General features: G+C 44.2%; 1 long non-coding RNA gene and 1 pseudogene across 1 annotated transcript in view, besides 4 other annotated features; both read left to right on the forward strand.

The window, feature by feature from the left end:
- Nucleotides 3949-5148: an enhancer, noted in NCBI's record as "BRD4-independent group 4 enhancer chr9:107814850-107816049 (GRCh37/hg19 assembly coordinates)". NCBI's record gives its function as "activates an origin of replication core promoter dependent on BRD2, P300/CBP, MED14 and CDK7 cofactors, and independent of BRD4, by STARR-seq in HCT116 cells {active_cell/tissue: HCT116}" and the evidence as "EXISTENCE:reporter gene assay evidence [ECO:0000049][PMID:35650434]".
- Nucleotides 4615-4874: an enhancer, noted in NCBI's record as "active region_28736". NCBI's record gives its function as "activates an Ori minimal core promoter by ATAC-STARR-seq in GM12878 lymphoblastoid cells {active_cell/tissue: GM12878}" and the evidence as "EXISTENCE:reporter gene assay evidence [ECO:0000049][PMID:35858748]".
- Nucleotides 21853-23052: an enhancer, noted in NCBI's record as "MED14-independent group 3 enhancer chr9:107832754-107833953 (GRCh37/hg19 assembly coordinates)". NCBI's record gives its function as "activates an origin of replication core promoter dependent on BRD2, BRD4, P300/CBP and CDK7 cofactors, and independent of MED14, by STARR-seq in HCT116 cells {active_cell/tissue: HCT116}" and the evidence as "EXISTENCE:reporter gene assay evidence [ECO:0000049][PMID:35650434]".
- Nucleotides 43193-71793, forward strand: part of LOC105376197 (uncharacterized) — a 63129-nt gene continuing 34528 nt past the window's right edge. The window contains exons 1-2 of the long non-coding RNA XR_930205.3: nt 43193-43368; nt 70111-70335. This is a non-coding gene — a long non-coding RNA (uncharacterized LOC105376197). The remainder of the gene's footprint in view (nt 43369-70110; nt 70336-71793) is intronic.
- Nucleotides 48136-48365, forward strand: RN7SKP191 (RN7SK pseudogene 191; annotated as a pseudogene).
- Nucleotides 64154-64654: an enhancer, noted in NCBI's record as "H3K27ac hESC enhancer chr9:107875055-107875555 (GRCh37/hg19 assembly coordinates)". NCBI's record gives its function as "activates a minimal SCP1, AML or CMV promoter by ChIP-STARR-seq in naive H9 embryonic stem cells {active_cell/tissue: H9 hESC(naive)}" and the evidence as "EXISTENCE:reporter gene assay evidence [ECO:0000049][PMID:30033119]".

Here is a 71793-nt window from a genome sequence, read left to right on the forward strand (position 1 = left end):
CTAGAAAGCCCAAGTGATATTGAATTGACCTAAATCACTTGTCAAATTCAGAAAATATTAATTATCATTGCTACACACAATTTTCTATCAAAGGATTTCCAGTCACAAAGAACAAACACACATCCCCCAAAGGAATGTAGCTATTATCAAGCCTGAGAATTTTACACTGTATCCCATTATATGCCCGCATTATGTAATAGAAAACAAAATTTTCCAATGCTTTTCTCCCAAATCTTTTTTTGTTTTGTTTTTGTTTTGAGACGTAGTCTCACTCTATTGCCCAGGCTGGAATGCAGGGGGGTGATCTCGGCTCACTGCAACCTCCAACTCCCAGTTTCAAGCGATTCTCCTGCCTCAGCCTCCTGAGTAGCTGGGACTACAGGCATGTGCCACCATGTCTGGCTAATTTTTATATTTTTAGTAGAGATGGGGTTTCACCACGTTGGCCAGGATGGCTTCGATCTCTTGACCTCATGAGCCGCCCACCTAGGCCTCCCAAAGTGCTGGGATTACAGGTGTGAGCCACCACGCCCGGCTCTCCCAAATCTTTCAGTAAAACTGATGGCCCTGGAAGACACAGCATGCTTATCCCATGGCTTCTGCTGTCCACTCACTCACCACTCATAAGCCATGAGTAGGTGGTAAGGGGACATAGCTAAGCCCATTGGCAACACTAGCCATATCCACAAGGTCTTTGACAACAAAAAATTGGAGCTCTAAACATAAAAGTGTTACAAAAGAGAGAGGAGAAAAATGAGTGGAATATGAGGAAAGACCTTAGAATTATCCATTTTGGCGATCTCATTTTGGAGATAAGGAGGTCAAGGCCCAGAGAAGTTAAGTGGCTTGCCAGAAATACACAGAAAACAAAGGCCAGGTCCAAACATCATACAGCACTCAGCTGTAATTTAAAAATTGGGCCAGGCATGGTGGCTCATGCCTGTAATCCCAGCACTTTGGGAGGCCAAGGCGGGCAGATCACCTGAGGTCAGGCATTTGAGACCAGCCTGGCTAACATGGTAAAGCCCTGTCTCTACTAAAAATACAAAAATTAGGGCTTGGCACGGTGGCTCACGCTTGTAATCCCAGCACTTCAGGAGATCAAGGCGGGCACACCACGAGGTCAAGAGTTCGAGAACACCATGGCCAACACAGTGAAACCCCATCTCTACTAAAAATACAAAAATTAGCTGGGCATGGTGACGGGCACCTGTAATCCCAGCTACTTGGGAGGCTGAGGCAGGAGAATCGCTTGAACCTGGGAGGCAGAGGTTGCAGTGAGCCAGGATCATGCCACTGCACTCCAGCCTGGGTGAGGGAGCTAGACTGTCTCAAAAAAAAAAAAAAAAAAAAAAAAAAAAAAAAAAAATTAGCAGGACATGGTGGGAGATGCCTGTAATCCCAGCTACTTGGGAGGCTGAGGCAGGCAAATTGCTTGAACCTGGGAGACAGAGGTTTCAGTGAGCCGAGACCGCACCATTGCACTCCAGCCTGGGCAACAAAAGCAAAACTCTGTCTCAAAGAAAAGAAAATAATTGTTTCTTGAGAAAATAAATAAATCAGCCCAGACCAGAGAACTCCTATGTTCTCTTCACAGCTGCTATCAGCCTATGTGGCAGACCCTGTCTATTACCAACCTGGCAGCCTCTTCTCCCGGTGATCAATCATCTAAGCTAGTCATACCTTCCAAATCACACCACAGAGTTGCCCCAGGGGTCCCAGTTGCCCCATGCCTCATAATTGTTGCATGGCTGGGCAAAGACAGCCAGCTCACCTCATGGTTATGGGGTCTGGAGATCATCTCTAACACCTCTGACATCTCCAGGAACCGCATGCATCTGTGAACACCATCGCCAGGGTGGATTTCATGGCACCTCTTCTTCATGTCTCTAGCATCCAAAACAATTCTAGTATGTCTGACTAATGGAATTGGATTCCTGTGTGTTCATCCCAGCTGCAAAGGAAGCTGGGAAGGCAGGTTTCTGGCCTTTCCTTTGGGTTGGCGTGGGCCTGAAAGGTAGAGAATTCTCCAAACTTGGTGAAGTATTTAAATGAAAGATGTCTAGTCTTTTAAAGAATAAAATTAATTTGATCATCATCCTGATGTTGTGAGGAAGAAGTAACAGAGAGGGAGGTGTCATTTGGGAGCTCCACCATTTAACAAGTTACCCAAGCAAGAAACTTCATTGCCACCTGGTCTTTTCTTCTCTTCCCTTCCACATAAGTCCTACCAATTTACTCTTGAACCCTCTCTAGTGTTTGATCCCTCTTTCCATCCCCTCTGCCCTGGTTTAGGTCCTTAACTGTTCTCACCTGGACTGCTGAAACAGTCACCTAACTGGCTTCCCACCTCTAATTTGATTCCTCGGGTTGTTCTATGAATGATGTTTGTGAAGCACAAGCCTGATTGTGTCACTCCGCTTCTTAGGGGTTTGATGGGTCCCATTGCTGTCCCAATTCTGTCCCATTGCTCACAGGATAAGATGCAAAGTCTTTTATTACCTGACGGTGCTCACCTTTCCAGCTTCATCTCCTGCCACATCCTTTATACACCCTTGTGTAGAGAGCACACACCCTAGTCACAGTGAACTTCACAGAATCCATGATGACATTTTTTGTTTACATGGTTTTTCTTCTGTTCCTTTTGCTAAGAGTGCCTGCCCCATCTCTACCTGGTGAAATCCTTCCCTCATTGACGGCCAGCTTGAGAGTCATCTCCTCTTGGAAGCTTACAAAATTCCTCTAAAGAGAGTTTGAGGTTCCTTCTTCCCGTGTACTTACAGCATTTTGCATCTAGGTCTCCAGTAACCCATCTTGCTGTGTACTTCTGGCTTGATTCCATGGATGTTCCCTCTCTAGATAGCGAGTGTCTTAGGGGCACGGGTCTAATTTCAGTGCTCACTGAACTCTTGCTGTCTGGCGGAAGGCTGAAGGTTGGAGTGATAACCAAATGGGAAACAACTTGGATTTGATCTGGCCTCCTTTCATTGACTATTCTGGTGTTAAGATAGAGGCTTTTGAAATTTGACATCTCAAACTATTCCTTTTATGCAAACACAAAATCCATTACCTTAACATTTTAGGGAAATGGTTGTGTCGACAATAATTTTTTTTTTTTTTTTTGAGACAGAGTTTCACTCTTGTTGCCCAGGCTGGAATGCAGTGGCGCGATCTCAGCTCACCACAACCTCCACCTCCTGGGTTCAAGCGATTCTCCTGCCTGACTCCTGAGTAGCTGGGATTACAGGCATGTGCCACCACACCCAGCTAATTTTTTGTATTTTTAGTAGAGATGGGGTTTCTCCATGTTGGTCAGGCTGGTCTCAAACTCCCGACCTCAGGTGATACGCCAACCTTGGCCTCCCACAGTGCTAGGATTACAGGCTTGAGCCACCATGCGCGGCCAACAATATTTTTAATACTTCATTGTATCAGCAGCTGGATATGCACCCGTTACCAGGAAGCAACCTACGTAAGAAGCCCTAGAGAGTGCTTTGAGTTCTGAGAGTAAGAGCTTCCTTTGCAGATGGGTGGGGCTAGGATGATTAGAATTAAGATTGTTTTTGTCTTAATGCTGCCTTAATGCACAGGACCCACACTGGATCTACACTGGATCCACACTGGATATACGGGATCCACGGAAGCAGTGATGATTGCTGGTTTTGTTCATAGATATATCCTGAGTGCCTAGCCTGGTGCATAGTAGGTCAATAGTAAAGACTTTTCGAATGAGTGAATGAAAACAGGGCTGGAATTCAAGATTGAGACTGTCCCTAAATTCATTGACCTCAAAATAATTTTACATCCACTGAAATAGGAAAAGAATTTCCTAGGCTAGAAGGAACTAAAGAAGAGTGATGAGGGTTGTTGTCATAGCTCGGCTGGTCACGGAAGGCCGGGCTAAAGAGGGGAACGTTTGCACAGAGACGTGAATGATGAACATGAGGAAGGAGCCATGAGTATCTCAGGGAAGAGCATCTAGCTTCCCCTCCTGACCACACACATACACCAATCCCCGCCCTAGCAGCTAAATTATTAAAATACAAAAAATGTGTCTTATTCTCACTTCTACAGTACCCCTTGGAGGTTTGCTTTAATTTCTGACATAATTTATACGTCAGGAAAAGACTGATGCTCCTCTAGTTAGGTTGGGTCAAAATCCCCAGTCGATGCCCTGTGGCAGTTCAAAGGCCCCTGCTGAGACTCCATGGCTTTCCAGGAGCTCACAACATTCCAAGGGTCACTTTCCGATCTATGTCTTACTTCCACACACCTGAGGTCTCCACGTTGATCCTGGATCTATGTCTTACTTCCACACACCTGCGGTCTTCAAGTTGACCTAGGTGTACAGGAACCCTTCTGAATATTATAAAATTAATCAGAGAAGAAGGGAGAAGGAGAAACTAAAATAAACCAAGCTTGCTGCATGTTCAGCATTAATCATTAGGTAGCTTGCTCTCCGACCTGCTTCACCATATTTAATAATTGTTTGTTGCCTACTGTCCTAGAATCAAGTAAGACTCTGTTACAAGATGATAGTTCTGTTAACTGCTCTGTAGATAACAACTTGAACATAATGAAACATTAAGTTTTCCCTTTGAGATATTCTTTCAGGTCCTGTATAACAGTGGAACTACTGATATCAGTTGCTCTGAAGGACCCCACTGACTCAGCTGAGCAGAGGAACACCACGAGCAGCTGACTCACCAAAGAAGGTGATTTCCACATTGTGATGATTTCATCACCCTTGCCCTGACCAATCAATTACCCCAATTTTTAAGTCCCTTGCTCACCACAATCCCCCTAAAAATCCCAGCCCAGGCTGGGCTCAGTGGCTCACGCCTGTAATCCCAGTACTTTGAGAGACCGAGGCGAGCAGATCATTTGAGGTCAGGAGTTCAAGACCAGCTTGGCCAACATGGTGAAATGCTGTGTCTACTAAAAATTTGAAAATTAGCCAGGAGTCATAGCAGGCACCTGTAATCCCAGCTACTCCAGAGGCTAAGGCAGGAGAATCACTTGAACCTGGGAGGCAGAGGCTGCAGTGAGCCTAGATTGCGCCACCGCACTCCAGCTTCGGTTACAGAGTGAGACTCTGTCTCAAAACAAAAAAAAAATCCCAGCCCAGAACTCCTTGGGGGTATGGATTTGAGGGCCTCCTCCCATCTCCTCACTCAGATCCCTGCAATCATTGAACTCTTTCTGTGCTGCAAACCCTGCTGTCTCAGTATAATTGGTCTGTTACTGCACAGTGGGCATATGAATCTGTTGGTCCCATAAATGATTTTGGTGAGCCTAACCTAGAGCCCCTTGTGAGCATCTGCCCATGGCTCAGTGCCCCTTTGTCCTTGGGACAGACCTGGAGACAAGTCCAAGCAGTTGCTTGGTTCCATTGAACTGGGGGCTGTCTCCAGTGCCTTGCTTGTCAATGGGACAGTGGTGACCTTCAGTGCATAAATAGCTTGCAGCAAAGAAATAGTTTCTGGTTTTGAAAGACATCTTTGGTAAGTTTTCTCTGTGCAGCCAGCACCTCTTCCCCCTTTCCTAGTTTGCTGGCCTCCTCAGAGGTCTTTTGACCTTTCTGAGGTTTCGTTGACCCTCCCTGGCAACAGGAAGGGCCTTCTTTGAGGGGATTTACCCTAAATTGGAAGGAGAATAAAGGGCACTGCTTGGGAGAGATACTCTTGATTTCTGAAAGTTGGAACTTGGTTTTGGAGGGCCTTTTGTTTGTCTTTGTCTAGTTATGTATGTTATGTTTATGAAAAGGATTTCAGAAGGAATTTCTAGCAGGTGACCTAACTCAGGTGACCATCCACTTCCCCATTTTGCCCAGAGACCACCACAGCAAGATCTACTCATTTCTCCCGATTTTGAGTAGAGCAAGGGCTCTGGAGGCCAACAGACGCAAGTTTGAATCTTGCCGGGTCAAACTTAGGCACTGAGTGATGTGACTAGTGTCTGTGTTTTGTTGATTGTACATTGCCTTGGCTGGAATGGGAAACATTGATTTCAACATGTTAATTCCAAGCAGTCCATTGGGCTGCATCCTGCCGAGTTGGGAAGACAAGATACATCCTCATCAGGTCAGTGCAATGGGTAACTTTCCCATTAAAGGCAGGAGTCCTGTGAAAAACTATGGGAAAGGTCAAAGGCATGCCAGGTTTTCTAGAACTCCAGCTGGTTACATATTATGACTCATTCTTGTGCACATTTTTAAACTGATGAGCAAATAACAGCAAGGAAAATTCAGAGCTCACAACTGAGTTAAATGGAGTTAGTTAAAATGTACATTAAATATAGAGTCTTTTAAAGCTATCTTTTCTTTTCTGACTGCTTTGAATCTGTTGTTATTAAGCTACTGGTATTGAGATGAGACTCACTGTTTATGGTATTACTAATTCAAAACTACTTGGAGATTTTGTTTTTCTTATACAATTCAGCCAGTGCTACCTAAAATGTAAACATTGAAAACTCATTTAAAACTGAAAAAAAGGGGGGATCACCTGAAGTCGGGAGTTCGAGACCAGCCTGGCCAACATGGTGAAACCCTGTCTCTACTAAAAATACAAAAAATTAGCCAGGCGTGGTGGCCCACATCTGTAATCCCAGCTACTGGGGAGGCTGAGGCACGAGAATCACTTGAACCAAGGAGGCGGAGATTGCAGTGAGCCAAGATCGTGCCACGGCACTCCAGCCTAGGTGACAGAGTGAGACTCTGTCTCAAAAAAAAAAAAAAGAATTTTCTACAAGATTAAGCTGGGTATAATGAAAAGAAAATTATTTATAATAGCCTTTATAATTTTGGTCCCCTGGCCAGGCACAGTGGCTGACGCCTGTAATCCTAGCACTTTGGGAGGCTAAGACAGATGGATCACTCAAGGCCAGCAGTTCGAAATGAACCTGGCCAACACGGTGAACCCTGTCTCTACTAAAAATACAAAAATATTAGCTGGTTGTCGTGGCATGTGCCTGTAGGTCCAGCTCCTTGGGAGGCTGAGGCACGAGAATTGCTTGAACCCAGAAGGTGGAGGTTGCAGTGAGCCGAGATCATGCCACTGCACTCCAGCCTGTGCGACATAGCAAGACTCCGTCTCACTAAATATATATATATATATATATATATATATATATATATATATATATATATAGATAGATAGATAGTTTGATATCCTATATTAAAACAAGTTTTTCTTAAGGCATTGCTTTGCTCTTAATAAAATTTCGAAGGTTTTAATTTTTAATTCTATAACCTGTTTCTTTTTGAAAACTTCTCAGATTTCTATCTCACGATTTCAACTTCTGCTGAGGCTCACCGCTTTCAGCTTTTTCTCCCTTTGAGAAGGCATGAGATGATAACTCTCTCCTTCAACTTCTTTGTGAGCTCCAAAAACTTTTTTTCTCTGGTTCTAATTGCTGTTGTAACCTGATGCTAAAATGTTTATCTTGAAAGTCTAGAAAAGCAATGTCTTCCTCCAGTGTAACTTGATTCTCTACTCTTGGCTGTCCTTGATATGTCTGAATTGTTCCATGTAACCAGGAAACTTATCATGCTGTTACTAAGAGTCATGGAGATATTATATGATAAGTGCATAATATAATGTTCACTCATGACCCTGAACACACTCTTTCTATGTCTAAACAATTCTAACGCCCTCTTCATCAGGATTGACTTTCGGGTTATCTAAATGGGCCCCCATAAGGAGGAGCAATGACACTGCAGAAGGTTTTTCTTTGCCTGTTGGTGACTGGCCTAAGAAACAAAGATTTTACATTTTATTAAGATAATTCCTTTGTTGTCTTTATTAGGGTTTTGACAACTTCGGAAAACTGAGCTTAAGAAGAAAAGTTTTACATTCATGTAACTTTCTTTTCTTTTCTTTTCTTTTCTTTTTGAGACGCAGTCTTGCTCTGTTGCCCAGGCTGTAGTGCAATGGTGCAGTCTCGGCTCATTGCAACCTCAGCCTCCCAGGTTCAAGTGATTCTCCTGCCTCAGCCTCTCCTGTAGCTGGGATTACAGGCACGTGCCACCATGCCTGGCTAATTTTTGTATTTTTAGTAGCGACGGGGTTTCTCCATGTTGGCCAGGGTGATCTCAAACTCCTGACCTAGGTGATCCGCCCACCTCGGCCTCCCAAAGTGCTGGGATTACAGGTGTGAGCCACCGTGCCCAGCCAGCATCCATGTAACTTTCTATATTGCCTTCAAAGTCTTTGGTTAAGTGAATAACCATTATTTTACAATGACCTGTGATTCTGTTTTGACCAAACATTTAAAGCCATTTAATATATTTGATAAATGTTCTCAAAATCCAATTCTAAATGAAGTCTTATTGCTGGGGCTTATCAAAGCTATAAAACTAATCCCTAGCCGGGCACAGTGACTCATGCCTGTAATCCCAGCACTTCTGGGAGGTCGAGGCGGGCAGATCACGAGGTCAGGAGTTTGAGACGAGCCTGGCCAAGAGACCAGCCTGGCCGATATGGTGAAACCCCATCTCTACTAAAAATACAAAAATTAGCCGGGTGTGCTGGCATGCACCTGTAATCCCGGCTACTCAGGATGCTGAGGCAGGAGAATAGCTTGAACCCGGGAGGCAGAGGTTGCAGTGAGCCAAGATCGTGCCACTGCACTCCAGCCTGGGTGATGGAGAGAGACTCTGTCTCAATAAATAAACAAATAAACCCCACAAGGTTGTAGAATCTTTTTACAGCTTTCAGTCAAACTAAAGGCACTCCAGTGTCACCACCTTCAGCCTAATAATCACATATACTGGAAAAGACATCGGTTAAAGGCCTTTCTTTGGCCCCCTTGAAAGAGTCTTATCAGGTGCTGTTACCTAATCTTTGTGCTGAGTTATAGGGTTTTGACTCCTGGGTACACATATCTCATCTGAAAAAGGCACTGGACACCTACTAAATCTTGAACGTGGACACCAGTATCTGATACCAAACTTAAGTTAACCAAAGACTTGTCTTCAGACCCAGGAGAAGTTGACAGTCAAAATGAATCCTTTCTGAGACACAGGGCCGGAAATTAAAACTGTTCAATCCCTTTAGGCCCAGGGACTATCACAGAAAAGGTGGGCATGTGAGATTATAAGGGCTGGTTTTGAGGGATAAAATTAGTTCAGACCCTCCAAATCAAGGATGGGCACACAGATGCCTAAAGAGCTAATGGCTCAACATATGCAACTTATAGATAAGTCCGTTCTGTAACCTTACTTTTTGGCTTTTGGTTTTTCGTTCTTATATTGCTCAAAAGGTTTTTTGTTTTGTTTTGGTTTGGTTTTGGTTTTTTGGAGACGGAGTTTCACTCTTGTTGCTCAAGCTAGAGTGCAATGGCACCATCTCGGCTCACCAAAACCTCCACCTCCTGGGTTCAAGCGATTCTCCTGCCTCAGCCTCCCAAGTAGCTGGGATTATAGGCATGTGCCACCACACCCTGCTAATTTTGTATTTTAAGTAGAGACAGGGTTTCTCCTTGTTGGTCAGACTGGTCTCAAACTCCTGCTCTCAGGTGATCCGTCCCCCTCGGCCTCCCAAAGTGCTGGGATTACAGGCATGAGCCACTGCACCTGGCCAGTTCAAAAGGTTTTTAAGGATTAATTAGTGCCTTCCCACTTCCATGCCCATCTGGCCTAGAATGTTTAATTGGCTATAAGCCTTTGGCTCTCAGTCCCTCGGCCATAGGGGTCCCACCAATGGACTGGATGGACCTGGGGCAGGTAGCCCCAGCAATGATATAAAACAAAATAAAACTGTAGCCATAGATACTGTCTCTGGCAAATTTCGACCCAAAAGGAGGTAATATAAACTAAAACACAAAATCCTAAGCCCCACTCCCTGACTGAATGGAGCCCCTTGTGGCCAAGGGGACCCCCACATACACAAAACCCTTAAAACTGAGATCCTGACCGTGACAGGATGAGAGGTCAGACATTCCCCATTATACGCCTCCTTTTTGTGGTCTAGACACAACTGACCAACATTAATGTTAAAATGAAGATCATAAAACTGACAGAACAGACTCTTTGTGACAATAAGATCTCATGGATACCCCCAATGTTTTCAGTCTATTTTACAAGGACTTTTTTGAAATTTGGACTCACAATTTTGACAATAGCACTTATAATTTATTTTATAGTCTGGTTAGCAATTATTTATTTCATTTTGAAACGGAGTTTCGCTCTTTTTGCCCAGGCTACAGTGCAATGGCATGATCTCAGCTCACTGCAGCCTCCACCTTCCAGGTTCAAGCGATTCTCCAGCCTCAGCCTCCCAAGTAGCTGGGATTACAGGCGCCCATAACCATGCCTGGCTAGTTTTTATTTATTTGTTATTTGAGTATAGACAGGATTTTGCGATGTTGGCCAGGCTGTTTTCAAACTCCTGGCCTCAGGCAATCCACCTGCCTCAGCCTCTCAAAGTGCTGAGATTACAGGCATAAGCCACCATGCCTGGCCAGTCTGGTTAGCAATTAAATGTGCCCCATGCTAAGACAGTGGACAGGAGCACTAATATGTTCATGCTTCACCCCCAAAATCCCCAACCAGGCACTCATGAATACTTACAGGTTACTGCCAGGCAATTTCATTCCTCTAATCCTGACTATGGTCTGTGCCCCTTGCTAGCAGGAAGAAGCTAGAGTGATCTTCAGCTAATTCCCACCATATTAGTTCTCACCTCAGGACTGAGGTATGATCAAGCCCAGGGGGGACTAAACTGTCCTTATAAACTTTATAAAATTAATAACGTAAGAAGGGAGAGATGGGGAAATAAAAATAAACCAAGCTTGCAGCACATTCAACATTAATCATTAGGTAGCTTGCTCTCTGGCCCACTTCCACATTGTTGTTTGTGGCCTATTGTGTGTGAATCAAGTAAATCCAAGCAGTTCCTAAGATTATAATTTCCCTTAACTGCTCTGTCTACAGAGCAAGAAATTTTCAGTGTCTTGCTTTAAATAACTAAGCTACATTAACTACATAAGTACTTAAATGTAAAATTAAAATATGAGGAAAGAAATAAGTATAGCAACTATAACAAGGAAAGATGTTATACTTACTTCTTTCCGCAAGGAAAGGAGTATAACAACTAAAACAAGTTCAACATTATGAAACATTAAATTTTCCCTTTGAGATACCCTTTCAGGTCCTGGATACCAGTGGAACTACTAGTATCAGCTGATCTGAAGGATCTCATGGGAAGCTGATTTATCAAAGAATGCAGTTTCTTTTTCTTTCTTTCTTTCTTTTTTTTTTTTTTTTCTTTTTGGGATGGAGTTTCGCTCTGTTGCCCAGGCTGGAGTGCAGTGGCATGATCTCGGCTCACTGCAACCTCTGCCTCCCGGATTCAAGCAATTCTCCTGCCTCAGCCTCCTGAGTAGCTGGGATTACAGACATGCAGCACCATGCCCAGTTAATTTTTTATATTTTTGGTAGAGACAAGGTTTCACCATGTTGGCCAGGCTGGTCTTGAACTCCTGACCTCAAGTGATCCATCTGCCTCAGCCTCCCAAAGTGCTGGGATTACAGGTGTGAGCCACCACGCCAGACTAAAGAGTGCAGTTTTTACATCGTAATGAATTCATCCCCCTTGCCCTGACCAATCGATTACCCCAATTTCTTTTTTTCTTTTTTTCTTTTTTTTTTTGAGATGGAGTCTCACTCTCTTTCCCGGGCTGGAGTGCAGTGGCGCAGTCTCAGCTTACTGCAACCTCTGCCTCCTGGGTTCAGAGGTTTCTCCTGCCTCAGCCTCTGGAGCAGCTGGGATTACAGGTGTGTGCCACCACACTTAGCTAGTTTTTGTATTTTTAGTGGAGACAGGGTTTCACCATGTTGGCCAGGCTGGTCTTGAACTCCTGACCTCAAGTGATCTGCCCACCTTGGCCTCCCAAAGTGCTGAGATTACAGGCGTAAGCCACCATGCCCAGTCTATTTTTAACCTGCTTACCCTCCATGACCCTCAAAAACCCCAGCCCAGAATTCCTTGGGGATGTAGATTTGAGGGTCTCCTCCCATCCTTCCCTCAGAGCTCTGCAATCATTGAGCTCTTTCTGTGCTGCAAACCCTGCTGTCTCAGTGTAATTGGTCTGTTACTGCACAGTGGGCGTACGAACCTGTTGTTCTTATAACACTTCCACAAACTTCCCCTCTCCACAGGCACAAACACATAAACCCACTCCTATAATGATTCGTGAATATTTCAGGCTTTACTGAAGATTGAGAGATCTAGGGGAGAGGAGGTCAGAGTGGTTTGCCTCACTTAAAACAAACGAGCTTGACACTAAACATGCGGCCTATCTATTCAAAATGTCTTCTGGCTAACCCACCCCAGAGGAGTCTCCACTGGCCCTTCATTCCACAGGGTCCTTTACACTATCACCCCAGCTTCTCCTATGCCTCGCATCTTTCTCTTCTTGTCTCACTCAGAGCAGTTTGCTCAGCATCTTTTGCTGCTTTGTTTCCTGCTCTCTGAACCTCACATTCAACCCAGGCAGATTCTCTAGGTATTTCTACCAAAGTATCTTCCAGTAGCAAACTCACGGTGCCAGCTGTTTGATCCATTTTTGTTTTTACTTCATTACACCTGAGACGAGGGAATCCCAGTATTAGTTCCACCACAGGGATAAACAGAGGGCCCTGAAGAGGGACCCCTAAGCCAGTCTTGGAGTGGGTATCAAGTGAAAGGTTTTCCAGAGGAAGAGACATCTGAAGTAGGAACAGGAGTTACCCAGGACAAGAAGGGAGATGGCACAACCCACTGAGACTGGAAAATTTAGCACTGATAGAGTAGAACATACACATAAGGAGTAAAGCTATAGAGTAATGGGGCACACTGGGCGCGGTGGCACACGCCTGTAATCCCAGCACTTTGGGAGGCTGAGGCAGATCACCTGAGGTCAGGAGTGCAAGACAAGCCGGACCAACATGGTGAAACCACATCTCTACTAAATACAAAAAATTAGTCAGGTGTGATGGCACATGCCTGTAATCCCAGCTACTTGGGAGGATGAGGCAGGAGAATCGCTTGAACCCCGGGGGCGGAGATCGTGCCACTGCACTCCAGCCTTGGCGATAAGAGCAAAACTGCATCTAAAAAAAAATAATAACAGGGCAGCCCACAAGTAGAGTGCATCAGCTAAGGGACTGTCACTGCATTTAGAAAGCAATGCATAGATGGTAAAGGATTTTGAAGCATAATACAAGCAGATTTGCACTTTTTTCCTTTCTTTTCTTTTTTCTTTTTTTTTTTTTTTGGTAGTGGGGATGGAGTCTCACTCTGTTGCCCAGGCAGGGGTGCAGTGGCACAATCTTGGCTCACAGCAGCCTCCACCTCCCAGATTCAAGCAATTCTCCTGCCTCAGCCTCCTGGGTGACTGGGATTACAGGGGTGCACCACTACTGTCCACTGATTTTGTATTTTTATTATAGAGAGGGTTTCACCACGTTGGCCAGACTGGTCTCGAACTCCTGACCTCAAGTGACCCATCCGCCTCAGCCTCCCAAAGTGCTGAGATTACAGGTGTGAGCCATCATGTCCAGCCTACACTTTTTTCTTTCTAAAAATCACTGCAAGAATTCCCTTGAGGTTGCAGGAGGGGAGAGATCCCGGAGGCAGAGTGCGGTGGACTGGGGAAGGGGGTTGCAGCTCTAGAGTGCAGGCTGGAGATGTAGAGGAGGGGAAAAATTAGGGAGCTATATCAGAGGTAGACTGGAAACCACCTAGTGATTCATTGGAAGGGGTGCGGTGGTGAGCCAAGAGGATACCGGATCATGGTGAGGATTCAAGGGTCAAGATTGCAGCAGGTTTCACTGGTAGATGGTGTGGCCTTCTGCTGGGAGGTGGGGCATTTGGACACAGCTGATGAATTGATTCCCTCTAGTCCTCCCCTGATGGGCTCCTAACCTTCAGGGTATTTGCTTCTCGCTATCCTTGTCAGCTGCAGTGGGGGACCACAACTCCTTGAGTTCTGCCCAGCTGCAGCTGGACAATTTTTGAACACTTCTGCTCCTGGCTGATGCCTGGTGGCTTGCGGCCTCCCACAGAGAGAACAGATTGAAGCAGCTGGCACTGCAGCCAGAGATGGATGCAGTTGAGCAGAGAGAAGAGGACACAGAAGGCACCGTGAGGAACTCAGAGCTGCTCAATGGTTATGTGACCCTAGGCAATTCAGTTACCTTCTCTGAGTCTTAGATTCTCTATCTACACTTTAATGATGGGGGAGAATACTTACTTCAGACACGTGTTTTAAAGATTTCACATAAAGCGGCGGGGTGCGGCAGCTCACGCCTGTAATCCCAGCACTTTTGGAGGCTGAGGGGGGTGGATCACGAGGTCAAGAGATGGAGACCATCCTGGCCAACATGGTGAAACCCCGTCTCTACTAAAAATACAAAAATTAGCTGGGCGTGGTGGCGCACCCCTGTAGTCCCAGCTACTCGGGAGGCTAAAGCAGGAGAATCGCTTGAACCCGGGAGGCGGAGGTTGCAGTGAGCTGAGATCGTGCCACTGCACTCCAGCCTGGCGACAGAGTGAGACTCCATCTCAAAAAAAAAAAGGCCGGGCACGGTGGCTCACGCCTGTAATCCCAGCACTTTGGGAGGCCAAGACGGGCGGATCAGGAGGTCAGGAGATCGAGACCACCCTGGCTAACATGGTGAAACCCCATCTCTACTAAAAATACAAAAAATTAGCCGGGCGTGGTGGCGGGCGCCTGTAGTCCCAGCTACTTGGGAGGCTGAGGCAGGAGAATGGGGTGAACCTGGGAGGCGGAGCTTGCAGTGATCCGAGATCGCTCCACTGCACTCCAGCCTGGGCGACAGAGCGAGACTCCATCTCAAAAAAAAAAAAAAAAAAAAAGATTTCCCATAAAGCATGTGGAAGTGATTCCTGAACTGTAAAATTCTTTAAGGGAAGTGAAAGGAACAAATATTTTTGGCTAGATGAACTGAGATTCTCCATCTTACCCCCAGCTCCTCTCAGGGAAGACCTGGGGATCATAGAGCTGATATATAGAAAAGTTTAGTCCATCTTGATGGACTCAGAGTACCTTCGAAGTGAAAATAGGATCTGAGAATAGGAGCATGTACTATTAGCACAATAATGTCAAGGTTAATATTTCACAACATGGAGAGGCAAAGTCATTTTAATTGGAGGAATTTCATGTTACACTGGACTGTGTGATCCTCGTAAGAAAATAATTCTTGTACAGACATTTGCCTAAGACTAATCAGGAAAAAAGAGAGCTTAGTCATTACTGCCAGACAGAAACCAAACTGAAGTCTGGTTTTTACCTTCCCCCATTCCCTTCATAAACAAAGAGGCCCAGGGGAAGAATCGCATGAGATGAACACCTCATTCAGACAGTGCGTGATGAGGTGAGGAGTCAAGGCCACATCTATGTGTGTATGGAGCCCAAGCCCTTCCTGCCACACCAGCAGGCGAGAGCCCCCGCATCTCAGCCCTTTCAGCCTCAGCTGCCTCTGGTTCCCTTCCCCCACCAAACTTCCTCCCTCCTCCAGACACACACAAGCTGCCACCATCACCATCACCATCACCACACACAGCACCCAAGTGCCAACCCGATAGCTGAATTGGCCTTCCCTCCAGAAACGTGACAATACTGAACACCTTCCCAGGCCCTGCCCGATGCTGGCTCAGGAGAGGGGAGATCCTACCCCTGCTGGAGGATCTCCCAGTGAAGTGAGGAGAGAGCCCTAGAGGCATGTAACACTGACCCCTCCCCAAAGACCCAGTAGCCCTACCTACTCCATTTTGGAAAGTACGTAACTGGGAAGAAGGAATGCACCCAGGAATTTCTAGGATGTCATGCCTGAGGAGCCCTGTGGGAGAGGGGTTATGCCAGAAGCATAGTGGGGAAGGGAGCAAAAAGAGGCTCCCTTTTTCCCTGATTAGCGCCACTCCATTAGGAGCCTCGAGCTGCTCTTCCCCCTGCCTGGCTGACTGCTGTCTTGGGTGTGTCTGGGAATCAGCCACTGGAGACAGTGAGTGTGGTTGGGGGAAGGCCGGAGAGTGACTGCTGGTAACCCCAGCTGCACATGATGGTGGCCAGCTGCCAGCTGGCTCCTCCCAAAGCCTCCCAGCTGGCAACGGCTTTGAAGTCAGACAAGCCACGGCTCCTAGGCTGTCCCGAGGGGATGTAAGTCCAGGACCTACACACAAAGCACCTATCCAATGACAAGCTAAGTCCAGGCAGGTCCTCCTAAAGGCCCCTGGCTCTCAGACCAGCTGATGCAACTAGATTAGAAAAAACAGAACATGCAAAGCTTACTCACTGCCGGCTGAAACAGTCGGAAGGACAGTTCACAAAGCCATTTCCCATCCATTATATCATTTCATCTGCCCAAAAACCCAGAGGAGAGTCCTGCCGACCCCAGCCATGGGCACGCTGCTCAGCCTCTCTGTGCCTTAGTTACTGTCCTTGTGAAATGGGCAACAATAAGAACACCTCTTCTGCTTTCTAGCTGTTTGTCAATTTCTAGTCACGTGTCTTGGGCAATGCATTTAACTTAATTGTGCTTCAATTTTCTCACATGTCAATGAGGTTAAAAATAGAACCAACCTCATGGGATAGCTGGGAAAATTAAATAAGTTAATACACCTAGAGCACTCAAAACAATGGCTGGATGCATACAAAGTGCTCCATAAATGCTAGCAACTATTATTATTTCTGTGGTTATTATTAATCAGGGGATTGTTAGGAGGATCAACAAAACATTAACAGCTGCCATATAGTGCACATTGACCGTGTTTCTGGCACTGGGTTCAGTCTTTTATGGGAATTACCTTGTACATAATGTTTAGTACACGCTGACTGCAGCACCTAATTCATAGAGAGCCCTTAACAAACAGTAGCCACTATCCTTATCTCCCTCATTCCACAGAGGGGCAAACAACTCAGAGGCTTAATGATTTACCCAAGTCCACAAAGCTAATAAGTAAGGAGAACTTAGACTTGAATCCAGGTCTTCTGAGAAACAGGCTTCCATGATCCTTCAATTCTCACCTTCTTCTTGTCCCACCTTCCCCAGCCTGGCACTCAGCATTTGCTCCACAGCTAAAGCTGGCTTCCCTTCATGAGACACATCTGCTGCTCAGTCGCAAGGTGCCCAGCCTTCTCCGCACAGGTGTTAAGAGCTCCTGCAGGCCGGGCATGGTGGCTTATGCTTTAATCCCAGCACTTTGGGAGGAGATGGACGGATCACCTGAGGTCAGAAGTTCGAGACCAGCCTGGCCAACATGGCGAAACCTGTTCTCTACTAAAAATACAAATAATAGCTGGGCATGGTGGCAGGCACCTGTAATCCCAGCTACTCGGGAGACTGAGGCAGGAGAATTGCTTGAACCCGGGAGGCGGAGGTTGCAGTGAGCCGAGATCGCGCCATTGCACTCCAGCCTGGGCGACAGCGTGAGACACCATCTTAAAAAAAAAAAAAAAAAGGAGCTCCTGCAATGGGAAGGACCACACTTGCCTCCAAATGGCGTTTCTCCTTTAGGAGCCAGGAACCAGGCTCCAGCAGGCACAGAGGGGTGCAAGGCAATGAGACAGGGTCATAGATGTTCCCAGGGAGCAGACCCAACCCCAGTTCCAGCTCTGCCTTCTTTAGGAATAACACGGAATCACAGATGCTCCTGGGGCTCATGACTGGCTCCAACTCCAGTTCTGCCCTTCTATCTAAATGTCCCTCTGCTGCAATTCTGTGGTGGAGCCTTCCCAGAAAACAACTCCAAATCCTCCCTTAGTTGAGCAAAGTGAGTCCACAACCAGCAGCAGCCAGCTGAGGGGTGAAAGATGTTTCCCTGCACGTTACATATCAAAGGCAATGTTTTGCTTAAGACATGACTGCTGGACTGTGGGCAAGTTACTTCCCGTCTCTGGGCCACAGTTTCCTCACGTGAAATGTTGAAAAAATAAGACTCATCCAGCAGGGCTGCTCTAAGGGCCAAATGAGAGAATGGATGTCAGAGCACAGGACCTGGCACCAGAAACACAAACAGGAGGAGTCAGCACACTGTACGGACTCCACAAATGCTCACTGACCAGATGGAACTTGACAGCCCAATATGCCAAGGTGGCTCACGGTAAAGTGAGCAAGAACACCTTAAGGGAGAGTACAAGGATGTGAGACCAAGATCCTCACTGAAGAATAAAAGCCTGTGTCCACCACAGGGGGCTCCAGCCTGGAGAAGGACACTCTCCCAGAAACTCTGCAAAACCCCACTTACCATAGAAGATGGAGAAGCCGTGTGGCAGAGGCACAAGATAGCAGCCATGGGGAGATGTGACCAGTTAGGTGACAAGGAAGCAATGGAGCTGCCTTTGCATTTGAAGCTCAAGATTCATATGAGCTGGTCCTTGCCAAGAAACAGGTGCACACTGAGGAGGACCAGAGTGGTGGTATGCTAGAGCTGTCATGGATCATGGCCCACAAGAGCCAATTGCTACTTTTTCAGAATGTTTGCAAACCAGTTACTAAATGTGGCCATGGAAGGCTGGGCGCGGTGGCTCACGCCTGTAATCCCAACACTTTGGGAGGCCAAGGCGGGTGGATCACCTGAGGTCAGGAGTTCGAGACCAGCCTGGCCAACGTGCCAAAACCCCGTCTCTACTAAAAATGCAAAAATTAGCCAGGCGTGGTGGTATGTGCCTGTAGTCCCAGCGACTCAGGAGGCTGAGGCAGGAGAATTGCTTGAACCTGGGAGGCGGAGGTTGCAGTGAGCTGAGATCACACCACTGTACTCCAGCCTGGGTGACAGAGCGAGACCCTGTCTCAAAAAAACCAAAAATATGAATAAATAAATAAATGTGACCATGATTAAAATTATATAAACTTAAGTGAATATTAAAATCAATGATAATAAACACTCAAAACTCATCACTTCCTAATTATTATACTGTATTTTACTACCATCTATGCTCTTAAAGTGATTTATATCTATTATATCTCTGTGATAGAAATGCTCGGCCGGGCATGGTGGCTCACGCCTGTAATCCCAGCACTTTGGGAGGCTGAGGCAGATGGATCACGAGGTCAGGAGTTTGAGACCAGCCTGGCCAACATAGTGAAACCCCGTCTTTACTAAAAATACAAAAAAAAATTAGCTGGGTGTGGTGGCACGTGCCTGTAGTCCCACCTACTCAGGAGGCTGAGGTGGGAGAATTTCTTGAACCTGGGAGGCAGAGGTTGCAGTGAGCCAAGACCACGCCACTGCAGTCCAGCCTAGGTTAACAGAGTGAGACTCCATCTCAAAAAAAAAAAAAAAAAAGAAAAGGGAAATGCTCAGTCCTATTACATTTTTTAAACCTGAATCAGCCATAGAGTATTTACACCACAGGAATGGGCAAACCTACAAATCATGATCCCTTCCCTGCCCTACAGAGCCAGTTGTTAAACATTTATCAGCTCACCACTAATGAAGAGGCTCTCCACTGCTCCAGTGCCTCCAAGGAAATGGGCTTTTATGAGACTTTGAGTCGTGCTGTCTTGCATGCTTAGGTTGTGTTTTCTCTGTTAATTAAATTTCTGGCCACAGCTTCATATTAAGAGCCCTTACAAGGCATTTCATGAGGTCTAATGATCTCAGGAGTGTGGAAAGGCACATTTCTGCAATGAGTCTAACAATATGGAGGGCTACATGAAGCATGCTGCCCTTCACAAAGGGCAGGGAAGTTACACAAGAGGAGACCAATATAAACTTAAAGCCTTTTCTTGTCTTCCCCAACCTTCAGAACATTCCTGTAGTGTTCAGTTCAACTAACAGTTATTTCATACTCACCACAGCCAAGGCACTGGGCCAGGAGGAGGAGAAGGAAGACGCATAGTCTATTCTCAGGAAGCTTAAAGCGTGGTGAGGTGAACAGTCTCTCACCATCACATTGAGACCTACACTGAACTCCCTATTTTAAATTATAATTCCCCTCAGCACTCCTAATCCTCCCCCCTTTTTTTCTTTTTTTTTTTGGAGACAGAGTTTCGCTCTTGTGGTCCAGGCTGGAGTGCAATGGCGTGATCTCAGCTCACTGCAACTTCTGCTTCCAGGGTTCAAGCGATTCTCCTGCCTCAACCTCCTGAGTAGCTGGGATTACAGGTATGCAACACCACCTCCAGCTAATTTTTGTATTATTAGTAGAGATGGGGTTTCACCATGTTGGCCAGGCTGGTCTCGAACTCCTGACCTCAGGTGATCAGCCCGCCTTGGCCTCAAAGTGTTGAAATTACAAGTGTGAGCCACCGTGCCCAGCCAAAAACAGGCTGTTTGGGGACAAGGTATATCTCTCTCTTTTTTTTTTTTTTTTTTGAGATGGAGTCTCACTCTGTTGCCCAGGCTTGAGTGTAGTGGTGCCATCTCAGCTCACTGCAACCTCTGTCTTCCGGGTTCAAGCAATTCTCCTGCTTCAGCCTCCCAAGTAGCTGGGATTACAGACGTGCACCACCACATCTGGCTAATTTTTGTATTTTTAGTAGAGATGGGGTTTCATCATGTTGGCCAGGCTGGTTTCGAACTCCTGGCCTCAAGTGATCCACCGGCTTTGGCCTCCCCAAGTGCTGGGATTACAGGTGCGAGCCACTGCACCCAGCCCTAATTCCCCCATTCTTATTTTCTCCATAACACTTGTCACCTTCTAACATATTATATAATTTGTTTTTTTTAGTGATTTTTTTTTTTTTTTTTTTACTGTTGTTATTTCCTCGCTAGAATATTAGGTCCACAAGGACAAGGATTTTGGTGTGGTTTGTTCCCGTGCCTGGAATAGTTCTGGCCCAGAGTAGGCTATCCATCAATTTTTTATATACTTACATGTAACATACTAGAAAAAAACACTAAATTAAATCCTAATTCCTGCTCTACCACTTACTGTGTGACCCTGGGTAGGTTACTCTACCTCTCTGATCCTCCCTTTCTCATACGGTAAACTACACATTTGGACAAGGCTACAAACCAGACAATGAAAAACTCAAAATTCAATGTGTCTACTAGATATGGCAATCACGGCATGTCTGCCACATGCATGGCCACGTCTACTCTACAGGAAACTATCTTCTGCAGCCCCTAGCTCCAGGCAGCCATGCTCTGAACTCCACCATGCAGCCATCTGGCTTTCTCCAAACCCCCAACTCCTCCCTTCACCTCTATGTGATTGAAAACTATGTGAACACTTGACCCCAGGGCAGACAGAGGCTTACTGTGTAGCCCAGGGAAAGACCTGCCCTAATAAGGAAGCCTAGACCAACCCAATATTACTCTTAGAAATGTAAATTGGGAAATACAGATAAAATCAGGCACTTTACAGAGGCTTAGGATGCAAGTTTGAGACAGGCTGGAGAGGCCACGATTAGCAATTAAGTGAACCAAGCTAGAAGTCAGCAAATAGCATGAGGTAGAGAAAAGACAGAGAAAATCAAGAGTTTAGCAAGAAGAGAAGTGGGCAGAAACAGAGAAAGAGACCTAAAGGACTTGGGTAACATTTCTTGGGGAGCACTTCAGGGAAAATCCTTAAAGTCTGTTGCAGAGATCCTGGTGCTGGTCTACCCTCCACCTCCAGTACCATGCAGTTTGGTCCTATTTTGCCTTCCCCTCTCAGATTTCCACGAGACTGCCTCCCTTTTGCCCACAGACCTTTCTTGAGTGAGTCTCTATCCCTTGGAATGAAAAGAACCCAATTCAGAGATAGAGGGTAAGGCCCACAGGCTATGTTTGATTGACTTATCTGTCCTAGGAACTCCTGCCAATGTCTTGTGTGATTGTTCATCCTCTTGTTCAGAGTTGCAACAACGCTGTTTCACACAGCGTCCTTGCAAGATCTGTACAAGGAATAGGATGGTTTGGAATGGAATAGGAGGAACAAGAACAAATGCTAAGTCCCACTCCTGCCAAGGTACGCCACATAATCTTTGCTGCAACCCTATAAGATAGGTATTATGTCCATCTTGAAGGGATAATTTTTTTTTTTTTTTTTTTTTTTTTGAGACGGAGTTACGCTCTGTTGCCAGGCTGGAGTGCAATGGCATGATCTTGGCTCACCGCAACCTCTGCCTCCCGGGTTCAAGCGATTCACCTGCCTCAGCCTCCCGAGTAGCTGGGATTACAGATGCCTGCCGCCATGCCTGGCTAACTTTTTGTACTTTTAGTAGAGACAGGGTTTCACCGTCTTGGCCAGTCTGGTCTTGAACTCCTGACCTTGTAATCCATCCGCCTCGGCCTCCCAAAGTGCTGGGATTAAGGCATGAGCCACAGCGCCCGGCCTAGATAAAATTTCTTGTATTTCTTGGTTTTTTGTTTGTTTGTTTTTGTCCTACTGGGAACCCTGAGATTCCACTGCAATTCTCTTCTTGAAGTCCCAGTTTTGATCCCAAGCTCCAATATGGAATTGAAAATACGAGGAACACCTCAACAATATTCTTCCTTTTTCTCTAGGGGCCCAGGAGAGACTAAAAGCTATGAAGGAATTTGATGTGGGGAACCCCAACAGAGCCAAGAAGGTACCCAGAGACTTTAGAAACTATAGGGACTTACTTCTCAGGACCCCTTTGAAACCTAGACCTAAGAGGATGATTTGATGCTGAGACAGCATGACATGCAGAGTGACTCAATCCAACAGAATGCTAAGTCTCAGTGAGCTGTCACCCCATTCTGCACCAGATGAATAACTCTGCAACACTCAGATGATTGTGACCTCCTCCTGCCGTGCCTGCCCACATGTCACCAGTAGAAGCAAGAATGAACATTTGTGAAAAAATTAGTCTGCATTGTCAATTGTCATCCTGGAGAGAAAATGACTTGATCTTCAGTGATAACAGGAATATTACCATCTTTCAGCCCCATCTCATTTTTCTTCACTTACTCAGAGTCTTACTCAGCGACCTAATACTGAGTCTACTGATGTCTTCACCTGCAAGAGCAACCTCCTTCCCAAATCAGTTCCCACTCCTAACAGGAGCAGAGGCAATATCAGTAGCCCTTTTTTATTTTTTTTCCTGAGACAGAGTCTTGCTCTGTCGCCCAGGCTGGAGTGCAGTGGCACAATCTCGGTTTACTGCAACCTCTGCCTCCTGGGTTTGAGCGATTCCCCTGCCTCAGCCTCCTGAGTAACTGGGATTACAGGCACCTGCCACCATGCCCGGCTGATTTTTTGTAGTTTTAGTAGAGATGGGGTTTCACCGTGTTGGTCAGGCTGGTCAATTCCTGACCTCGTGATCCACCCACCTCCCAAAGTGCTGGGATTACAGGCATGAGCCACTGTGCCCAGCCGCCTTTTTTGTTCTCTTCCTTGATCTTAGGAGTTTAGGAAATGATCACACTCCCAGATCCAAGATCTGGTGTTCTACCCTCAAAGCCAATGGACTCACAAGATCCCACCAAGCAGATCTAAATGATCTAGGACTAATAATGCAGGCTCTGAAGTTAGAGAGACTTAGAGTCAAATCTGAACTCTGCCACTTAACCTTGCACAAGGCCAGTGTCTCAATTAGGTTAGGATAGTCAACAATGCTAAATAAGAAAATTCATTTCTCGGCTGGGCACGGTGGTTCACACCTGTAATCCCAGCACTTTGCGAGGCCGAGGCAGGCGGATCACGAGGTCAGGAGTTCAAGACCAGCCTGGTCAACATGGTAAAACCCTGTCTCTGCTAAAATACAAAAATTAGCTGGGCGTGATGGCACACGCCTGTAATCCCAGCTACTCGGGAGGCTGAGGCAGGAGAATTGCTTGAACTCAGGAGGCAGAGGCTGCAGTGAGACCAGATGGCACCACTGCACTCCAGCCTAGGCGACAGAGCAAGACTCCATCTCAAAAAAAGAAAATTAATTTCTCATCACAATATACGTCCAACATAGGTTAGTGGAAGGCAGTGCTCCATATTATTACTCAAGAACCCAGGCTGAGAAAGGTTCCATCTTATAATGTCACCATCACAACACATGGTGTTCAGGGATACTAAGACAGGGGAAAGATGAGGGATGGGCCAAGTTTGAGGTTTTAACCATCTCATCCCAGAAATGATACAATGGCATTCCAGTTTTGGTCCATTGGCTAGAACTAGTCATGTAGCCCTGCCAACCTGCAAGGGCCTAAGAATCATCACCTTCCTTATTACCAGAAAGTGGAGGAGAACTGGATATGAGTAAATAATTTTACTGCAGCCCAGCACACAGAGTGTGATACTACTGTGTAGTTACTTTCTTCCTTCAAGTTTCCTGTAGGTCCAATAGACCAAGGATTCATTAAGCTAAGGAAGGGCCCTGTTGTTTGTATAACCACCCATCAGAAGACTCTATCCCCCATGTCACCCTCAACCTCAATGCCACTCCACAATGAACAGGCTCAGTTCACCAGCATGGGCTTATGACCTAGGCTTTTCTTCCTAGCCAGTCTTGCCCTATTGTCCTGCTTGATTTTTTGGCCTGCCCCTCTAAGCTTGAGCCTTATCCTAATAAGAAACTTTGTAGGACTGGAAGCTTCATATCTTGTTCAGCTCTTGCCAGTTCTCCTTATGAGCAGTCAATCAATGTTTTAGCAGTGGAGCCATCTTGGATCCTCAAACTTCTTGGAGGCCAAAGGGCTAAACAATTCCCAGTCACAGCGAATTTGCTGCCAAAGATACACTCACTCAGCCTTTCCAAGGAAGTGACTGGATATGTAAAAAAGGGTTATGTACAAAGATGTTTATTGAAACATTATTTGTAATAGCAAAATATTGGGAATAACCTAAATGTCCACCAAAGGAGAATGCTTATAAATATGAATCATCCACATGATGGATGTATAAGTTATGCCTGCCAAGTTCATCAGGGTAAACAGAAGAGACAAAATCAGATTATTTATTAGGATGGAGTTGATTTCCTAACACAGTGGGACCTGCTTTCATTTTGTTTGCCCTGCAGCTCTACTATCCCAGATTTTATTGATTCATTTCAGGGCCATTCTATAGGCAGCATCTCCACTGGGCAGCCAGGGCCCAGCTCATGTGTAGTTGGGTAGCCTTTGCTACTGCATTGGTCCCCAATCCAATCATCTGTGATTAGGGGAGCGGCTAGCTCTCCTCGAAAGTAGAGAAGGTTGTCCTGGCCTCTAATGAATTATCCTTTAGTCAGTCTAATTCAGTGAAATATTATGTACCCTTTAAAAATTGTATTTACCAGAAGTTTTTAATGACCTGGAAAAGTATGCAGGAAATATCGTTAGGTTTTTAAAATTTATAAAATTGAATCTATACTCTGACATATGTTATAACATAAATTAACCTTAAAAGACAGACGCGGTGGCTAACGCCTGTAATCCCAGCACTTTAGGAGGCCAAGGCGGGTGGATCACCTGAGGTCAGGAGTTCAAGACCAGAGTGGCCAACATGGCAAAACCCCATCTCTACTAACAATACAAAATTAGTGGGGCATGGTGGTGGGAACCTATAATCCCAGCTATTCCGTAAGCTGAGGCATGAGAATTGCTTGAACCCGGGGGGCAGAGGTTGCAGTGAGCTAAGATCGTGCCACTTCACACTAGCCTGGGCAAAAGAGCGAAACTCTATCTCAAAATAAATAAATAAATAAAAATAAATGAACCAAGTGAAATAAGCCAATCAAAAAAAGGGCAATATTGTATGATTCCACTTTCTTTTTTTTTTTTTTTTTTTTTTTTTGAGATGGAGTCTCACTCTGTAGCCCAAGCTGGAGTGCAGTGGCGTGATCTCGGCCTTCACTACAACCTTTATCTCTTGGGGCTCAAGCAATTCTCCTGCCTCGGCCTCCCAAGAAGTTGGGACTAGAGGCTTGCACAACCACACCCAGTTAATTTTATGTATTTTTAGTAGAGACGGGGTTTCACCATGTTGCTCTGGGTGGTCTGGAACTCCTGAGCTCAGGCAATCCACCCTCCTCAGCCTCCCAGAGTGGTGGGATTATAGGCGTGAGCCACCATGCCCAGCCATGATTCCACTTACATGAGGTCCCAGGAGTAGTAAAATCATAATGACAGAAAATAGAAGGGTGGTTGCCAGAGGCTGGAGGGAGAGGGAAATAGGGTTTAATGTTTAATGGGTATAGAGTTTCAGTTTTGCAAGATGAATAAAGTTCTGGAGACGAATGGATGGTGGTGATGGTTGCACAACAATGTGAATGTACTTAATACCACTGAACTGTACATTTAAAATGGCTAAAATGGTAAATTTTATGTTATGTGTATTTTACCACAATTTAAAGAATTGAATCTATAGTTTCATCACAAATGTGTGAGGTTTTCTTTTTAAACAAATGTTTGAGTATATGTGTGTGCATGTGTGTGTGTATAATTATGCCTAGTGTTCTGCCTTTGGTAATGAGAGGAAGATGCTACAGTTTCTTCCCTCATGCTCTTCCTTTAGCTAGTGCAAGGGTTGGCAAACTGTGGCCCTTCAGCCATGTCCAGCTTCTCATTTGTTTTCATAAATAAAGTTTTATTGAAACACAGTCATGCCCGTTCATTTATGGATTGTCTGCTTTTATCCAACAATGGCAGAGTCAAGCAGCTGCAATAGAGACAGTATAGTCCAGAAAGCCTGAAATAGTTATTATCTGATCCTTTATACAAAAAGCTAGGCTGGGCATGGTGGCTCACACCTGTAATCCCAGCACTTTGGCAGGCCGAAGCAGGTGGATCACCTAAGGTCAGGAGTTCGAGACCAGCCTGGCCAACATGGCGAAACCCCGTCTCTACTAAAAATATAAAAATTAGCCAGGTGTGGTGGCGCATGCCTGTGATCCCAGGTACTTGGGAGACTGAGGCAGGAGAATCACTTGAACCTGGGAGGTGGAGGTTGCAGTGAGCCGAGATTGCACCACAGCACTCCAGCCTGAGTGACAGAATGAGACTCTGTCTCAAAAAAAAAATAAATAAATAAAACAAAAGAAGTTTGCTGAAGCCGGGTGTGGTGGCTCATGCCTGGAACCTCAGCACTTTGGGAGGCCAAGGTGGGTGGATCATCTGAGGTCAGGAGTTTGAGACCAGCCTGGCCAACATGGTGAAACCCCGTCTCTATTAAAAATACAAAAAATTAGCTGGGCATGGTGGCACGCACCAGTAATCCTAGCTACTTGGGAAGCTGAGGCAGGAGAATTGCTTGAACCAGGGAGGCAGAGGTTGCAGTGAGCTGAGATTGTGCCACTACACTCCAGCCTGGGCGATAGAGCAAGACTCTGTCTCAGAAAAAAAAAAAAAAAGTTTGCTGATCTCAGCTTTAGTGCATTGAGAGCACACATGGAGACCAGAAGAATGATCAAAACTTTACTGTGAGTTCCAAGCCAGAGGCTATAGGCCTGGAGACTCTAGAGCTGGTGTCTCTCCTCTATATACTTGTTCTTCAACTTCTCAACAGGCGCAAAGCCTTCTATTTAGATGAGACACCCAATGGGGCTACCCCAGGCCCCAGAGGTGAGGAAGACAAAAGGAAAAAGAGGTTCTCATGGCGAGTGTGATTTGTTCTTTCTGGAGTTGCATTACCAAGAAAGACCTTCCTAAGGTACCTGAAACTTGGAATGTACCAGAAAGTGGGAAGAAGGAAGCATGTTGTCACATTGGCAAACTTAGATACGTTTTTTTAAATCTGGAAGGACATGTAAATTCATTGTAATATCTTTTTTTTTTTTTTTAATGGAGATGGAGTCTCGCTGTGTTGCCCAGGCTGGAGTGCAGTGGTGCGATCTCTGCAACCTCCACCTCCCGGGTTCAAGCAATTCTCTTACCTTAGCCTCCCAAGTATCTGGGACTACAGGATCACACTGCCACGCCTGTCTAATTTTTTTGTATTTTAGTAGAGAGGGAGTTTCACCATGTTGCCCAGGTTGGTCTCAAACTCCTGAGCTCAGACAATCCGCCTGCCTTGGCCTCTCAAAGTGCTAGGATTATAGGTGTGAGCCACTGCGCCCGGCCGATTGCAATATCTTTAAGTTGTGGGATTATGGATAATTTTTAAGTTCTTCTCTGTAATTTTTTATATTTATGATGTGTTATAATGACTATACATTGCTTTTCTAATCAAAAGGTAAAGTTATTTTAATATTCCAAAAAATTATTTAAAAATCCCAGGAGCACACCAGGTTGAAATCCAGTGAGAATCTCATGAGAAACATTTCAACAGGGTCAAAAATCTGGGTAATCCTTAGCTAATCTAAGTTTGTTTTCTTGACCTGAACTCTACTCAGAAAGAGCTGACATCTGACAAGCCCAATATTTTCCTGGCCTGCTCAGTCACGTGACCCATAAATTTCATTTGTCCAGGCACTCCCTGCTCTCCTGGGAATTCCTGTGCCTTCTACAACGTTAAAAGCAGCCTCTAAGCTGCTGTGTACCTATTTTTCCCCTCCATTTGGTCAAAGGTTCTCTTTTCCTTTCAAGATCAAGTTTCACTCTTGTTGTCCAGGCTGGAGTGCAGTGGCTCCATCTCCGCTCACTGCAACCTCCGCCTCACAGGTTCAAGGGATTCTGCTGCCTTAGGCTCCCGACAAGCTGGGATTATAGGCCTCTGCCACCATGCCTGGCTAATGTTTTGTATTTTTAGTAGAGATGGCATTTCATCATATTGGCCAGGCTGGTCTCGAACTCCTGACCTCAGTTGATTCACCCGCCACGGCCTCCCAAAGTGCTAGGATTATAGGCGTGAGCCACCGCACCTGGCCAAAGGTTATCCTTTCAAAGGCCATAGACATGGTTCTGCAGAGCAGTAGTCAGACCTGGATTAGGCTTTGCTCCCTACCTGAGCTAGGATTAGGTATGAAAGTTTTGTCTATTAAAGGGAGGTAATCCTATCTATGAGAGAAGAAGGGATTCTGTGCTATTCTGCTCACTTACCTCTTACTCTCCCAAGGGGACTAAAAGCTAATCTGAATTGTATACAGTGGCTGGGTCTTTCTGTTAGTGATAAGGACTCCAGGTTCTCCACTGACTATTCACAGAGAAAGTATGCAGACTTGGCCAGCCTTTTATGTTATTGTCATGATGTCTGTCCTTCATCCACAAGGAAATTTCTTGTAAGGGATGTATGTAACTTTTTTAAATCTTCGTAGCCATGTTTTTTAGAAATAGACTGGGATACAGGTTTGCCCTAAGCAGTTCCCAGCTTACTTTCCTCTTTGGCTCCCCACATTCAGCATTTCCCAAGATCCATTCCATACATGTTGCCCTGGTTCCAGTTAGCCAGCATCTACTGGCTAACTGTAGAAATAATGTATGTACATTATTTCTTCATGGAGTGAGTAGATTGGTGATTCTCTTCTCCTGCTCCTCTTCCCTGGAGCAAAAGTAGTCTGAGAAGCAGGCCTTTCCTGGATATGGAAGGAGGGCAGCCATCTTGCACTTATTCCTTGATTTCCTGCCAAGTAGCTGGTCAGAGTTGTGGCATCCTAAGATTTGTGTTTAAATTCAGGGAGAGGAGGCCAGGCACAGTGGCTCATGCCTGTAATCCCAGCACTTTGGGAGGCTGAGGCGGGCGGATCACGAGGTCAGGAGATTGAGACCATCCTGGCTAACACAGTGAAACACCATCTCTACTAAATATACAAAAAATTAGCGGGGCGTGGGGGCAGGCACCTGTAGTCCCAGCTACTTGGGAGGCTGAGGCAGAAGAATGGCATGAACCCGAGAGGCAGAGCTTGCAGTGAGCCGAGATGGTGCCACTACACTCCAGCCTGGGCGACAGAGCGAGACTCCATCTCAAAAAAAAAAAAATTTAGGGAGAGGAAAAAAGACTTCAAAGGCCTTGCCTTGCCTGTATCATGGGAATCTGTACTAGGTTTTTGGCATAAGCTTAGATATTTCCTTTATGTTATAGAATCAAGACATGCTTACAAAATTTCAGACAATGTCACCTTAATCTATTAACCCCCACCACTACTCCTTATAATACCTGACTTAACAGACGTACAGAGAAGACTAAATGAAACTTAATGGGAAACAGTAGCTAAGGAGTCAGGTACATAGTAGACTTAATATCAGGGAACTTTTTCTTTCTCTCCTCCTCTTCCTTCTTCTTCTTCCTGATCTTAGGGCCCTTCATCTAATAACTATAGAATTTATAACACTGAATTATAAACACCTAACTTACTAGATTATGAGTGCCTAAGAGGACCAAGCTGTATTTGTTTTATGTTTTGTTTTGTTTTGTTTTTTCGAGACAGAGTCTCGCTCTATAGCCCAGGCTGGAGGGCAGAGTCTCAATCTCAGCTCATTGCAACTTCTGCCTCCAAGGTTCAAGTGATTCTCCTGCTTCAGCCTCCCAAGTAGTCGGGATTACAGGCGCCCACCACCACGCCGGGCTGATTTTTGTATTTTAGTAGAGACGGGGTTTTACCATGTTGGCTGGGCTGATCTTGAACTCCTGACCTCATGATCCACCCTCCTCGGCCTCCCAAAGTGCTGGGATTACAGGAGTGAGCCACCTTGCCCGGCCCCCAAGCTATATTTTTCTTATTCACCATTTAGTTCTCAGAGCCAACTCCTGGTGTCCTTGCCAGCACATTAACCACTAAGTCTTGAGATAGTGCTCCCACATTAATAAATTTCACCCTGCACCCTTATATTCCACCTCCCCTGATTTAGCATTCCCCAAGATCCACTCCACACATGTTGCCCTGGTTCCAGTTAGCCAGCTCCTACAATTCGGTGGTATGTACATTATTTCCTTGTAGAGCACGAACTGTATTTTTTTTTTCCTCAGGCTTTGATGCAGCTTGTCCCTAATTATCAGACTTAAGGTAATGAGGGCAGGCAAGAGCAGATCTTAAGGAGTACAAGTATCATCCTGCAAGGAACCTGGCTATGGAGAGTTTTTAAAAGGGTTCCAGTCAAGGGGAGACTGCTTTCCCCTAACAAGAGTGAAGGAAGTGATAGGAATCTGGAGATGCAAGATTCTTAGGTTCATGCCCTCAAATGTTCCCATCCCAGGAGTTAGTTCCTGCTCCTTTTCTATTAGGGCCCTGAGTTTGCATGAACCTTGTGAGGCTTTACATTTTGTCTTCTTCATACCTTAGTCATTCTTAAATCCTGATTTACAGCATTGCCTGCCCTGAGGTTGCAGGAGTTGAGGTTCTCCTTAAAGCTACCATAAAGTCCTTTTGACTTTCACAACATACCTTGAATTAATTGTTGTTTGACCAGAATCTGTCATCTACTGACAGCGCGTTGGCTCACATCTGTAATCCCAGCACTCTGGGAGGCTGAGGCAGGTGGATCACTTGAGGACAGGAGTTCAAGACCAGCCTGGCCAACATGGTGAAACCCCGTCTCTACTAAAAATACAAAAATTAGCTGGGCATGGTGGTGCGCACCTGTAGTCCTAGCTATTTAGGAGGCTGAGGCAGGAGAATCATTTAAACCCAGAAGGCGGATGTTGCAGTGAGCCGAGATCACGCCACTGCACTCCAGCCTGGGCGACAGACCTAGACTCCATCTCAAAAAAAAAAAAAAAGGCATCTGTCATTTACCTTCATGGTTTCTAAAGAAGGTAATAAAAGTCAGCCAACTCTACAATTCTTATAAAGGAAAAAAAAATCCTATTACGCCTATACCATCAGGTACCTTAGCTAGCTCATAATCCAGTGCTTCCCCCTCCACCCGCACCCCATTCTAATCCACCATTAGTGAGAGTCTTAGCAATTGTGATGCCCCAGCATGCCAGGGTTATCATTACCATGCCTACCACCAGCAGTGGGGTGATTGGCAAGTGAACCAGTTCCAGAGTCCAGCCTAAGAGTCAGCTTTCTAGGGTCACTCCTGGTACTAACTGTCTTAAAAATGCCTTTGCAAAAATTATAACAGTGAGAAAGTTATGACAGTGAAAGAGATCTGATCTAACCAACTCCCATCTTGCCTTTAAACCTCCAAACTGCCCTAAATCACCCCTGGGCTTAGTCCAAGCTAACTTTGGGAGACATTTAGTTTACAGTTTAAATGATAATAATCCTTCCCCAAAACTAAACTGCATTTTTTTTTTTTCCAAGACAGAGTCTTGCTCTGTCGCCCAGACTGGAGTGCAGTGGTGCAATTTGGCTCACTGTAACCTCCGCCTCCCCTGTTCAAGCAATTCTCCTGCCTCAGCCTCCCGAGTAGCTGGGATTAACAGGTGCCCACCACCATGCCCAGCTAATTTTTGTATTTTTAGTAGAGACAGGGTTTCCCCATGTTGGCCAGGCTGGTCTTGAACTCCTGACCTCGTGATCCACCCATCTAGGCCTCCCAAAGTGCTGGGATTACAGGTGTGAACCACCGCACCTGGCCACTAAACTGCTTTTGTAAAGCTAATGAAAGACCACCAGGTTAGGAGGATGAAGAACCTGAATTTTGCTAAGACGCAGACATAAATGATAACAAGCCATTATTCCAGAGATCACAAGATTTGCAACTACTCCAGTTACTCCTGTGGATAAATAGCATTACTGTTGTAGAACCTAAGATTGGCCTTTTGAGATGTCTTTTCAGGTTTTTGCATTTCTGATCAATGATTCCACCTGGCCCCACCAACCAGTCCTGTGGCCACAGCCAGAAGTGAACTCCCTGGCCTGCCAAACTATCCTTGAAAAACCCTAGCCTCTGAATTTGGGGGGAAATTGATTTGACTAATAACTGTCTCCCATATGGCCTGGCCAGCCTCATGTCTGTTAAACTCTTTCTTTATTGCAATGCCATGGTCTAAATGAATTAGTTTTGTCTGTGTAGTGAGCAGGGCGAACGCATCTGCAGTTACAGTCTTAGCCTGGGCTCGCCGTCAAAAGTAGATCCCACAACAAGAGCTCAGAGAGTAGGAAACTGGAGGGAAAGAAACAGAAAGAGGATGAGCCCACGTGTTATCAAGTTGGTCACAACTTTGAGTAACTGGCCCTTCTGAAGCATATAGACGGTAATACAGAATTATCTTCCCAGGAGAGGGAAACAGGGATGCGAGCACTTACCTGTCAGCTCCCATGCCCCCATTGTCAAGGGCTGCCTCATAGAGTGTTAAGTAATTCACATCTCCAGGAGGCACAGGTGTAAGTGTCAGGCAGACTTCCCTGGTGGGTTGGTAGGTGGGAAGTGCGGGAAGAAAACAAAAGATGTTCGTGCAACTGAGGCCAGGTACTGTCAGGCTACACTTGTGTAAAGCTGGTTGCGAAAGCAATGACATAAAAGGTGGGCCAAGTCTGCACACTTTCTTTGTAAATGGTCAGATAGTAACTATTTTAAGCTTTGCAGGCTATGTAAGGTCTCTTTCATGTGTTCTTTTTTCTTATTTTACAATTCTTTAAAAACTTGAAAAAGAAATATTCTTAGTTTGTGGCCTTAAGAAAATGGGCCACAGCCAGATTTGGCCAATGGGCTGCACTTTGCCACTTCATGGGCAAGAAGATGTGAGGCCTCCTCTGGGTAGAGAGGTCTTCCTTTACCTCTTTACTTATGAGTGCAACTACCCCTCACTACTCTCAATCCCCCTTCTTGCTTGATTTTTCTCATTTTATAAAATGTTATATAATTTACATATGTATTTAGTTTATTGCCTGGGTTATTCAATAGAATGTCAGCTCCATGCATGCATGCATGACTTTTTTTTTTTTTTTTTTTTTTGAGACAGAGTCTTGCTCTGTTGCCCAGGCTGGAGTGCAATGGCGCAATCTCAGCTCACTGCAACCTCTGCCTCCTGGGTTCAAGCAATTCTCCCGCCTCAGCCTCCGGAGTAGCTGGGATTACAGGTGTGCACCATCATGCTGGCTAATTTTTTTGTATTTTTGTAGAGACGGGGGTTTCACCATATTGGCCAGGCTGGTCTTGAACACCTGACCTCAGGTGATTCACCTGCCTTGCCCTGCCAAAGTTGCTGGGATTATAGGCATCAGCCACCATGCCCAGCAGATTCAAATATTTTCTGATTAGCAATTGTTTGAAAGAGTTTATCTAAAGACCTGGAATCAATAGAAAGGAGTGTCTCCATGAAGATAAGTGTCTGTGGAGACCAAGATTCTTATTATGCAGATGAAGACTTCAGGTAGCAGGCTTCAGAGAGAATAAGTTGCAAACATTTCTTATCAGACTTAAAAAGGGGCTAGACTCTTAGTTCATTCTCTCCTGGATCAGGAAAGCAATCTGGAAAGGGAAGGGGATTCTCTACAGAACGTAGATTTTCCCCACAAGAGACAGCTTTGCAGGGCCATTTCAAAATTTATCAAAGAAATATACTTTGAGGTAAAATACTTCTATTTCTTTCAAGGTCTGCTATGTGTCATGTTGGTATCTTACTGCTACAAAGAGTCTCTTTTGTCAGTCTTAAGGTCTCTGTTTTAATGTTAATGTTGGTCACCTGTACCTGAATTCCACTGGGAGGAAGGTATAATAAGGCATGTCTGACTACCCATTTCCATCACGGCCTGAACTAGTGTTTCGGTATTACTTTAGAATGCCGTTGGCTGAGAGGACAGGTCCTTTCGGTTGGTTGGGGAGGTCTTACAATTTTATTTTCGGTTTACACCGGTGTGAACCTCAAATATCTGAGACAGGTCTCAGTCAATTTAGGAAGTTTATTTTGCCAAAGTTAAGAATGTACGCCTGTGACACAGCCTCACAAAGTCCTGATGATATGCACCCAATGTTGTTGGGGCACAGCTTGGTTTTATACATTTTAGGGAGACATGAGACATCAATCAATATAGGTAAGATGTTCATTTGTTCCTTCTGGAAAGGCAGGAAAACTTGAAGTGGGTTGGGAGCTTCCAGGTCATAGGTAGGTAAGAGACAAATGGTTGCATTCTTTTAAGTTTCTGATTAGCCAGGCTTTCTAAAGAAGGCAGTCAGATATGCATTTATCTCAGTGAGCAGAGGGATGACTTTCAGTTCTGTTTGTCCTTTGTCCACAAGGAAATTCCTCGTGAGGAAGGCATGTAGCTTTTTTTTTTTTTTTTTTTTGAGATGGAGTCTTGCTGTGTGGCCTGGGCTGGAGTGCAGTGGCACAATCTCGGATCACTACAACCTCCATCTTCTGGATTCCTGTGATTCTCCTGCCTCAGCCTCCCCAGTAGCTGGGATAACAGGCACACACCACCATACCCTGCTAATTTTCATATATTTAGTAGAGACGGGGTTTCTTCATATTGGCCAGGCTGGTCTTGAACTCCTGACCTCAAGTGATCCACCTGCCTCAGCCTCCCAAAGTGCTGGAATCACAGGCAGTCGGCTCCATGTAGTTTTTTTGTTTGTTTGTTTTTGAGATGGAGTCTCACTCTGTTGCCCAGGCTGGAGTGCAATAGTGCAATCTCGGCTCACTGCAACCTCTGCCTCCACGCCCAGCCCCCGTGTAGCTTTTTTTTTTTTTTTTTTTTTTTTTAATCTTAGTAGCTATCTTTTTAAGGAATAGAATGGGAGGCAGATTTGCCCTAAGAAGTTCCCAGCTTGACTTTTCCCTTTGGCTTAGTTATATTTGGGGCCCTAAGATTTATTTTCCTTTCACACTGGTCACAGCAGAGGGAGACAGAGTTATTACTCAAATCAATCTCTCCAAAAATTTGGAGGCTGGGCCTTTTCAAGGACGGTTTGGTGGACCCCTTCTAGGTAGGGCCACAAGGACCAGTTGGTGGGAGTCAACAGGTCCAGATGAAGCCATTGGTTGTCAGAAATGCAAAATCCTGAACAGACATTTCAAAAGGCCAATCTTAGGTTCTACAATAGTGATATTATTTGCAGGAGTAATTGGGGAGTTGCACATCTTGTGACCTCCAGAATAATGGCTGGTAATCATTTATGTTGTAAACCAAAAATAAAATTAGAAGACCCTCTGCAACCATCTGAGTGGACTCACCCAAGGCACTCTAAAATTTAACATGAAAGACTGGTTCAGGCCATGAGGGGAAATGGGGGTGGGACATGCCTCAATATATCCCTCCAGCATTAACATCAACACAGACTTTAAGTGTGATAAGAAACATTTACAGTCTATTCTCTCTAAAGCCTGCTACTGGGAGGCATTCTGCATGATAAAACCTAGGTCTCCACAATCCCCGTCTTAATCCAGACACTCTTTTCTATTGATAGTAGCTTTTTCAACTAATTGCCCATCACAACAGAATATATTTATTTATTTATTTTTATTATACTTAAAGTTCTAGGGCACATGTGCACAACGTGCAGGTTTGTTACATAGGTATACATGTGCCATGTTGGTGTGCTGCACCCATTAACTCATCATTTACATTAGGTATTTCTCCTAATGCTATCCCTCTCCCAGCCCCCCACACCACAACAGGCCCCAGTGTGTGATGTTCCCCTCCCTGTGTCCAAGTGTTCTCATTGTTCAATTCCCACCTATGAGTGAGAACATGGGGTGTTTGGTTTTCTGTCCTTGTGATAGTTTGCTGAGAATGATGGTTTCCAGCTTCATCCATGTCCCTCCAAAGGACATGAACTCATCCTTGTTTATGGCTGCACAGTATTCCATGGTGTATATGTGCCACATTTCCTTAATCCAGTCTATCATTGATGGACATTTGGGTTGGTTCCAAGTCTTTGCTATCGTGAATAGTGCCGCAATAAACATGTGCGTGCATGTGTCTTTATAGTAGCATGATTTATAATCCTTTGGGTATATCCCCAGTAATGGGATCGCTGGGTCAAATGGTATTTCTAGTTCTAGATCCTTGAGGAATCGCCACACTGTCTTCCACAATGGTTGAACTAATTTACACTCCCACCAACAGTGTAAAGCATTCCTATTTCTCCACATCCTCTCCAGCATCTGTTGTTTCCTGATTTTTTAATGATCACCATTTTAACCGGTGTGAGATGGTATCTCATTGTGCTTTTGATTTGCATTTCTCTGATGACCAGTGATGTGCATTTTTCATGTGTCTGTTGGCTGCATAAATATCTTCTTTTGAGAAGTGTCTGTTCATATCCTCTGCCCACTTTTTGATGGGATTGTTTGTTTTTTTTCTTGTAAATTTGTTTGAGTTCTTTGTAGATTCTGGATATTAGCCCTTTGTTGGATGAGTAGATTGCAAAAATTTTCTCCCATTCTATAGGTTGCCTGTTCACTCTGATGATAGTTTCTTTTGCCGTGCAGAAGCTCTTTAGTTTAATTAGATCCCATTTGACTATTTTGGCTTTTGTTGCCATTGCTTTTGGTGTTTTAGTCATGAAGCCCTTGCCCATGCCTATGTCCTGAATGGTATTGCCTAGGTTTTCTTCTAGGGTTTTTATGGTTTTAGGTCTAACATTTCAGTCTTTAATCCATCTTGAATTAATTTTTGTATAAGATGTAAGGAAGGGATCCAGTTTCAGCTTTCTTCATATGGCTAGCCAGTTTTCCCAGCACCACTTATTAAACAGGGAATCCTTTCCCCATTTCTTGTTTTTGTCAGGTTTGTCAAAGATCAGATGGTTGTAGATGTGTGGTGTTGTTTCTGAGGCCTCTGTTCTGTTCCATTGGTCTATATCTCTGTTTTGGTACCAGTACCATGCTGTTTTGGTTACTGTAGCCTTGTAGTATAGTTTGAAGTCAGGTAGGTTGATGCCTCTGGCTTTGTTCTTTTTGCTTAGGATTGTCTTGGCTATGCGGGCTCTTTTTTGTTTCCATATGAACTTTAAAGTAGTTTTTTCCAATTCTGTGAAGAAAGTCATTGGTAGCTTGATGGGGATGGCATTGAATCTATAAATTACCTTGGGCAGTATGGCCATTTTCACAATATTGATTCTTTATATCCATGAGCATGGAATGTTCTTCCATTTGTTTGTGTCTTCTTTTATTTTGTTGAGCAGTGGTTTGTAGTTCTCCTTGAAGAGGTCCTTCACATCCCTTGTAAGTTGGATTCCTAGGTATTTTATTCTCTTTGAAGCAATTGTGAATGGGAGTTCACTCCTGATTTGGCTCTCTGTCTGTTATTGGTGTATAGGAATGCTTGTGATTTTTGCACATTCATTTTGTATCCTGAGACTTTGCTGAAGTTGCTTATCAGCTTAAGGAGATTTTGGCCTGAGACGACGGGGTTTTCTAAACGTACAATCATGTCATCTGCAAACAGCGACAATTTGACTTCCTCTTTTCCTAATTGAATACCCTTTATTTCTTTCTCCTGCCTGATTGCCCTGGCCAGAACTTCCAGCACTATGTCGAACAGGAGTGGTGAGAGAGGGCATCCCTGTCTTGTGCCAGTTTTCAAAGGGAATGCTTCCAGTTTTTACCCATTCAGTATGATATTGGCTGTGGGTTTGTCATAAATAGCTCTTATTATTTTGAGATACGTGCCATCAATACCTAATTTATTGAGAGTTTTTAGCATGAAGTGTTGTTGAATTTTGTCAAAGGCCTTTTCTGCATCTATTGAGATAATCATGTGGTTTTTGTCTTTGCTTCTGTTTATATGCTAGATTACGTTTATTGATTTGCATATGTTCAAGCAGCCTTGCATCCCAGGGATGAAGCCCACTTGGTCATGGTGGATAAGCTTTTTGATGTGCTGCTGGATTCGGTTTGCCAGTATTTTACTGAAGATTTTTGCATCGATGTTCATCAGGGATATTGGTCTAAAATTCTCTTTTTTTGTTGTGTCTCTGCCAGGCTTTGGTATCAGGATGATGCTGGCCTCATAAAATGAGTTAGGGAGGATTCCCTCTTTTTCTATTGATTGGAATAGTTTCAGAAGGAATGGTACTAGCTCCTCATTGTACCACTGGTAGAATTCGGCTGTGAATCCGTCTGGTCCTGGACTTTTTTTGGTTGGTAAGCTATTAATTATTGCCTCAATTTCAGAGCCTGTTATTGGTCTATTCAGAGATTCAACTTCTTCCTGGTTTTGTCTTGGGAGGGTGTATGTGTCCAGGAATTTATCCATTTCTTCTAGATTTTCTAGTTTATTTGCATAGAGGTGTTTATAGTATTCTCTGATTGTAGTTTGTATTTCTGTGGGATCGGTGGTGATATCCCCTTTATCATTTCTTATTGCATCTATTTGATTCTTCTCTCTTTTCTTCATTAGTCTTACTAGCGGTCTATCAATTTTGTTGATCTTTTAAAAAAAGGCGCCATCCTGGCCAACATGGTAAAACCCTGCCTCTACTAAAAATACAATAATTTGCCGGGTGTGGTGGCTTATGCCTGTAGTACCAGCTACTCAGGAGGCTAAGGCAGGAGAATTGCTTGAACCCAGGAGGCAGAGGTTGCAATGAGCCAAGATCGCACCGCTGCACTCCAGCCTGGGCAACAGAGTGAGACTCCATCTCAAAAAAAAAAAATATATATATATATACATTTTTATATATATATATATTTATGTGTGTGTATATATATACATATATACATATGTGTATACATATATATACACACACATACATACATACATATATATTTGGGTAAGTAGTAGTAGAATTTAGTAGGTAGGTTGTAAATTGGCAGCCTTTGGGCAAGGATATGGGAAGGAGTATGAGCAGAGAACTTAACATTTCTATGTGCCACTCCCTAAGAAAGTGGTGAAAAACAACAATCTTTGCAAATTCCAGCCCCTTCCAAAGGCAGAAAAGGCTCAAACTCATTTCCACTGTTTGCAGGCACCATTTACACCACCTACACCACTGCCCTTGGGCTGAATTTTGAATTTTGTTTTAGTTTGGATTTGTCTACAAGTATGTTAAAAGGCAGATGTTTTAAAACAGGTGTTCAGCTTGATTGCAACATAGGTTGCTTCTTGCCAGTTGTCTTACACTAGCTTGATGTATTTACTGAACGTGTCTGGCCCCTGTAGACATTTTGAGTAATCTACCTCTGACTTAGTGTTAAGAGTTTTTGAACAGCAGCCAGGCCTAGGTTTGAATCTTGATTCTACCACTAATTTCTTTCAGCCTCAACTTGCTCATCTATGTCAAACCAGGGTAGTTTTGCCTTCCTACTACAATGTATCCTAAAGTAGGACACTTAAGCCCCTGGATTTGCAAGATTCCTAGTCTAGTCCCTCTCCTGATTTTCCAAGGAGCTCCCCTAGCCTGCAGATATGTGGATGAAATGAAAAGCCAATTATGTTTGCTCTCAAGGCTGTTATCTTGCCGACAGCAGAAACCTTGGCATTCCAAAGAGATACCTGCAATTCTTGCTCCTGCCACCACTTGTGCTAAAATAACCACCCCTGGAGCTAACAGTAGTTATTCCCCAAAGATGGCCTCCCAGTAATCCATGGCTCTGGATATTCACTCTCTTCCCTTAAATCTGGGCAGGCCTAGAACTAAATTTGATGAATAGATGTGCCTGGAGTGATACTGAACGTCTTCTAAGGCCGGGTTATAAGAAATGATGCACCTTCACCTGGCTCCCTTGGAAAATGCATTTTTGGGGAAGCCAGCTTTCATGTTAGAATTCTAACTACTCTGAGACCACCATGCTATGAGGAAGCCCAAGCTACCCATGTAAATATGCCCTGTGGAGGAAAATCAAATGCCTGGTTGATAGTTCCAGCTTTGATCCTATTCAATAGCCAGCACCAGTTTACAAGATGTGAGAATGAAGATGCCATTTGGATATTCAACTCAGTCAAGCCTTCAGGTGACTCCAGCTCCAGCCACCATCTAACTGCAACTGCATGATAAACCACAGGCAAGAACCTTCCTGTTGAGCCCACAACAATCCCATGGAACAATAAGGAGTAATAAAATGGCTGTTTTAAGCTATTCTCTTTTGGGAAGGTTTGACATGCAGCAATAGATAATTGGTACAGGATCATACATACCCATGCCACTATTGCCTGGCATTTCTGAAGCCACATGGCTGGGGCTGAGCTTTTGCTTCCAATTGCTGCCAACATGGTAGTGAAAATTCTTGCCCAGAAGACGCTATTTCTCAAAAGCAAGGGCAGGTGACACTTCTCTCTGCATCATATTTGGAGATGGTTGCTCCATGGCAAAATTGACTTAGGCTTCCAGTGTTACAAGTCCTTCAAACCAGTCGTCTAGCCATTTCCCCAGGACATTAGCCTGCCATTAAGATAGCTGTGTTGGGACAGGTTCTGGAGTCTGCTGCCAAACTGACTATATCTCAGGATCACAGCAGAAGGTTGATGGTGCTTTCAAATTAGAATTGTTTGAGTTCTTAGTAAAGGACTATTTATAAAAAGTAGGTGTAAAGGACTCACAAGGGACAATGGAGTAACCCCAGACTAGTAACAGTGGGATGTTACCACCTTCATGCCCATAAAGATGAGAGGAAGGAGCAGCTACTGGAACCTTAATAGAGAGACTCATGCAGAGAAGTCCACTTTGAGAGGAACTGTGCGCTTCAGTCTAGAGATATAGCCTGCTTTGGGTAACACTGCAGAGAGTGAGCCCGAGAAATAAATATCCAGATTTCCCTCCCACACCCTCCTCTGATTTCCTGCTGGAGATTTTCATTTGCGAAGAAATCAAGCAAAGGCCAAAAGACAAGGAAGCCTGATGAAGTGTTATAGTAGTCTGTACAAGTCAGCCTCCTGAGGGTTGGAGTGGGGCTGAGATCAGGCTGGAAAAAGGGCAAAGGGAAGCTATCTGGCACATAGACCCAGAACCATCATTAGCTAACACTTTCAGCCCAACGCCCATCTCTTTCTCTTTTGATGAAGATTTTATCCTAAAAGTCTTAATGGCTTCTCTGCCAATCAGGTGCAACCCAATCGCTTTCAGTAATTTTAACTCTTACATAGGAAGCGTTCTGAATCCTTTGCTCCTGCAAAGGCCCCTGTGTTCCAAATTTGCCCACTTCCTCTCCAGCAATTTTCAAGCTTCAGTCATTTCTCTCTCCTGACATTTTCCCCAAAATACTTTAAGCACAGAACATATCTGGAAGGTTATGCAAAAAACTAATTATTGTGGTCATAATACATTTGGAGTCCTGGCACGGTGGCTCACACGTGTAATCCCAGCACTTTGGGAGGCTGAGGTGGGTGGATCACCCGAGCTAAGGAGTTCGAGAGCAGCCTGGCCAACATGGTGAAACCCTGTCTCTACTAAAAATACAAAAATTAGCAAGCCATGGTGGCAAGCACCTGTAATCCCAGCTACTCAGGAAGCTGAGGCAGGAGAATCACTTGAACCCAGGAGGCAGAGGTTGCAGTGAGCTGAGATCGCACCATTGCACTCCAGCCTGGGTGACGAGAGCAAAACTCTGTCTCAAAAAAAAAAAAAAAAAAAGAAGAGAGGATCAAGAAAAGGCAGACCACTGCTGAAATTTCTGTGGCCCTGAAGAAGGAGATGAGATCATGATGGCCAGAGAGAAATTCCAGGATCAGAAAAATGCTACCTCCTCTAAAAGTGATGTAAGTATGACACCTGGGTCAGCAAACCTGATATTCCAAACCACAATCACCTGCTTAGCCCCTTTTTTCCGTAATTTTTCCTCATACTTTTAGGAAGTTATTTCCAATGGAAAGGCTTTGGATTCAAAAGGAAAGACAATGAGCATAAAGATTTGGTTTCTAGAAATGTCTTTTGCCTGCTACTTTACTGGAAACTATTTTTCATGGATCTCCTTTAGTGACCCTTGATGCTTTCCTGATGGTAGCAAATGTCATTGCAAAACTGCTGGAGTTGGCTGAGCGTCCCTTCCCATGCTCACACATGCTATTCCACTCTCAGACCTTCAAAGGTTGTTACAGAGTGCGGAGATATGGATCCCAGCTCCTTCAGCCAGAACTTGGACAGCCAGACCTTGGACAGTCAGCCATTGAAGAGACATTTTATTAGTTCCCTCATAGGTGGGTAGCCCTTTTTAGTATGACAGTTCCTTTCTTCACATTCCCTGAAAAGGCTGAGTGATAGCACACACAAATACCCCTCCCCAGGGACTCTAAGCCGGGCTCCAGATCAAGGTTCAGCTCCTCCTTCTTTCTCTCTGCCCAACTGGGATATCCTGCCATAGAGGTGGGGCAGCCTTCGTTTTCATTCTGAGTGTAGAATCTTTCATGAATTTATTCATTAATTTTTAAAAAGCAATTTATTGAGTTCCTGTGCTTCAATCTAACAGGGAAGATAGACAATTAAATGACTACAACACAAAATGAAAATTGTTATAAATGAGAAGCACAGGGAATTATGGGAGCTCACAGGAGGCCCGCCAACTAAAAGGGTGGAAAAAACTTTCTGAACAACTTTTAAGCTGACTCCTGAAGAATGAGGAGGACTTATTTAAGCAAGTGTGGGGTGTTGGGGATGGGAGACAGGGGTAATTGTGTGTGTGTGTGTCTGTGTTCAGTGTGAGAAAGCAAGAAAGAATGTTTCAAGAATAAGACAATGGCATGCGTGAAGCCGAAGTAAAGAAAGCACAGAGATTTTAAGAAATTGCAAGGGCTGAGTATGGCTAGAATATAGCATACGATGGGGAGATGGACACACTGAGAGAAGAACTGGACAGGTGAGCAAAGACTAATCTATTTCTCCTCTCTATTTAAATGTTTTCATATATTTGTTTATTGAACTCATATTTATTATGTTTTTCTTGTGTGCCTATTAATGGGAGGTCATAAAAGGCCATGTAAATTAGGTTAAGGAATTTTGCCTTTATTCTAAGTGCAGTGGTATAACACTAAAGTGTTTTCTTTTTTTTTTTTTTTTTTGGAGACGGCGTCTCACTCTGTTGCCCAGGCTGGAGGGTAGTGGCGGCGCGATCTCTGCTCACTGCAACCTCCGCCTCTTGGGTTCAAGCGATTCTCCTGCTTCAGCCTCCCGAGTAGCTGGGCCTATAGGCGCACACCACCATGCCAAACTAATTTTTTGTATTTTTAGTAGAGACAGGGTTTCACCATGTTGGTCACGCTGGTCTCGAACTCCTGACTTCAGGTGATCCTCCCACCTCAGCCCCCCAAAGTGCTGGGATTACAGGCATGAGCCACCATGCCCGGCCCACTAAAGTGTTTTCATCAAGACCAAACTAACATCTTGGGAAAGCTGGTATCAATCACCAAGTTCCCCTCGGTTTTTTTCTGAGGAAAGCTCAGGAGGTTATCACCCAGATAGGATCCAAGAGCCTGAGGGGAGTGCAGAGAGCATAACCTTTCTGGGACCCTCACTACAGTATAATGAAGGAAACACCTAATGGAAATGAAGGTCAGAAAGAGTTCACTTTCCTTGCTTGGGGACTTCCTGAGAGACCTGGAGCCCCAGGACAGGAATCACTTTAGGATACCTTCTAGGGTTGAATTTCCCAGAGAAGAAAGATGAAGATGATTTCTTCATCTTTTACTTTTAACATATTTATGTCTTCATATTTAAAGTGGGTTTCTTGGCTGGGCACGGTGGCTCATGCCTGTAATCCCAGCACTTTGGGAAGCTGAGGCAAGTGGATCACTTGAGCTCAGGAGTATGAGACCAGCCTAGGCAACAAGGTGAGACCCCCATCTCCACAAAAAAAAAAAAAAAAAGGTTGGGCATGGTGATGCATGCCCATGGTCCCAGCAAGCTACTTGGTACTTGGGAGGCTGAGGTGAGAGGATTGCTTGAGCCCAGGAAGTCAAGGCTTCAGTGAGCCATGATTCCACCACTGCATTCAGCCTGGGTGACAGAGCAAGACCCTGTCTCAAAAAAATTAAATTAAAATAATAAATAAATAAATGAAGTGGGTTTCTTACAGGTGGCTTATAGTTGGGATTTGCTTTTGTATCCAATTTGACAATCTCAGTTTTTCCATTTGGGTGTTAGACCATTTACATTTAATGTGATTATTGGTACAATTGGGTTTTAATCTACCCACTTGCTATTTGCTTTCAATTTATCTCATTGGTTCTCTGTGTTTTCCTCTTTTTCTGCCCTCATTTGGATTCATTAATTTATTTTTATTCCCTTCTATTTCTTTTATTGGCTTATTAGCTATAACTTTTGCTGCTTTATTTTAGTGGTTATTTTAGGATTGATAGTATTATGAAGTACCTTCTCTCTGTCAGCTCTCTGGCAGATGAAATCCACTGCTTGAAGCATTTTGAGTAGACAGAAGTGGAAGGTGGGGTGCAGCCCACAGCTAGCTGAGTAATTAACTGCATGGAATCAGCTCTGTGTAGTGGTGATAGCAGGAAACATCATCCATGTATGTGTTCATGGAACAGCAAAGCCACAGATATTAGACAGCAAATCAGGCAGGCTCTAAATATGGGGTAGTCAATAACCAGGGCAGCAAAAACCAAAGCAAAAGGACCATGGCTTGAGAAGTTTTGTGGGAGCCCAGGAACATTTTGGAAACTTTCAGATCCGAAAGGGGAGAGCCAAGCTACCTGCCTCTTGTTTAGACTGGCCTGGACAGGCTGAGCCTTCAAATACAGTGATGAATGAACCAGCTGCCAGGAGCTGAGGTTGAAACAGAAGCTCACACTCCAGGTCTATTCATGCTTCCCATGGAATGCCCTCCTCACTATTACCACCTGTCTATATATTTTCCATATTTATTAGCTAGCTCATATGCCCCCTCTGACAGAAAGCCAATGGGATACAATTTTCTTATCTTCTAAACCTCCAATCATCCTACCCAGTATGTCCTAGAGAACACATCACATTTTGCCTTTCATTTTCAGTCATGATTGTGCCTCTGTTTATATTACATAAAGTATCTTGAAGACAGTGACTACTAACTTTGTAATGGATTCTAATCCCATCTCTGCATAGCGATACGTAAGGCTGAACAACTCCTTTAGTCTCTCTGAGCCTGGTTCCTCATCTGTAAATAAGCATAACAAAACCCGCCCTGGCTATAACTCCCACAGTTGTTGTGAAGTGCCATCAAAGTCAAGCTTATTAATGTACTTTGTAAATGGTGACATGTTAGGCAAATGTGACTACAGATTGGGAACATTAAAGTACTAAATATGTTTAAGTAACGTCTTTTTTTTTTTTGAGATGGAGTCTTTTTCTGTCACCCAGACTGGAGTGCAGTGGCATGATCTTGGCTCACTGCGACCTCTGCCTCCCGGGTTCAAGTGATTCTCCTGCCTCAGCTTCCTAAGTAGCTGGGATTACAGGCAAGTGCCACCACACCCGGCTAATTTTTTTTTTTTTTTTTTTTTGTATTTTTAGTAGAGACAGGGTTTCACCATGTTGCCCAGGCTGGTCTCAAACTCCCGACCTCAGGTGATCCACCTGCCTCAGCCTCCCAAAGTGCTGGGATAACAGGCATGAGCCACTGCGCCTGGCCTAAGTAATGTCTTTAGTAGGTCCCTGAGCAAATAATGGCAGGATTAAAGAGAGGCTGCCCATCCTATCCTCCCATCTCTACACCTCTGTAAGAGCATAGTTAAGACCATGGACTCTGAAGCCAGACTGCCTGGCTTCCGTGCCAGCTCCACTCCTCCTGAGCTTTGTGACCTTAGGCAAGTTATTGAGCTTTCCTGTAAGCAGTATTTCTTATTCACTGTTACATCTCCCAGGTGCATAATTGGGATCCAGTGTCAAAGAGCCAGAGCAGTATTGAAGGAAGCAGAGGATCAAGTATCAGCAAGCTATCTTAACTGGCTGGGCCATGAGCATGTCACCTAACCTCTCTGGATGACTTTCTTGATCTATACCTCAAAGCTAGATGAGCTGCTTTTAAATAGTCTTCTATAATACTTTTAAGTTCTTTTAATAAATAATTCTTGGGCTGGGCGCGGTGGCTCATGCCTGTAATCCCAGCACTTCGGGAGGCCAAGGCGGGCAGATCACAAGGTCACGAGATCGAGACCAGCCTGGCCAACATGGTGAAACCCATCTCTACTAAGAATACAAAAATTAGCCGGGCATGGTGGTGCATGCCTGTAATCCCAGCCACTCGGGAGGCTGAGGCAGAAGAATTGCTTGAACCTAGGAGGTGGAGGTTGCAGTGAGCTGAGATCATGCCACCACACTCCAGCCTGGGAGACAGAGCAAGACTCCATCTCGGAAAAAAACAAAAACAAAAGCATTCATTCTTAAAGATCTGTTTTACACTTCATAGTAGAGACTATTACTTCAGTTAAAAATAAATGACTTTGGTGAGTACAAGTATGTTTGAAGAGCAAAAATCTTGCTTGGCCTCTTACACGTCAAGACCGTGGCAAAGCATTTAAGCTTCCTGATACTCAGTTTCCTCTTTGGTAGCGACAGTATAGAATTGCCATAGGAATTAGATATTTAAAGCACCTAACACAGTTAAGAGCACAGAATAGATGCCAAATAAATAATAGCCAGCAAAGCCAAACAATAATTACAACTTAGCTTTAAAAATTAATTTTTAAAAATGGATTTTAAAAGCTTGAAATCAGTCTTTATGGGCCCTAAGTGTTGAAATACTAGTCATTCACATTTAAGTTACCAACCACCAAGAATTTACAACTCAGTGGGGATCCACTCCTCTCTACCTTTGTTTGCATTAGTCTTTTCCTCTGATATAAACTTTCCCCTTCCCTACTGATGAATTCCTACTCATCCTTTAATACTCAGATCAAATATCGCTTCCTCCAGTGTCTTCCCCACTCCTCTGGACAAATATAAGCTTCTCAGTGCCCACACACTTCTATGACAATAGTCATCATGTGTCTTTTCAAATCTTATATGTCTTTATAATTTTATCTCCTCTTCTAGACCATGAAACTCTCAAGGACAAGGATAAGCACAGAGTCTAGCATACTGTAGGTACTCGATTTTTTTTTTTTTTTTTTTTGAGATGGAGTTTCACTCTTGTTGCCCAGGCTGGAGTGCGATGGCACGATCTCGGCTCACCACCACAACCTCCACCTCCTGGGTTCAAGCGATTCCCCTGCCTCAGTCTTCTAAGCAGCTGGGATTACAGGCAGGTGCCACCATGCCTGGCTAATTTTGTATTTTTAGTAGAGATGGGGTTTCTCCATGTTGGTCAGGCTGGTTTCGAACTCCCGACCTCAGGTGATCCACCTGCCTCAGCCTCCCAAAGTGCTGGGATTACAGGCATGAGTAACTGCCCGGCCTGGTACTCAATGTATTTTTAATGTTTGAATAAAGGAGTGAAAGCAATAAAAAAAAATTCTGCTTTTAGTTGTCACTTAGTAAATTCATTCATTATTTATAACAGGAAGACAAAATTAGAGGCCTGGCATAACTCTACAGGCTCAGGTGTAAGCCAAACACACACACACACACACACACACACACACACACAACCTAATCAGAGTTTTTTAGAAATTCAGTCTTAGAAATAAGATAGGATGGATGTGAGGGCAATCTGACTGCGACATCTGCCACCCATTGATCACCAGGGATGATTTGGTTGATCTGGCTGGCTAGGCGGGTGTCCCCTTCCACCCTCACTGCTCCATGTGTGTCCCTGCTGAAGCCGCACACTTGGTCGAAGAGGACAACCATCCCCAGTAGAGGAGGACCAGTCTTCAGTCAAGGGTATACGAATAGCTGCGCTCCCCTGCTAGAACCTCCAAAGAAATAGGATAGGATTTTGTGATGGTTATGTACCATCTCTTGACCATAAAAAGTCCTACTCTCTACATGCTGTATTATTGAAAGCATCAGAAAAGCATCCAAACACTTGGGAATCATATGGCTCATCTTTTCAAATCAAGGCAAATAAGAACAAGAAACAAACCCAGGATTAGTACACTATAACCACTGCCCCAGACAGGTTTAAAGTTTCAACCAAGTTTGGTGGGAAACCATGCTTGGTCTGTTTTTTTTTAAAGAAAATTATAACTCTGGTGCTCAATTATGGATGTTTGAAAACTGAAGCTGAATCACACACATCTATATTCTGGGATCATTTTCCCAATATGTGAAGAGTTCAAAAGTTCAGATCGAAGCCGGGTGGGATTGCTCACGCCTGTAATCCTAGTACTTTGGGAGGCCGAGGCAGGAGGATCACTTGGGGTCAGGAGTTCAAGACCAGCCTGACCAACATGGTGAAACCCCATCTTTACTAAAAAATACAAAAATTAGCCAGGTGTGGTGGCACACACCTGTAATCCCAGTTACTCAGGAGGCTGAGGCAGGAGAATTGCTTGAACCCAGAAGGCAGAGGTTGAAGTGAGCCAAGATTGCACCATTGCACTCCAGCCTGGGTGACAGAGCAAGAATCTACCTAAAAAAAAAAAAAAATTCAGATCAAGCAGGTTTACAGCCATCACTAATTACTGTGGGGAGCTAGGGGAAGTTACTCTATCTTTCTGGGTATTAATTTATTCATTGCAAAATGAGAGCATTGGAATGGATGATTTCAAAGTCCCTTATGACTCTTAGCAAAGTCACAGAAAAGGAGAATCACAAGGCTTTCATCTGGCATAAGCAGAATTGGCATATGCCAATATAATACTTTGAGATTCAAGAAAGAAGAGCCTCTATCCAAAAATATCTCTGTCACAGTAGCCAAGGACCAAACTGCACAAGTTGAGGTAGTGGAAGACACAGAGGCTTTGGAATCAGCCAGACCTGGCCTCTAACTCCAACTCTGACACTGGCTTTCTGTCAGTATGCAAATTACTTAATCTCTCTAAACCTCAGTTTTCTTATTTTTAAATGTAATGGTCAGTCCACACTCTGTTATTTAGGGTGTAGCAATGGCGGTCAAGTGCAGCATGGATCTGAGAGGGGCAGGCCTCCCCAACCTGCAGGGTTAGTGATTAGGCAGAAATTAATGAGTTCAGATTACCAGCCTCTACTCCAACAAGGGGCAGGATGAGCAGGGACCAGTTGCCTTCTGAGTCTCCCTGAATGTATGGACTTAGTCTGACCCTCTTCCAAAGCCCAGCCTCAGTGAAAAAATGAACCCCTCCCAGGTCTAGCCAACAATATAATTATAGTTCATCTTCTCCAAATAATGGAGCATTGACTATAATATTGTTTTAACTGTGGTTTTGGATTTTTCTGAACCTGCCATTCCATCCTTACTTGCCAATACCCCCATTGAATCTAAAGTTGAAAGTTCACTATATAATAATATGTTAAGAAGTGATGTTATGGGTTTTTCCCTTTTGTTCAATGAACGACATAGAAATCCCCTTAAATGCTTTCCAGAGCCTGGCAGACTTGAGCCTAATTTTAGAGCAGCAGTCTTAGAGTTAAAGAGAATTTGAGGGCCACGGGGCTCATAGGAGCAGAAGACCTAGTCTGCCCCAAAGCATCTTGGGAAATGTGTCCAGTGCAGAGAAAAAAGGAAATGCAGCCATGTTTTCCTCTCACATATGGTTTTGGACAGGATAAAATGAGATAATTTCTGCAACACACCTACATGGTGCCTAGCCATAGGAGCAACATTAAGTGGTAATTACTATTATTACTCACAGCTGGTCTGTGTAGCTCCAAAGTCCATCAATGTTCTGCTATGCATACTACCTCCCTACCCCAAATGACAGTCTCCAAACTTTTTGGATAATATATCACTATAATTTTTTTTTTTTGACACGTAGTCTTGCTCTGTTACCAGGCTGGAATGCGGTGGCATGATCTCAGCTCACCGTAACCTCTGCCTCCCGGGTTCAAGTGATTCTCCTGCCTCAGCCTCCCAAGTGGCTGGGACTAGAGGCGCCCACTACCATGCCCGGCTAATTTTTCTATTTTTCGTAGAGACGGGGTTTCACCATGTTGGCCAGATGGTCTCGATCTACTGACCTTGTGATCTGCCTGCCTCGGCCTCCCAAAGTGCTGGGATTACAGGCGTGAGCCACCGCGCCTGGCCCATCACCATAATTTTTTAAAGGTTTAGCATACAGACTCCAAAATACCAAAATATGCATATTCATATATTTATATAATATACAAGTACTACTTTACATGTTAAAACTTATTACAAGAGAGATAGTTAAAAGCCACACAATGTATGAAATAAAATCTTTAAATAATATTTATTTTATTAATTTCTAGAACAAAAAATATCTGTAAGCGATGTGTTCAATGTGTTTCATTATTTTTATAATGTTGGTTTAAGGAGGCGGAGGTTGCAGTGAGCCAAGATCACGCCACTGCACTCCAGCCTGGGCGATAGAGGGAAACTCAGTCTCAAAACATTTTAAAAAATAGACTGGGCACGGTGGCTCACGCCTGTAATCCCAACACTTTGGGAGGCCGAGGCGGGCAGACCACCTGAGGCTGGGAGTTCGAGACCAGCCCGACCAACATAGAGAAACCCTGTCTCTACCAAAAATACAAAATTAGCGGGGCATGGTGGTGCATGCCTGTAATCCCAGCTACTTGGGAGGCTGAGGCAGGAGAATCCCTTGAACCCAGGAGGCAGAGGTTGTGGTGAGCTGAGATCGTGCCATTGCACTTCAGCCTGGGCAACAAGAGTGAAACTCCAACTAAAAAATAATAATAATAAAATATATATATATATATATAAAATTTTAAAAAGTAAATATAAAAATAAATAAAAATCTTAGTTTAATGTTTTGTGTCACAGCAATTTGAAGGCCTGCATCTAAGTTCAGTTTATGATCAACACTTAATTCTAATGGATGACATAGATGGAAAAAGAACCTCACATGGAGGTTCCAAATAGAACCAAATGGAAGAACTCTCTTGCTTAGCTGCACTTACTAAATCATAATTGCCATCTTTTAAATCCTATCCATCATTCATGCAGAGGTTTTTGTTGAAATTTGGCCCATAGATTTTCATTACTCTTTTTTTTTTTTTGAGACGAAGTCTTGCTCTGTTGCCAGGCTGGAGTGCAGTGGCACAATCTTGGCTCACTGCAACCTCCAACTCCCTGGTTCAAGTGATTCTCCTGCCTCAGCCTCCCAAGTAGCTGGGATTACAGGCACACGCCACCATGCCTGGCTAATTTTTGTGTTTTTAGTAGAGATGGGGTTTCACCATGTTGGCCAGGATGGTCTCGATCTCCTGACCTAGTGATCCGCCCACCTCAGCCTCCCAAAGTGCTGGGATTATAGGCATGAGCCACCACGTCCAGCCTTTTTTTTGAGATGAGGTCTCACTCTGTCTCCCAGGCTGGAGTGCGATGGTACCATCTCAGCTCACTGCAACCTCCGCCTCCTGGGTTCAAACAATTCTCCCACCTCAGCCTCCTGAGTAGCTGGGATTACAGGCACCTGATATCATGCCTGGCTAATTTTTATATTTTTGTAGAGAAGGGGTTTCACCATGTTGGCCAGGCTGCTCTTGAATTCCTGACCTCAGGTGATCCGCCCACCTCGGCCTCCCAAAGTGTTGGGATTACAGGCATGAGCCGCTGTGCCCGGCCTGATTTCCATCATTCTTGATGCCAAAAAATTACCCAGCAAGCAAATTAGAAGGGGTTGCATGTTTATATTTTTTAACAATTAGATTCAAAACCCACTACAATTCTTTAGGAGATTATTAAACATATTAGAAAATTCTTTTTCCAAGTGCATTCAGCATGCAGATGACAAACATATGTACTTTCCACAACAATATTCCAATAGAGACATTTCCTCAGAGTCATTTTCGAAAATGTCCTCTGCGTATCTTTTAAAAAGTAGTTTGTTTCTCATTATTAGATGTCACTTTTACCTTGAAGAAACAAGCTATTTAATCTGTTCTTATTTTTCCTTTAATTTGTCTGCTAGGTAGCATACTATTGACACCCACTTGACACATAAAATACCAATAAATTGGCTGGGTGCAATGGTTCACACCTATAATCCCAACACTTTAGGAGGCTGAGGCGGGCAAATCAAGTGAGCCCAGGAGTTTCACACTAGCCTGGGCAACATAGCAAGACACCCACACCCCTTACCTCATCCCCATCTCTAGATAATTTTTTTTGTTTGTTTGTTTTTGTTTTTGTTTTTTTGAGACGGAGTCTCACTCTGTTGTCCGGGCTGGAGTGCAGTGGCACAATCACAGTTCACTGCAACCTCTGCCACCCGGGTTCAAACAATTCTCCTGCCTCAGCCTCCCGAGTAGATGGGATTACAGGCACCTGCTACTGTGTCTGGCTAATTTTTGTAGTTTTAGTAGAGACAGAGTTTCACCATCTTGGCCAGACTGGTCTTGAACTCCTGACCTCGTGATCCACTCGCCTTGGTCCCCCAAAGTGCTGGGATTACAGGCGTGAGACACCGCACCTCGCCAACAAAAAATTTTTTTTTAATTAGTCAGGTGTGGTGGTGTATACCTGTAGTCCCAGTTTCTCTGGAGGCTTAGGTAGGAGGATTGCTTGAGCCCAGGAGGTCTAGGCTGCACTGAGCTGTGATTGTACCACTGCACTCCAGTCTGGGCAATGGAGCAAGACTCTGTCTCAAAAAAAGAAAATCAATAAATGGCAGATTTGTCTTTAACTTCAACAACCTTTTAAAGTGTTTTGACAGAAGATAAACGATGAACCTCTGTGTTTATGGCTACCCCATCTCATTATAAAGCAGGGGTCCAGCTATGGCCCTTACATCAAATCCATTCCACTCTTGTTTTTATAAAGTTTTATTGAAATACAATCACACTCATTAATTTACATACTGTCTATGGCTGCTTTCACCCTACAGTGGCAGAACTGAATCACTATAATAGGGACCATATGGCCTGGAAAACCTAAAATACTGACTATCTTCTTTACCAAAAAAGGTTGCCAACTTCTGCTATACATCATTATGAAGTTTTTAAGATTAAAGTTTCTGTTTTCACAAAATTTATCACACCTAAAATTCCTGGAATTTTAGTTATTATGGCTCTAACTTCTTTGCTACAGTAACTGCATATGAATGATGCGGTCATTAAATTTCACTTATGCTCTATTCCTCTAGCCTTATCCCTCTTGTATTTAAGAAGTAATTATAATTATAATTGAAGGTATAATTATATCTTAATATAGCCCCTCCAAGATACATTTTTCTTAATGGCGATAGAGAGAATTGTTTTCTATGTATTTCAATATTGAACCAGAATCCAGCAAGTATCATAAATTGAGTCAAGTTAGAAATATCTGTACTTTCATCCAATTATATCAGAAACCTTCCACGATGTCAAATCTACCCTAATGCTTGTTTCCTCAGATCTTCAGCAATCTTTTCTATGCATTTTCCAATGATATTTGCTGACAAAGGAACACATTTTTCTTATTATTTCTGCCAAGTTTTACCAGGGCAGAAGAACACATATTTCTCTAATAGTATGTAGCTTTTTAACCTCTGCTGTTAAGCTAAAATCTATAAAGTTAGTGAAATTAAGTGAAATTGAGCAGTGCCTGATTAAAACATCCCTGTAAAAAAGCTGTAAGATTGGACTGCATACTCTAGATGCTTCATTTCTAAATGTTATGATAACCATGACAATTTTATGGATAAAACTCAAGCACAAGATACACTTTGGGGCAATGTTCATTGTCAGTGATGTTAGACTTAAATCCACAATTCAAACAGGGCTCCATGATAATGTCTAATTTTTTCGACACCTCTTGTCAGATCTCACTAGATATCATTGTTTTATCTCTTAATGTGGCAGACAAAGAGCTCATAACAGAGCAGAAATGTTTGTTTTGCCATTTTCTCATTGTTTCCTTATGCTTCCATTATAGGTATTGTCTTAAATTTACAATGTCATTACAGGTATCTTTTTAAGCTTTTTGTTCATTTTGTGAAAGTTACTTTAGTTCAAACTAGATAATGCATTTTTCTTAGAATCCACACTGGCCCAAGTAAACTGCAATATATCACAGGATGCTGAGAGCCAACACCCAGAAGAAGACAACTCAGTCAAGTCCTCCATGTTGTGGAAGCCCCACTCTTCCCTTAGAGAACTCATGAACTATTCTTGACATTTGACCTATGTGAAGACACAAATATCAACCTGTATATTAGATATTGGCAACACAATTTTTCTTTTAGAGGTCATAATAATTTTTTATATGGTGCGTTGCCATACACATTCTACACTGGAGACCACGATACTATACAATGATTTTGCCATTTTATTTTATTTTATTTTATTGAGACAGAGTCTCACTGTGTCACCCAGGCTGGAGTGCAATGGTGCGATCTTGGCTCACTGCAACCACTGCCTCCCAGGTTCAAGCAATTCTCCTGCCTCAGCCTCCCAACTAGCTGGGACTACAGGCGAATGCCACCATGCCCGGCTAACTTTTGTACTTTTAGTAGAAACAGGGTTTTGCCATGTTAGCCAGACTGGTCTCGAACTACTGACCTCAGGTGATCCACCTGCCTTGGCCTCCCAAAGTGTTGGGATTACAGGTGTGAGACACCGTGCCTGGCCAATTTTGCCATTTCAAAAAGCACAATACTTAAAGGAGGTGAGAGTTATTCTGCTAATACAGTAAGGTATTATATTAGGTTGGTGCTCAGCAAGTATCCAGTTGCTTATTGAGTACTTACCATATACCAACATACACACACACACACACACACACACACACACGAGTATATCAGGTGCTATGAGTGTTACCAAGATGAATCAAAATAAATCAGACATGAATTGCATTCAACTCCAGTCATTCACTAATTTATTCATCCACTAAGCAAACAATTACTGGGTGCCTTCAAGTTCCAGGGACAGAGTGAGTCACTATGGATTGGTGTCTTCGTGACTTCCACTTCAGATATGGCAAACTATTTATCCAACTTGAATTAGCTTGGATAGATTGTTCATTATTATAGTAACTTTTCATATTTTGGCGTCCTAGAGTTTGTTCTCCTATCCTAATAGCACTCCAGTTTCCTATTGGATAACACACTTTCCCCCACTGTGAGACAGTGAACCAAGCTGAAACTACAGGGTCAAAGACACCATGAATAAGGAGAAATTTATTCTCTGCAGGGAGAAAGCCAGAATTAAAAGAAGCAGAGATGAAAGATGAAAGGGTCTTAGGAAAAGAACAGCCTTATTTCCTTACTTTCTATCTACCTTTTATAGACCTTCTGAGGCCCAACTATGTATACCTTATTTCTTCTTCATAAATGTCTATAACATGGCCTCACTGTCCTGGACATTAGTTGTTATAGCCATATAATAAATGTACCATTTTACTTGGGTTAATTTTAGTGAGTTTCTCTTCCTTGCAACCAAACAGTTCCTGAGAATAATTTGGTCCCAGGAAGAGGCATTGCAAACGAGCACTAAGAGGAAACTAGGAATGATTGTTGTAGAACTGTGATACTCTCTTCCCTTCCCATCACCACCTTCCACCCCAGATAAAAAAGTTGGAGGTGTGAGATCTGAGATATAGAGTTTGAGAATCAGCTGATTAAACTTTAATCTTCAGTCTCCATCTCCATGTAACTTTAAGAAGAGTATCTTGAGATAGAGGAAAGATAAAACTCATTTCCAGATTGCCTGGCTTGAAATAGATTAGGGGGAAAAGAACACTCTGGGGGACTGGTAGAATCCATTTATTGCTATCCCAGCTTGGGGGATCTGGTAGTCTTAGTTAAGCCATCTAAGTACAGGTGTGAAAACTCTTTCCCATCATTTCTCTGAGGGTCTAGGAGTCATCTTTAGTCTAACAAAGAGGAAAGGTATTTTGGTAGAAATACCGTAAGAGGTAATTGGCCAGTGGCAGAAATAGATATATGCTTCAAGGTGAGCATTGCTTCTACAGGAAGGAAAACTATTAAGGAGACCTGATGTAAAATGAGCAAGGTTTCCTGAAGGGTGAATACCTGATCTTCAGAAGCCAGGGGATAAGTAATATAAGGCGTTCAATCTTGTGAAAACTGCAGTCAGCTGGCAAAGTTTCTAATCCAATATGACTCCGGGGGCACAAAGACAAGGCTTATTATGGACATCTTCTCAATTCACTTGTCCAGATTTTTCAGGTGGTGACCCCAATCCTGAGCCACTTTTCTGACTGTGGATCAATGGTCCCTCTTACTTTCTCACTATATCCCTTTCATCCTTTCACACTTGAAGGTTTATTCCTTCTTCCTTCCCTCCCAATTCCCCATCAGAGTCCTTAATGAGTTGACTCAGGATCATCAGTAAGAACTTTGATGGCCAATGAAAAACCAAAGCAGGGTAAAAAAAAGTAAGCAATGAGCAACAAATAGTAGCCCTTTCTCAAGAGCATGGAAGCATTTTTGAAACAATAGTCTTCAAAACACTATTGCCTAAATCTTCACTTCCTGGAAGGAAAGGGAGGTTAGACAGAGGACAGATAGATAGGTAGGTAAATAGAGACAGAGATAGACATTAAGAAATAGGTGTAGATTGTCTTAGTACAGTTTGTGTTGTTATAACAAAACACCTGAAATTGATAATTTTTTTTTTTTTTGAGACGGAGTCTCGCTCTGTTGTCCAGGCTGAAGTGCAGTGGCACAATCTTGGCTCACTGCAACCTCCACCTCCCAGGTTCAAGCGATTCTCCTGTCTCAGCCTCCCAAGTAACTGTGATTACAGGCATGTACCACCATACCCAGCTAATTTTTTTATTTTTAGTAGAGACAGGGCTTCACCATTTTGGCCAGGCTGGTCTCGAACTCCTGACCTCAGATGATCCACCCCGTCTCGGCCTCCCAAAGTGCTGGGATTACAGGCATGAGCCACTGTGCCCGGCCATGAAACTGGTAATTTATTTTATTTATTTATTATTATTTTTATTATTTTTTGAGATGGAGTCTCACTCTGTCACCCAGGCTAGAGTGCAGTGGTGCAATCTCAGCTCACTGCAACCTCTGCCTGCCAAGTTCAAGCAATTCTCCTGCCTCAGCCTCCCAAGTAGCTGGGACTACAGGCACGTGCCATGATGCCTGGCTAATTTTTTGTATTTTTAGTAGACACGGGGTTTCACCATGTAAGCTGGTCTCGAACTCCTGACCTTGTGATCCACCCATCTCAGCCTCCCAAAGTGCTGGGATTACAGGTGTGAGCCACTGTGCCCTGCCTGAGACTGGTAATTTATAAAGAACAAAAATTTACTTTCTCCCAGTTCTAGAGGCTGGAAAGTTCAAGATCATGGCACTGGCAGGTTCAGTTTTTTTATGAGGGCTGCTCTCTGCTTTCAAGATGACACCTTGTTGCTGCATCCTCCAGGGGGAGAAACACTGTGTCCTTACATAACAGAAGGTAGAAGGACAAGTGAGTCCAATGCTATTTGAAGCTTCTTATATAACAGTTTTAATCTCATTCATGAGAGGAGGACCGCTCATGATTTAATTACCTCTTAAAGGTCTCACCTCTTAATACCATCACATTGGCCATTAAGTTTCAATACCTGAATTATGGAGGGGACACATTCAAACCACAGCATGGACATACAGATTCTATTTTAAGGAAGGTAGCCACTGCTTTAAAGTAAGATGAATGATTTCTTCTAGTTCCAAATAGTTCAAAAAAAGACAGTCTGGTTTTTTTTTGTATTTTTTTTTTGAGATGGAGTCTTGCTCTTCTGCCCAGGCTGGAGTGCAGTGGCACGATCTCGGCTCACTGCAACCTCTGCCTCCCAGGTTCAAGTGATCTTCCTGCCTCGTCCCTCCTAGTATAGGCATGCGCTACTATGCCTGGCTAATTTTTGTATTTTTAGAAGTGACAAGGTTTCACTATGTTGGCCAGGCTGGTCTTGAACTCCTGATCTCAGGTGATCCACCTGTCTCGGCCTCCCAAAGTGTTGGGATTACAGGTGTGAGTCACCACACCCGGCCAAAAACAGGCTCTTTGGGGACAAGGTAAAAAAAAAAAAAATACAGGCGTGAGCCACTGCGCCCGGCCCTTTTTTTCCTCTTTTCTAAATTAAAGTTTTTTATTGTATTACATTCCTCAATTAAACATGGGTCGCTGAACCGAGAGAAGTCATATTCAAAGCAGCCCAAGAAGAAGAAAGATCCCCCAGAACTTTGGACTTGGAGCTTAACCTGCTGTTAAATACATCAAATTGTTTTGCTGTGGGAAAGGGGGTGAATATATTTTAGGTATCTGTATGAGGGCTGTGTGATTTCCAGGAACTGTCTTGGAATACTATTATGGGAGGAGAGTTTGTATTAGACTAAGCAGTCAAGGGGTAGACTGTAGCAGACTGTGGTTACTTACTTTTCCTCCCAGGAAGCTTTCACTTGTTCCTCCTGTTAAGAGATTCCATTATGCTGGCCACACACTGGGTAAATGATGCAGGTCTGGCCAATTCCCTTGGCAATAGCGATAGTTCAAGGGGAAGCATGCAACACAAGCAAAATCAATGAGAACCTTCATCAGGATTAAAATAGAGACTTGGGAAGAAAGATGTTTTTTCTCTTCTCTGGGGTTCCTAAGCTAGGACTACCAAAAGCCACGTCCATATGGAGAAGCAAGAGAGAATGACACCAACATGAACTGAAGAGCAAACACAAGTAATGATGATCATGAGAACAGGAGAAAAAACAAGTTTGTCATAGGGAGGCCTCAGTGCTAGCCCCTGAGATCATGGTTCTTCCTTTAGTTCTGTAAACTACTCCATTCCTGCTCTGTGCTCTAGTAACAACCACCCCCTTTTCTGCAGAGTCTAGTTTAAATTGGGTTTCCATCACTTTAAAGAGTCCTGACAGGCCAGGCGTGGTGGCTCGTGCCTGTAATCCTAGCACTTTGGGAGGCTGAGGCAGGTGGATCACCTGAAGTCAGGAGTTTGAGACCAGCTTAGCCAACATGGTGAAACCCTATCTCCACTAAAAATACAAAAATTAGCTGGGCATGGTGGCACATGCCTGTAATCCCAGCTACTCAGGAGGCTGAGGCATGAGAATTGCTTGAACCTGGGAGGTGGAGGTTGCAGTGAGCCAAGATCATGCCATTGCACTCCAGCCTGGGCAACAAGCAAGACCCTGTCTCAAAAAAAAAAAAAAAAAAAAAGAAAAAGAAAAAAGAAAAGAAAAGAAAAAAAGAGTCCTGACTAATACATGCCCAGAACCGTGGGGAACACAGAGGGATAATTTAACACAAATTTAGGACTTTTGTTGTTGACATTGTTATTATTATATTTTTTTAACTGTAATACAAGCCTAGGGTAAAAATTCAAACAGTATAAAGAGGTATATTATCTAATTATAGAATAAGTCTTCCTCCTAGAACCCTGCTTCAGAAGAAAAAAACCTGTTAACAGCTTCTTTTGTATCCTTCCAGAAATTTTCTTGAATTAAACTTATAGCACACTGAAGGATCAAGGAGAGAATGAAGCGAGTGAGATATATTACTCTCAGATCTAGCTCAACAAAGCAGATATATCAATATTATGTCATTTTTCCCCTTTTCTGATTATACTTGGTTTAAATTTGCAGTTGTAAAATTGCCTGTGAATGTCTACATTTTATATTTTTAAGTAAAAGCCCAACAGGGAAAAACTAACTAATGAGTTTTGTTTTGTCATCATGTAGGGCTTTTACAACATAGTTTAAAACACTCAACATCTTGAAACAATTAACAAAATCATTCACCTTCACAGAAAGTTGGTTTGTTTTTTAAGGCCTATAAACATAGAGGAACTTTTATTTTATTTTATTTTATTTATTATTTTTTTTTTGAGACAGAGTTTCACTCTTTTGCCCAGGCTGGAGTGCAATGGCGTGATCTCAGCTCACTGCAATCTCCGCCTCCCGGGTTCAGGCAATTCTCTTGTCTCAGCCTCCCAAGTAGCTGGGACTACAGGTGGCCACTACCACGCCCAGCTAATTTTTGTATTTTTAGTAGAGACGGGGTTTCACCATACTGGCCAGGCTGGTTTCAAACTCCTGACCTCAAATGGTCCAGCCACCTTGGCCTCCCAAAGTGCTGGGATTACAGGCGTAAGCCACCACGTCCAGCTGAATTGTTCACTTTAAAGTGGTTAATTTTCTGTTATGTGACTCTTACCTCCATACTAATAATGTTAATGTTTAAAAGATGGAAGTTATACCTTTTGCAAAGCAAATCTAAATCAAAAGATTTTTTTAAGTCATAACCTCTGACAAAAACAAGAATTAACCTGTATTAAGAACCTACTCTAGGCAAGAAAGACCCTGTGCTAAAAACTTTCCAGTAAACAATAGACATAATATATAAATTATGATAGTATGCTAGAAGGTGATAGATACTATGAGGAAATAAGTAAAATAAGGTTAAAAGGATTAGAAGAGACAGAGGGGCAGGGAGCAGAATTTGAAACAGTGGTCCTGGAAAGCACCATTGAGAAGGTAACATTTAAGAAAAGATTCAGCCAGGAGCAGTGGCTCACACCTGTGATCCCAGCACTTTGGGAGGCTGAAGTGGGTGGATCACCTGAGGTCAGGAGTTTGAGACCACCTGGCCAACATGGTGAAACCCCATCTCTACTAAAAATACAAAAATTAGCCAGGCGTGGTGGCACAAGTCTGTAATCCCAGCTACTCGGGAGGCTGAGGCAGGAGAACTACCTGAACCCAGGAGGTGGAGGTTGCAATGCTGAGATCACGCCATTGCACTCCAGCCTGGGTGACAAGAGCAAGACTCTGTCTTAAAAAAAAAAAAAAAGAAAAAGAAAAGATTCAGAGGATGATACGGAGTTGGTCAAGCTGATATCAGATTTCTGGGGGAAGAAATCTGGGAGGAGGAGGAAGGGGGAGCATCCAGTGCAAAGGCCTTAAGGCAGAGACATGTCTGACATAGTCCAGGAAAAGCAAGGTCAGCATGGCTAGAATGGAGTAAACAAAGGAGAAAGTGATAGGAGAAATCAGAAAGGTAATTGAAGGGCTTTGGCTGTTACTCTGAGTAAACTGGGGAGCCACAGCAGACTTTAAGAACCATGGCCGAAGCAGAAGACTACATTGAGAATAAATTGGAAGGAGGGAATGAAAGACAATGATAGCTATGACCAGTGAAGTAACAATGGAGATGGTGGAAAACCGTCAAATGCTTAATGTATTTTGAACACAGAGTTCAGAGAATGTCTGATAGATTGGATTCGAGGTGTGAAAGAAAGAAAGAAGTTAAGGATGAGCTCAAGGTTTGGGGCTTGAACAACTGGAAAAGAGAGATGCTATTGCCGGGCACGGTGGCTCATGCCTGTAATCCCAGCACTCTGAGAGGCTGAGGTGGGCGGATAACCTGAGGTCGGGAGTTTGAGACCAGCCTGACCAACATGGAGAAACCCTGTCTCTACTAAAAATACAAAATTAGCCGGTGGCACATGCCTGTAATCCCAGCTACTCAGGAGGCTGAGGCAGGAGAATCACTTGAACCCAGGAGGCGGAGGTTGCAGTGAGCCAAGATGGCGCCACTACAGTCCAGCCTGAGTGACAAGAGGGAAACTCTGTCTCAAAAAAAAAAAAAAGAAAGAAAGAGAGATGCTATCACTGAAATGTAGATGGCTTTGAGTGAAGCAGTTTTGAAAGAGGGATAGGGAATGAGAGAAGAGGATAGCCACAAGTTGCATTTGAAATGTCTGTTAGAAAACCAAGTGGAGGTGGCTCAGAGAACTGAGGTGATTTTTGAAAGAATTGAGCTATCCAGTCCCTCCACCTCCTTGCAAAGCAATAGTATTTAATTATGATAGTATCAGTCAAACTCAATGTTTTCCTTTTTAACACTTCCATATATGTTCCTATTTATTTATTTATTTTGCATTTTAAACTTCTTTTTAATTGAGGTAAAATGGTAAGGCTTTTTCTCTGAAGATTGAGGTCTTTACCCTGCTCCACTGTCAAATTGTGACATGATTTTTTCCATACTTCACCTTGTGTCCCTTCACCTACTTTTCTTTTGAGACTGAGTCACGCTCTGTCGCCCAGGTTGGAGTGCAGTGGCATGATCTCAGCTCACTGCAACCTCCGTTCTGTGGGTTCAAGCAATTCTTCTGCCTCAGCCTCCCTAGCAACTGGGATTACAGGTGTGTGCTACCATGCCCGGCTAATTTTTGTATTTTTAGTAGAGACAGGGTTTTGCCATGTTGGCCAGGCTGGTCTAGAATTCCTAACCTCAAGTGATCCACCCACCCAGCCTCCCAAAGTGCTGGGATTATAGGAATGAGCCACCCAGCCCTCACCTACTTTTCTAAATGGGAATATAATTTACTCTTTAACTCTTCTCTTTCCTTCACACCTTGAATCCAATCTAACCAGACATTTTGGCCAATGTGTATTACTCTTTTTTTTTTTTTTAAAAAAAGATACTACTGCAATTTACTGTTATTTTTAAGGAAGCTATGACTACATATCTTCCAACAATTATGTTAAAAGAGTCCACAAATGGTGATTGCCAAGGTGTAATTTCCAAGACTTGTAGGAGATCTAGCCAAGTGAAATATGACACCTCCAAAAGGAACCTGGACTACAATCTATCTGACATATGTTATATACCTGGATTCATTTCTTAGGGCTGCTGTAACAAAGTACCAGAAATTTAGTGGCTTAAAACAGCAGAAGTGGGCCGGGCGCGGTGGCTCACACCTGTAATCCCAGCACTTTGGGAGGCCGAGGCGGGCGGATCACAAGGTCAGGAAATCGAGACCATCCTGGCTCACACAGTGAAACCCCATCTCTACTAAAAATACAAAAAATTAGTCGGGTGTGGTGGCGGGCACCTGTAGTCCCAGCTACACAGAAGGCTGAGGCAGGAGAATGACGTGAACCCGGGAGGTGGGGCTTGCAGTGAGCCAAGATCGCACCACTGCACTCCAGCCTGGATGACAGAGCGAGACTCCGTCTCAAAAATAAAACAAAAGAAAAACACAGAAGTTTATTCTCTTGCAGTTCTGGAAGATAAAAGTCCAAAATCAGCAGGGACGTGCTCTCTCTGAAGGTACTATGAGAGGATCTTTTGTTCCTCTTCCATATGTGTCTGTTTTTAAAGTTCCCTTATGTTACAAGAACACAAGTCATTTAATTTAGGACATCCTTTAATCTTGTATGGCCTCACCTTAACCTCATTACATCTGCAAATACCCCATTTCCAAATAAGGTCACATTCACAGGTATCAGGGGTTAGGACTTCAACATATCTTTTTGTGGGGACACAGTTCTCAACCCATAACAACACCAAACCTCAGTTATTCATTCATCTATTCACTGAAACTAGTACCTGTGCTTGGCACACTTGCAAATACTGGAGATACGAGCATGAACAAGATGACATAGTTCTTGCCATCAGAGAGCCTATGATCTGGTGTGGGAGGCAGACACTTGCAGTTCAATATGGTAAAAGAGAAGAACTGAGGCTGGGAGCAGTGGCTCATGCCTGTGATCCCAGCACTTTGGGAGGCCGAGGCGGACAGGTCACTTGAGGTCAGGAGTTTGAGACCAGCCTGGCCAACATGGTGAAACCCAGTCTCTACCAAAAATACAAAAATTAGCCAGGCGTGGTGGTACATGCCTGTAGTCCCAGCTACTCGGGAGGCTGAGACAGGAGAATCGCTTGAACCCAGGAGGCAGAGGCTGCAGTGAGCAGAGATTGCGCCACTGCACTCCAGCCTGAGCGACAGAGCGAGACTCTGTCTCAAAAAAAAAAAAAAAAGAGAGAGAGAGAGAACTGGCCAAGCATGATGGCTTGCACCTGTAATTCCAGCTACTTGGGAGGCTGATGCAGCAGGAAAATCACTTGAGCCCAGGAGTTCAAGATCAGCTTTGGCAACATGGCGAGACCCCCATCTCAGAAGAAGATGAAGGAGAAGGAGGGGAAGAAGCAGAAAAAGAAGGAGAAAGAGAAGGAGAGGAAGAGGAGGAGGAGGAACAACTGAATAACATGGGAATTCAGAGATACGACACTTAACTCAGCCTGGAAAGCCAGGCTGGCCTTACCACTTTCTGAAGTAAGCCATATCCAAACTAAGACCTAGATGGTGGCATAGGAGGTACAGGGAAGAAGACTCCAAGCAGAGGGATCACATTTGAAGTACAGATGTTAAAGAAATCATGCAGCCGGGTGCAGTGGCTCAGGCCTGTAATCCCAGCACTTTGGGAGGCTGAGGTGGGTGGATCGCCTGAGGTCACGAGTTCGAGACCAGCCTGGCCAACGTGGTGAAACCCCATCTGTCTCTACTAAAAATACAAAAATTAGCCAGGCGTGGTGGCACATGCCTGTAATCCCAGCTACTCAGGAGGCTGAGGCAGGAGAATCCCTTGAACCTGGGAGACGGAGTTTGCAGTGAGCCCAGGCAACAAGAGCGAAACTCTGTCTCAAAAAAAAAAAAAAAGTATAAAAATTAGCTTGGCATGGTGTAATCCTAGCTACTTGGGGGGCTGAGAATTGCTTGAGCCTGGGAGGTGGAGGTTGCAGTGAGCCGAAATCAGGCCAGTGCACTCCAGCCTGCGTGACAGCGAGACAATGTCTCAAAAAAAAAAAAAAAAAAGGTAATAATAGAGTTTTAATATTGGAGACAGAATAAATCAATAAAAATAATCCCAACCATTAATCTTTAGTTTAGCCTATTAGTTTCAAACTTTCTTCCACACCAAACCTCTTAAAGAGCACATAAGATGAAATCAAATGAAGTTTTAGCTTGGGCATAAACAAGGCACTGTGGGCATCTCACAGCCATGCAGATCAGACAGAGAGGATGAAACAAAACCTGACCCTGCATCTACACAGCTGAATCTTGGGCAGGAGGAATAAGCCCAGCTACAAAAGCAAATATCAGACTGGTAGCCTGATGGGTGAGACACAATGGCCAAAGGACACAGGAAGCCCAGGCGTGATTGAAGCAACTCTCTAATCAAATGGGTGGAGCAAATGGAGAGGAATCCAAGCATCTTGTCTGCCCTCCCCAGTCAGGCACACAGGCCAGCAGACAGGCAGGTAGGAGGTTATTTGTAGACACATTGTCCATGGGTAGTAATGGATAAGATCCAGGTTCTGTCCCAGGGAAAAGGGCTGGCAAGTGCCACATAGTATGCCAGGGCCCATTCCCAGGCTGAGTTCAGGAGCAGTGTGCAGTCCTAAAAGGGGACCGTGCCTCTGGGCGGGAGAGCTAGGGATCAGGTAGAAGCTGGATCTCTGGGTTGGGCCAACAATAGCCAGAGAGAGGACAGATATCACTCGGGGAAACATGACTGTCAGAGGATGTTACTGGACTAACAACCTCCAAGTTTCAGTGGATGACTGCGCACCAAGTCCCACCAGAGGCACTGAGGTGGTTAATCTACTTCCTGCCTGAATTTGTTCAGACTCAGAAGCTGGGGTGGGAGGGTGGCAGCTGAAAGTGAGATGCATCAGTGGACCCAAAGGGAAGCAGCTGGGCAACATAAAGGCATGGAAACTGAGGCAGGAAGTCAATAGGGTTGACTTATTCTGCTTTACTGTGCACCGTGCATGCCCACTCTCTGGTGGAGGTGCTCATGGGAAAGAAATGACTACAGTTAAATTTCCTACTTAGAGGTCTAATGGAGTGACATTAAGAAACAGCCCTTCATTCCACTAACATTTATTGAGTACCTCCTATGTTCATAGCATAGTCTCTGGCTTCAAGGGTCCTACAGTAGAACAAGCACGATGGGAGATTCACAGAAATAACTCTGTGAGAAGTCCCATCCAAGTGCTGTGGAGCACAGAGGGAAAAAGAGGAACATCTAGAAGAAAAGAAAAGTCTCCTAAACTTCTTGAGAAGGGACCATGGCTATTTTTGCCTGGATAGCCCAATTCTAATTATCACTCTATCCGAGAGTTTAATTGCCTCTGGGTGATGCCAGCTGCCTTGAACTACAGGTCTGAAGGCACAGCTGTTGCTACTTGATCTACGTCTCCCTTAACTAAGTCTCAGGTTTGTAATCTTATCACACAGGGAACCTAGGGTTCCATATGACAGGACTGAAAATCCCTAGCTCTGTCACTTACTAAATAGTCATGTCTGCCTTTTCTAACCTTCCTGAACTTCAGTTTTACTCCTTATAAAATGAGAATAAAGACAACCCAAACTTCAAAGGGCTGTTTCAAGGATTAAGTGGAAGTCATGTATATGCACGGGTTTTGTAAACTTTAAAGAGCTAGAAAAACATTTATTTTAATGGTGTCTCAACTTGAGTCTGCACTGGGCTGCAGCCATGCCTGGGTGTGTTTGATGACCTGGTCTGTGGGGCTTCTGGGTGTCACTCCGTGTGAGGATGAGGAAGTGGTTTGGCTCACATGCCAGAAAAAGACGCAAAGACGGCTGGGCAGCATGTGGGAAGCTTCAGATATCTATGCCTAACCTGGCTCTGTGGACGGAAGTCAGAACTCAGCAAAGAGGCTGGGCGTGGTGGCTCATGCCCGTAATCCCAGCACTTTGGGAGGCCAAGGGGGGTGGATCATCTGAGGTCAAGAGTTTGATACTAGCTTGGCCAACATGGCGAAACCCCGTCTCTACTAAAAATACAAAAAAAAAAAAAAATTAGCTGGGCATGGTGGCACTCGCCTGTAATCCCAGCTACTTGGGAGGCTGAGGCAGGAGAATCACTTGAACCTGAGAAGTGGAGTTTGCAGTGAGCCAAGATCGCGCCATTGCACTCCAGCCTGGGTGACAGAGTGAGACTCTGTCTCAAAAAAACACATAAAAAAATAATAACTCAGCAGAGAGAGGGGCTCCTCACTGTTTTCAAAGGGCGATGTTACCACTGCCGCTTTCAGGCCTGCTGACAAACTAAAATGCAGAAAGGGAGGTGGAGGTGAAGGCACATGCTGTCTTCCCAGCACAGGGAGAATTCCAGAGCATTTGTCACCATTTAATCACCTGAAGAGTTTCCTCACCAGGGGAACACATTCTCCATGCAGATACAGCATATAAGGCATTTGCTGCACCTTCCCCTGGAGTTGTCAGGTGACCTGGAGACATTGCCAATGTGGGGGAGAGAGGAAGTGTAACAGGAGTACTTGTGAGTGGCTGCAAAATGCTCCTGGGGACAAAGTCTCAGGGGCAAGGGTCAGCAATGACAGGCCATTGCCCCTAATATGACCCCAACAGTGACACTCACAGGTGGGTGAGGCCTGGAGAAACTCGGCCACATGACTCTTCTGTCAGGATGAGTGTTAGATGCCATGTGTGTTCCCACGCCAGTAGCTGCTATTTCCAGTTGCTTCAATTGCTTCATTTGTTCAGGGAACCTGAGAAGGAAGATGTGTTACCCAGCAAGGCTAGAAGCCGCTTCTCTTAACAAAGACCACCCAGAAGTGAGCCGAGGTATTGGAAAGTACCCAGTGTGTGCTTTTCAACAAATGCTGCTTAAAGCTGCTGCAGTGTCCAGTAAACCATTGCTCTTGGTTCTCATCTCAGAGTTTTCCAATGCTGAGGGAATGCAGACAGAAGAATGTGTAAGATTATGACACAGGAGCTGCATGGTGAGGTGTAAAGGAGGAGAGAGGAGCAACAAATTGTGCCCCAACAAGAAAACGTGAAATGTCCGGTTTGTTTTTTTATTTTTTATTTTTTGAGACAGAGTCTTGCTCTGTCTGCCCGGGGTTGGAGTGCAGTGGTGCAATCTCGGTTAACTGCAGCCTCCACCTCCCGGGTTCAAGTGATTCTCCTGCATCAGCCTCCTAAGTAGCTGTGATTACAGGCACGCGCCACCACACCCAGCTGATTTTGTATTTTTAATAGAGATGGGATTTCACCCTGTTGACCAGGCTGGCCTAGAACTCCTGACCTCAAGTGATCCGCCCACCTTGGCCTCTCAAAGTGCTGGGATTATAGGCATGAGCCATCGCTCCTGGCCAAAATGTCCCTTTTAAGTGGAGTTGGAGTTGGGGGACAGTGCAGGGAGCTGTGGGCAAAGGTGAGTCAAAGAGAACAAAATGCCCCCCCTAAAGATATGGCAGGAAGTCTGGCCAAGGGTGGGGACATTGGTTTATTTTCTCTTTCTCTGCAGCCCACCACCATTAAGGCTAGAATTCTGGATCAAGCATCTTTAGAGGAGCCTCAAATGTGCCTGCATTCACTCAACAAGGAGAGAGTAAATAATTCATCCAAGGTCTGCCAAGAGAGCTCTCTGGCACCATAATGCTTTCTGAGGTGGAAGGTTAGCTCTTGCCAGACAGGGAGGAGCCCAGCCAACAACAGGGGTCTCCTTAGCAGTTTGGAATCTCTGTACAAATGCCAGCTCACAGCCACTCTGACTTGTCCAGCAGTGCCCTGGGCCCCTGCAGTATGCCTCGGACTAGCTTCATCCAGCAAACTGCTGCCTCTGACAGTCTGATGTCCATTTTCCCAGCCTGTACTGAGTGTCAATCATGGGCCTGAGTGAAAGAGACATGACCCCTGACTGCCTTGGAAGAGCCGGCTTAGGACAGGATAGGGTGGGAGGGCAGTGGATCCACGGGTCCCAAAACGGGTGGTGAGTAGCCAACTGGTGAGCAGACAGGTGAGGGTTTGGGGAGAGAGGGGCATTTCCTAGATGTAGAGCTATTTAAGCAGAGTTTTAAATAGTTAAGTTGGAGCTCACCAGGCAGGAAAAGAAATTAAAAGGAACAGCTAGAGTTTTGTTAGAGCTTACTATGTGCAGGCATTGTGTAAAGGGCATTTCAGAGAGAGCGAACAGCTGGTGTGAATTCTTAAAAATCTGAAAGTGCATGCTATATGGATAGGCTAATTCTTGTAAAAAACTTATTTTTATAGATTTAGGGGGTGCAAGTGCAGCTTTGTTACATGAATATATTACATAATGGTGAAGACTGGACTTTTAGTGTAACCATCACCCAAATAGTGTACATTACACCCATTAGGTAATTTCTCATCTCTCACCACCCTCCCACATTTCTGAGTTTCCAATGTTAATTATTTCACTCTCTATGTCCATGTCTGTATATATATACATAATTTACATAATTTAGCTCCCACTCATAAGTGGGAACATGCGTATTTGACTTTCTGAGTTATTTCACTTAAGATAATGGCATCCAGTTCCATCCATGCTGCTATAAAAGAAAATTTCATTCTTTTTTATGACTGAGTAGTATTCCATGGTATAGATTATATACACACACACACACCCCCCACACACACACCCACCCACACACACATCTCACATTTCCTTTAATCAGAATAGGCACATTCTACGCATTTGCCTATACACAGGTGAATTACGTGTAGATAATGTTTAGTGTACCGTGGGAGTTGTAAAAGATAAAGCTACAAAGGAAAGTTAGAACTGAAAAGGCCTCACAAATTTAAATATATATATATTTATGCATAGATCTGGAAAGATATATGTCAATATGTTAGCATTGATTTTGGCGATGAAGACTCTGGAGATTCATTTTTACTCTTTCTATTCTGCATTTCATTTTATTTTTTTTATTTTTTTCACCAACAAAAAGAGAAGAGGTTGAGGAGGTGGGTGGTCTGAATACTGTTTTAGAAAGTGTGTGCTTCATGCTGCAGGCACTGGGGAGCCACTGAAAATTCTTAAGCAGAAGACCAAGGCAACTAGACACCAGCCATCAAGAGCTGCTTATGCGGGAGGCCCTCGGTGACTCACTTGCTCCTACTTCCCTGGGACTATCTTCCTCATACCACCTGCAGACCCAGAAGTCAAGCCTGTAGGATGAAACCTGTCCATCCACGAGATGGGAAGCTGCCAGTAATGATCGAAGAGGCACAGTCAATGTGAGTGCTTTTCTCTGCCCACTCAGAACTCCTCAAAACTTGACAGTGGGCACAAAACAACGTGGCTCTGCCCCAAGCACAAGGACAAGGGGGAAAAGGACAGGTGGCAAAGCATTCACAAAAGCTAACAGGAGAAAAGGCAGATTGGTTTCTTTTCCTACAACGTAGGAGCTTTTATTACTAGAAAATAAAATCCTGTCTGAGCAAATGCCAGGAAAACGATTAAGGGCTCAATTTAGATTGGGAGGCTTGGTTGGGCACTGCTAGGCAGGGAGCTAAACAATGTCAGCCCCACTCTCTATGCACATCACGTTTGGGGTGAGTGGCCCGAGCCCCAGCCAGGCCTTTCACCACCAGTTTTGTAGAATTACAGTTAAGCTTTGGCCACTTGGTTTCAGTTAAAAGGATTGTGTGGAAGGAAGGATAAAAGGCTCTTGCACGCAGACCAGCTATTGCGTCTGAGGACTAAGAAGAAATGCAGCCAGGGTGGTGCCAGACCTTGAAGAAACCCTTCTTCCCTGTGGTTCTCAGGCTCTCCAGCCTGACCCAGGAAGGGCAGGAGAGGTAGAGGAGCACGGGCTGGCTTTGAGTCAGACAGGCCCGGGTTGGAGTCCCCATTCTACTGCCTGTGGGGCCTGCAGGCAAGATTTTAACTTCTAACTTTTTTTTTTTTTTTTTTTTGAGACAGAGTTTTGCTTCTGTTGCCCAGGCTAGAGTGCAATGGCGTGATCTCAGCTCACTGCAACCTCTGCCTCCTGGGTTCAAGCAATTCTGCTGCCTCAGCCTCCCGAGTAGCTGGGACTACAGGCGTGTGCCACTGCACCCGGCTAATTTTAGTATTTTTAGTAGAGATGGGGTTTCACCACGTTGGCCAGGCTGGTCTCAAACACCTGACCTCAGTTGAGCAGCCTGCCTCGGCCTCCCAAAGTGCTGGGATTATAGGCATGAGCCACTGTGCCTGGCTGGCAAGATTTTAACTTCTCTGAGTCCAGTGTCTTCATCAATAAAGTGAGGATAATGACGCCCAGAATTATTATGGGAATAAAATAACATGAGGTATGTAAAGCACCAATAAAGTAGATACTTGGTGGTTGGTAGCTCCTTTTTATCACTTTTTTCCCTCCAAGACCTCCTAAGGGAAACAATTGTGATGCAATGGGAAAGACATGAGATTAGAGTTTGAGAAACTAAGGTTCTAGTTCAACTACTAATGAGCTGTGTGACTTTGGGCAAATTACTCAGTCTCCCTGGGCTTCACTTTCTCCCACTGAAAAATCTTAGATTAAATAATCCCTAAGGGCCCCTCTATCTCTGACTTTCAATATTAATTATAATTACTATCAGGAAACAGTTGCTGTGTGCCAGGCATGTTGATCAGCAATGCACATGTATTATCTTATCAAGTATTATTATCTTTACTTTACAAGTGAAGAAAATGAGGTCTATAGGGGCTTAAGA

Source organism: Homo sapiens, chromosome 9, assembly GCF_000001405.40.
Source record: "Homo sapiens chromosome 9, GRCh38.p14 Primary Assembly".
NCBI lineage: Eukaryota > Metazoa > Chordata > Mammalia > Primates > Hominidae > Homo > Homo sapiens.